The 60948-nt window shown below is 44.9% G+C and overlaps 1 protein-coding gene across 1 annotated transcript; it reads right to left on the bottom strand.

Moving 5' to 3' along the window:
* Positions 1-9790: 9790 nt before the first annotated feature.
* On the bottom strand, positions 9791-37536 carry LOC138247201 (complement C1s subcomponent-like). The gene is made up of 8 exons (XM_069201944.1): positions 37327-37536; positions 23769-23943; positions 20985-21113; positions 17342-17460; positions 16882-16957; positions 15112-15249; positions 13527-13601; positions 9791-12389 (listed from the first exon to the last, which is right to left on the bottom strand). The coding sequence occupies exons 1-8, from the start codon at positions 37426-37428 to the stop codon at positions 11614-11616; spliced, it is 1590 nt and encodes a 529-aa protein (XP_069058045.1). The 5' UTR covers positions 37429-37536; the 3' UTR covers positions 9791-11613.
* Positions 37537-60948: the final 23412 nt, after the last annotated feature.

The following is a 60948-nucleotide window of genomic DNA, read 5'->3' as shown; positions in this document are numbered from 1 at the left end:
CCCCCTCCAACTTCCTCCACCCAGACCCAAACCCCTGTACCTCAGCCTATCCCAAGCACACTCTCAGACCAGCATGCACACACCTCAACACATAAGGGAAGCTCTGGCAAACATAAGCACCACACATCCCACAGGCACTCACACATGCATCATACCCGTGCACACATACCAACATCCACTGCCTCCACTGTGTCCTCCTCCACATCTCCCTCCTCCCTCCCTGTCTTGTCTCCACTCACACCTGCATACACTACATCTTCAGCCACTACGTCCATCACCAGCACACCCATCACCACACACCGCTCACGTGCACTCACCACCCCCACTCCCATTCACTCATCCCCTGTGTCCTCTCCCAGTGTGTCTGTGAGCCCACCTCCCTAGGTACACAAACGCAGTCAAACACCCACCCAACAGCCATCCACCTCACGACAGCCTCCAGCCCATGCACCTTCACCCAAAGTCAGCAAACGTACACCTCCTACAACCACTACCTCTTCCTCCACTCCCACACCCACTCCATCTACCCGTCTCAGTGTGTCCAATAAACTTTTCCTGTCCAACCTTGACCGCTTCCCCTCCCCTCCCCCACCCCTTCAGTCCCCTAGGGACCACCTTTCCAGGTCCCAACCCAGCACCTCAGCCACCACATCAGCGGGAACAGTGGTGCCAGCAATAACCGGCTTCTGGAGTGCGCCAAGCAGCAGGGCAGCCAGTGTGCCAAGGAGCCAGACCACGGACAGTCCCCCACCTCAGAAGCATAAGAAGTTGGCCACTGCCCGGAGCGAGAAGGGCAAAACACCCAGGAGTACAGATGGGAGTGGGAAGACAGCTGCGCCACCATCCAAGGTGGGGAAGGGGCACAGAAAGAAAGGCAAGTCGCAGCAAACCTGCACGGCGGACAAGACCGCCACCAGCACCGCTGGCAAGGACACTACCGCCACCAGCAGGATGAAGCACTCTGGGCACAAAGCCCCCTCCAGAACCAGTGGAGTATCACATCCACTCCCTCAGTCCTTGGCAGGATGAAGCACTCTGGGCACAAAGCCCCCTCCAGAACCAGTGGAGAAAGGCATCCACTACCTCAGTCCTTGGCAGGATGAAGCACTCTGGGCACAAAGCCCCCTCCAGAACCAGTGGAGTATCACATCCACTACCTCAGTCCTTGGCAGGATGAAGCACTCTGGGCACAAAGCCCTCTCCAGAACCACTGGAGACTGTTATCCACTTGAGAGACTGTGGCTTTGCACTCCCCAGGATAAAGCAGTGGGCAACCCACCCACTGAAAAGACTTGAGAGACTGTGGCTTTGCACTCCCCAGGATAGAGCAGTGGGCAAACCACACACTGAAAAGACTTGAGAGACTGTGGCTTTGCACTCCCCAGGATAAAGCAGTGGGCAACCCACCCACTTGAGAGACTTGAGAGACTGTGGCCCAAGGACACATCAATGGGCATGGAGGCCCCTTGTGGATCTGGCGTTGTGCACTCATCCGGCTGAGGTGCCCCCCCTTTCCTTCCCCTTGAGGTGCCTGTTGTATTTCTATCTGAAGCCCCAGCAGTGTTCTCTCCGTTTTGATCGGGTATTTTGTGTGGGCCTCGCCCATGCCTTTTGGGCCCAGTGGTCCACGGACTATGTATGTGCAGTACATGGACTTGAAATCTTGGTGTATATATTTGTAAATATTGTATATATATCTTTGAGTACTGGATTTGAATTGATTACAATCGTTACAATCATTTCCTTTTGTCTTTGCATTCTTCTGGGGGGCTGAGGGGTGTAACTTTAATGTATCTATATGTATTTGTGTGTATGTTGTTGTGGGTGAGGGTGGGGGTGGGGGTGGGGGTGTTGCGCGTTGCATGTGTGTGTCACTCTCTTTTCCCTCCTCCCTCCCCTGTGTCATAGGTGCAGTACTCACCGTGGTCTTCGCCGCCGGCGTTTGTGCTCCTGGTAGAGGAGCAGGAAGACAAAGGCAGGTAGTATATGGAGTTCGGGCTCCATGGCGTCTTTGTTCCTCGTGGGGTGTGTAAAGGTGAGCGTTTTCCCTTCCAAGTCCTGTTCCGCCATGTTTTTGTTCGCGGTGAATCCGCCCCGGAAAAGGTGGCGGATTGGCCTGTTGTAATACTGTGGGCGGTACATTGTCTTCCCCCGGGCTGTTGGCGGTTACCGCTGCAGTGTTTGTTTGCACCGCCGTGGCGATCAGAGTGTTAAAGTGGCTGTGTATGTTGGTGGTTTCCGCCATGGTTGTGATTCCATTTTGTTTACCACCGGCCTGTTGGCGGCTTTACTGCCGCTTTAACACCGACCGCCATGGTTGTAATGAGGGCCTAAGTGTATTTATCTGATTGTTCCTAGTTTTGTTGTTATTTTCCTTCATGTAAAAAATCATAAACACTTATGAATACTTATTTGCTTTTTGTCTTGCAGTCATTGTTTTGTAGTCAAATGCCAGTTTTCTTCTTTTCAGTTACATATTTCAATGAGTCTCCTCTAGGGCCAGATGTATCAAAGGGTTTTATCCATTCTGTGTCTATGGGACAATGCGTTGGTACATATGGCCCTTAGTTCCTTAAATGTATTCACCTTCCTCAGTGTATTTCGAGTAAACACACTCTTCGGCAAGAGGCTTCACATAATGTGTACGTGAAGGAACGTATAACTAAAAACAGAATGTAGCCTAGTGCACATTGAATATTGCACTCACCCACATGGGACACCCCTAGTGTTACAATTTAATTTATCAGCTACATACAATTGGGGGAAGATCATTTGAAAGAATAACAATTTCAAAATTCTTGGACTATATAGGTAATGTCAATGTAAGTAGATGTGGAGTTCAAAATTGTAAATCTATACCAAAATATAGTTACATTGACAATGTAGTGTCAGTCGATAGATACTCTGAATACCAAGTTTTTGGAAGTCACCACATAGACTCAATAATATGGTAGCATTACCTTAAGTGCTGGTCGTTTTTTCAAAGGTTCATCAAGACTTGAATGTTCCATCGCTGGACCTTTTCAGGAAGGATGAAACCATTTTCCTATCTGCCCCTAATGGGATATCTAAATTCACCCCTCCTGATCACATCCTATTTGTTAGCCTGTCAATGGACATCTTATCCTACAGCATTCACTGGTCGTCACACTGCGGGATAAAAGAGGGTTTGAAGTCCTCTGAGAGTCGAAGGCTTTGCATAGAGCAATTTATCTTTCGCTGGCTGCAAGTTTCCAAGTTTGAAATTTTAAAGTATAAGAAAAGTCAAGCAGTGGCAACTTATAAGTGATTCTAGATTCTTAAAGCATAATGATTTAGTACCTCTCAGTAGTGTTTTGAGGAAACATTTAATGCAGTGCGTAGGCACCAGCTACTAAGCATCAAACACTTCAGTCCAAAAACATGTGTAAGCACTCCAACAAACCATCATCCATAATAGTCCTTCCTCTCTATCTGGCTTCCCATTGCATTGTGGAGCTTGTAGTTGTGTATTCCATGCTTTGGGCCTGATTATGAGTTTGGGGGGCTGACTGTAGCAGAGCTGGAGGTCTCCTTCCCCCTGGCTCTAATACAATGTCTCCACTGCGCTGACCGGTGGAAGCCTCTGTATTAGGAGGTTTCTGCCGGTCAGCCCAGTGGAAATAGTGGCGGCATTGGCCTCGGCTCCTTGGGGAGCCAAGATCAATGCCATTGCACAGAGGGTGCCCCCAGCACCCTCAAAGTGTGCACTGTTCACATTCCGAGTGTGCTGGGTGGGGAGGGGGGGCACTGCACTGTCCAGGACATGGTCATAGACACTGCGGGCCCACCTGTGGCCCCCAGCACTGCCTTTCCACCAGCCTTTTCATGGCAGGGTCACAGCCATGAAAAGGATGGCTGAAATTGATTTCATGATCAGCACAGCAGTGCTGAACTCAGCACTGCCATTGCTGACCACGACTTCGACCGCCACCAACCTGTCAGGATCCATGATCCTGGTGGTGGTGGCAGTCCGACCCCCAGGGTTGTAATTTGGCAGTCAGACTGCCAGGAGTGAAGCTGTCCGACCTCCACTGTTTGTTTAGCGGTCACAAGGCTACCAGTCTTGTAATTAGGCCCTTTGTCTTTTGCATCCCAATCACGTTTTTCAAAAACACCCTTTCTTATGCGGTAACCATGTCTTCAAATTTTCCTCTCCACGTTCTAATTTTCTGTTTGGAGCTCATCAGAGCAGTGAAGCTGTGCTAATTTGTGAGCAGTTAAATAGTGCATTATTAAATAAATGAAATACATGTTCACATATAGAAAATGTGTAGAAGACACAATGTGATCATCATCACCATTTAAGTTTGTAAAACACTTCAGAGCCACATTGGCGATCCAGGCGCATGACAGCTGCAGAAGCTGACGGTGGACGGACAGGACTAGGACACATAGATTTGTAAATGTGAGCAAGTTCCCTCTCTGCTGGAAAGGGAGCTGTAAGGAACTTGACGAGGCATAGCCTGAGCCTCCAAACCGTGTACTATGTTGTGTTTTCCCACCACACTTCAATTAGTTGTATTCTTCCAGATCAGGATTTCTAGGCGTTGGATTATGATTCTTCAATCTCTGACTTATGTAAGTGGACAGTAGCTAATTAGAACTCTGTGTATGATGGTGGGAGTTTTACTGCAACCATGATGACCTCCAGGGTTTTTAGGTCTGGATTTTGAGAGCACAACTGGCAAGTAGATCTATTGCTGACATCATACATAGAGTCTACTTTGGGTCTGCTCCGTTCAACCATTGGCTTTCCCTGACAAGCTTCTCTCAGCCATTGGCCGTAGACTTTGTCTATTACTTTTTGACTCAGCCAAGGCTAGTGTTCAACTCTCACCTTATGGTAATGGCAACGTGGGTATATCCTTCCACCTCCTCTTGAGTGTTTGCAATAAACTAAACGAAGCACTGCTTTATAGCTATAGCCCTCTCTGTCCACTGTTTCAGACTCCCTGGGCCAGATGCACAAAGCCATTTTGCATTTCTTAACAGTTCGAATTGCTATTTTGGGCCTTTAAGAAATGCAAAATGGGCTTTTCAGATGAACAAGGCCTTTTAGGGAATCGCAAATTGCGATTTCTACCCACTAGAAATGACAATTTGCGATCCTCTGAATAGGAAATCGTAAACCTATTTGCGATTCCTATTCAGATGTACAAAGCATTCCCCAAATGCAAAGTAGGCATTTAGGAAATGCAATTACCATCAATTTCAAGTTGATGGTAACCATATGCAATTTTTAAAAAGCACCGTAAAATACTTTTTTTAAAGTGCATTAGAGTACACATATGCCCTCTGGCTTTTGCCCATAGCCATCCTTAGTTTTGCATTTCCCAGATAGAAATTGCCTATAGGAAATTGTTATTTGGGAAATGCAAAACCATCCCATTGTCTCAAATGGGATTTCTTAATTGTGATTTCCTAATAGCCATTCCTACTTTGTAGGAATGGCTATTAGGAAATCGGTATCTTGGTAAATAGTATTTTGCATTTCCTAAATAGCGATTTCTATGACGTCACTATTTAGGAAATGCGAAATTGCATCTACTTACATCAGGCCCCATGTCAAGTATCCTGCTCTCACATGCTAATGCTGCATGCATGAGCACATAATACCCAGACCTGTTGTTTTTGGTAGAGATTGTTACTTTGGCTCATATGTAAACAAGGGGATTGCTTAAAACCACCATTGCTTTGTATCAGGTCTTCATTTTAGTCAACAAGCTATATTACTGATCAAAATGCTTGATCGCTTAGAAAAATGTAAACCCAAAGCAGTTTAATTTGCTCTGTAAGGTGAAGGCTGCCCCTGTTGTCTCAGGGAGGTGAATTAGTTGTCCTCAATTATTGACCTTCCTCTGATATTATGTCCATTTCTGGCCTGACTTCTTCATGCACTATCCCACTCTTGTGATCCATCCGTAGTCCCACATGCACCAAAGATGGTCGTGCACAAGGTATTTTGGTTCAATATCCCTTAAATGTCCCCCTTTCTGGACAACTGACCTTGATAACTCAAGGCTCAGGTGGGGGTGAGTTTACCTGTGGACTAGGCAGGGATAGCTCAGCTGGAAGACAAATCAGCATCATCATGTTACTGCACTGAGAAGAAACTGGAAGTGGTCAGCACTGGGTAGTAATAAGCTGGGGAGGGTGTTATGGCTGATGAGGAGACGGGTTAGGAATATAGGGCACATCCCAGAAACAAACAATCCATATTCACCAACACAAAAAGGGGTCTGCAGTGTGCAGCATAGGCCAAGAACATCCTGTGTAAAGGGTGATGTTTGGTGTGGGACAGATGGCGGCAGGCGGGGCGATGGGAGCACAGAAGTAATATAGCTTGCAAGAGCTGACATATGATGCTTCTACAACAATACCAAAACAAAGGGAGCAGCAATCAACAGGCGGGAAAGGAAACAGAAAACCTTTTTCAAAATATGTTTATTAAGTTTCGTACATGGATAAACCACAAAACAAACTCCTACCAATTGTATGAGGCATGTATTTGATCATACATTAAAAAATAACCAGTCCCCCCTTATTAGTCCCAGGCTGTACCACATCCCTTGATGGCAAAATTCATAGTGGTTTCCCAGTGTCCTTTCATCTCCTTTGGAACCACCCGCACTGCTTTGCCTTGCTACCTTCAACCTCTCGGGTACCCTCATCATGTCACATCTCTTGTTGCCATCCACAGGCCCCAATTCACATGGACAGCACCTTGCTTGATATACTAAGCTGGCTGCCCCCCCCCCATACACCAGTCCAAACCTTTTCCCAAGGACCCCTCCGCCCGCCATTTATTCAGATCTCTCTTCACCACCATCAGGACCACATTAAAAAAGAGAAAGGCGTAGTGATCAGGGATTGTTTCCCCAATATTCCTAGGGAGATCAGTTGTGGAGTGGCATCACTCTAAAGTCTAACACCTCCAATAGCTTGCCACCTATCCTCTCCCAATATCCTAATGGTGTGACTCAAGAAATCCATCATCCAACAGCCCCGGGGACAGCAGTCATCAGCAATGCTCCCCTTCTGAACAACTGGGCCATGTGCGGTACACCCAGTGAAAATGTTTTAGTTCATTCAACCGAAAACCATCCCTGATCACTACCTCGACCAGGTATCGACACGATACCCCCCAATCATCGTCTTCAAGTTGAAACAGATGATTATGGGGTAAATAAGGTCGTTTGAAGTCTGCAGATGGGATAAAGAAGGCAAGTGTGGCAGAGTAGCTTCAAGTGCTCTAGCACATGGTAGTGGGTCCTACTCAAAGCAGGAGATGCAGAGTAGCCTTGAGGTTGCCAGGAAGTGCAACGGTTTCCGCTCTGCAAAGTTTCCTTGAACTAAGTGACATGAGAGGTCTCTCCTAAAGGTCTTTGAATGACATGAAGGTTCGGTCTCTGATGTGAATTGTCTGTCACTGATTTATCCAGAGTAGAGTGAGGATTGACTTTGATTTCTTTCTTCTTGGAGAGGGGGTTAGTACCTAATGTTTCCTGAAAATTCTCCTCCAACACTGCACCTTTTGAGGCCATGGGTTAAACAGTGATGTCCTTCAGATGCATTAAAGGCGTCGGCCCTAGGGCAGATGGGCGCGAGTAAAGGATTTTCAGCCGCAGAGGAACCTGAGGTGCCACGGTCAGATGCAAAGTGGTTTAGGATCAGGACAGAGGGATAAGCCCACATTTGGTGGCTTTCCCGTTACCACCCGACTTTAAATGCCAACTTAGCTCTAATTTGTCTGTGGTGTGCTAGATGTCGCTATCTGATTTCTCCTTCTTAGTAGGTGAGTTGAGCTTTTTGTAACCTAATCTCTTCAGCCCCAGGAACGAGGCAGAAGCAGAATTTAGTCATTTAGAAAATGTGTATTTATTCACATTGGATTACAGGGATTCAGGACTTCATGTCGAGCTCAGAATGTCTTCTCAACTCTGCATTACCTCTGGATAACTGAGAGCCCTGAAACCTCTGATTACAGAAATTACACTCTGGATTTCCATTTCATAGACCTTTAGTTATACATTTTCAAAAAATATTAAGCATCAAAACTAATGGTTAAATTGTAATACATCTCTTTAATCACACAGCAGTTCTCTTTTAATTTTGTAATAGTAGAAACACATATAGGCCCTCATTCTGACCCTGGCGGTCTTTGACCGCCAGGGCGGAGGACCGCGGGAGCACCGCCGACAGGCCGGCGGTGCTCCAATGGGGATTCCGACCGCGGCGGTAAAGCCGCGGTCGGACCGGCACCACTGGCGGGCTCCCGCCAGTGTACCGCCGCCCCATTGAATCCTCCACGGCGGCGCAGCTTGCTGCACCGCCGCGGGGATTCCGACCCCCCCTACCGCCATCCAGATCCCGGCGGTCCGACCGCTGGGATCCAGATGGCGGTAGGGGGGGTCGCGGGGCCCCTGGGGGCCCCTGCAGTGCCCATGCCACTGGCATGGGCATTGCAGGGGCCCCCGTAAGAGGGCCCCTACATGTATTTCACTGTCTGCTGCGCAGACAGTGAAATACGCGACGGGTGCAACTGCACCCGTCGCACAGCTTCCACTCCGCCGGCTCGATTCCGAGCCGGCTTCATCGTGGAAGCCTCTTTCCCGCTGGGCTGGCGGGCAGTCTGAAGGCGACCGCCCGCCAGCCCAGCGGGAAAGTCAGAATTACCGCCGCGGTCTTTCGACCGCGGAACGGTAATCTGACGGCGGGACTTTGGCGGGCGGCCTCCGCCGCCCGCCAAGGTCAGAATGAGGGCCATAATGTCTAAAATGTTCTCTTATTTGTATTTGTTTAAATTCTCAAAATATGAATTAGTACTAAGGGGTTACAGAAAGCGCTGCACTCAATTGGGAAACTGAATTTGCCCCAGTCTTGCAGAATCCCCACATTCCAATAAATTGTGAAAACCACCCCAGTGCTTCACTTTACACAACTTACACAGCCTGGACCAATGTGAAGCTGTAGGTGATCACAATCTGTGCCTGCTGATAATTCCAGTGTAAATGTAATTCAAATTTAAATTCCACAAGCGCACATTTCCCACACCTGCACTCACGCATACACACTTACACGAGTTCATGCACACGTGTGTGTGCACACACACAAAAAGACAAACCCCTGGAGGAACAGGAGTAATAGGACATGACACTACAGGCTAGATTTAGAAAGACTGTGCACTGTGGGCCAGATGTAGGTAAGTAAAATTTTGCGACTTGCAATTTGCGAGTCTGACCGGCTCGCAAATTGCAACTCGCAAAATCTTATGCAGAAAGGTGTCTCAGACACCTTCTGCGACTCGCTATGGGGTTGCAAAGACCCACCTCATGAATATTAATGAGGTGGGTCACAGTTTGCGACCCCATAGCGAGTCCATGCATTCACAGGGATGGTGGCCTGCTGGAGACAGCAGCCCTCCATGTCTGTGACTGCTTTTTTAATAAAGCAGTTTTTTTTTTTTTGCAGCCCGTTTTCCTTAAAGGAAAACGAGCTGCAAAAAGAAAAACTTCCGAAACCATTTGGTTTCGTTTTTTTCAGAGCAGGCAGTGGTCCAGAGGACCACTGCCTGCTCTGAATAAACATTTTTTTCGGCATTCACAAAGGGGAATGGGTCACATGGGGACCCCTTCCCTTTTGCGAATGAGTTACCACCCACTTCAAGTGGGTGGTAACTGCGAGTTGGTTTGCGACCGCATTCGCAGTCACAAAGCAACTCAGCATGGCGATGCGGTCGCAAATAGGAAGGGAACCCTTCCTATTTGCGAGTCGCATCCTCAAATTGCAAGTCGGTACCGATTCGCAATTTGAGTTTGTGCATCGCGATCGGCCTTTTGCATGCAGCAAACTGCGTTTTTTGCAGTTTCTGGCATGCAAAAGGCTTCCTACATCTGGCCCTGTGTTTGCGTCCCAAAAGTAACACAGACTAGCTCAAAATGTTTTTTTGTTATTTTCTTTCCAGCACTGGAAAGTTGTCTAAAAGTAATGCAAAGCAGCGGAGAGTGTTGCTTTGTTTTACATAGCGTCAATGGGGCGTTACATGGGTGGTACATGGGCATTCCCATGCAACCATCCGTGCTTTTTGACGGAAATACTATCTACCAAAAGTTAGAGACAGGTTTTGCATCAAATATTGGCAGTAAAAGTGCAAATGTTTTAATTTCTCCTTTCCTTTCCCGCTTTGCATATGTGCTGCACTGTACAGTGCACATACAAATTAAGAAAAGTTTTGAAAGTTGTGCAGCCATAGTATTTTGTACTGGAAGGCTACCCTGTCAGTACAAAACCTATGCTGGACTCATGCATACACCCCTACACTGTGGCACAAAGGTGTGTGTGTGGCGCTCAGCAGCAGATTTCTGCACCGCTGCTAGGGAGGGAAAGTACAGAGCCATATCTCTATAGTATGGCACGCTCTTGCTCTCCTTCTCATGCAACGCAGCATGGCATGTTTGACCGCTGCGCTGCGCTGCGTTGTGTCAGTATTTATTAAATCTGACAGTACGTCTCACTTATTTAAGTGCACACCAACGGAGATCAAAACTCTCTGCAATCTCCCTAGATTTCAGCTGCACTTTACAAAGGCGCCAAAATAATGTGACCCACAGCAGGAACACACATACTGTACAGCCCAGAGTCCTTTGTCCCAGTGTCACAGAACACACAACCTCAGAGTCTCTGGAACACTGACACAGACACACACGCTGCACATAAACATCTCCCAGGGTCCTATGAGTAGGTGGAATTGAACACACACCCTGGGGTCCTTTGGAACACTGCCACAGACATGCACACACAGACACTCCAATATCTCATGGTCCCATGAGGAAGTGTCACTGAGCCCACAACCAGGGGTCCTTTGAGGCACAGACACACATGTACATACAGACACACATACACAGAGCTTGTGGGTCTTTGATTCCGTGTCACTGAACTTACAGTCTGGGGTCCTCTGATACACTGCCAGAGTCACACTGCCACAGGCCCCCACACACAGATCCCATGGTTTTATAAGCAAAGTGCCACCGAATACAGCCCAGGGTGCTCCTTAACACTGACACAGCTGCACACATGCTGCACACATGCTGCACACACACACACATACAAATAGATATACACTCACACACACAGCTTTCTGTCTTCTGTTTCATTGTCACTGAATTCTTTTTCAGAGGTGGAAAGTAATTTCTCTCTGTGAAATCATGTTCTTGGTTTCTCTATAGGGATGAGAGATTTGTGGGTGGCCATTTCTCTGAGGGAGCTCAGAGGTCTGCTGCAGGTTATCTCCAGGAGAAGAAAGAATGTTCTCCAATTTCTCAGTAGAGGCACGGATGCTAGATTTGTTTTGCACTGGAGGTGAGAGGTATCTTTCTCTTTTCTCAGCTGTGCAAGAGAGTATGTCTGATTTCGATGCAGTAGATAAAAAGTCTCATCGTGACTCTGACCTGTCTCCTATAATATCTTCATGGTGGTGAAATGTAGTGGTGTGTGTGTGTGTGTGCGTGTGTGTGTTTTGTGCCTTCAGCCTCTTCAAAATTTGCTTCTTTTATCTTAATGCAGAGGTGCTCCCTCACTAGGCAGAGAGGACACTCAGGCCTTCATCATAGTCTCCTTTATCCACTGGAGGTAGTTGCCCACTTTGGTATAGAGGGCAAAGCTACCACAGGTCCGGGGACCCCAGGACACAATGCCCCCTGCATAGTAGCGGGAGTTGTCATCTGGGTGGTTAAAAACAAATGCTCCCCCACTGTCCCCACTGCAGCTGTCTATATTTTTCAGTTTGTCCCCTGCACAGACCATATTGTTGGTAAACATGTCTTCAGGGTATTTTGTACCTCTCTTCCTTTCCAAGTCTTTGCATTTCTGCATCTCCACCACTGGGATGGGGGCCTTCATTAGATCATCTGAGGCGTAGTTGGTCTCTGTCTTCCCCCACCCAGATATGTACCCAAGTTTGTTCTCCTGAAGTGCGTAGCTTGTGCCAGAGCCAGGAAGGCAAATGGGGGAGATAAACTGGTTCATTGTGACCTTGTTGTTGAGTCTTATCAAAGCAATGTCGTTGTTGAAGTCTGTACGTGGTTGATGGGCATCCTTCTTTTTCAAGTCTGGGTGAATGAAGATCTCTTTGCTAGTCAGCTGAATGGCAAATTGCATCTCCTCCAGGTTGGTTACATTTATTACCATATTGATGCTTTCTTGATCCTCTACCACATGTGCAGCCGTCAGCACCCACTGATCTGAGATCAGGGCTCCTCCACCCCTTGGCTGGGGAAAGAAGACCTGCCAAGGGAAGTTACCTGGTTGGGCTTTGCTTCCTCTGAACACACGTCCTTCTTCTCCAATAGGGTTACTAGGGAACCCGCACACTGGGGCAAGAGAAGAAGGAGGTCAATTTTTAAAGCCCATTCAAAGGTGGCAGAGCATTTATATCTCTCTGGCTGATTTGGAAAGGCCTAACAATATGAAAGCTTGGAATCAACCAGTTTCATTTAACGCTGTAAACCATTGATACATCAGGGTACAAATAACAATTTGTAAGAAATGCCTACAACATGCCCCTTCCAAATTGCAATTCGTATTTCAGTTCCAACCCCATCTACTGATTAGGAAAGCTCTCTCAGATTCAATGAATTTGTGTAGAAGTGGTTCTTAGATCTGACCCTTAGCACCTACTCTCTACCTTCTTCCCATTGACAGCCCTCCCTTCACTGTATCTCCAGGGTCGGACTGGGAAAGCAAATAGTGCCAGGCCAAAATAAAATGTACCCCCATAAATTAATTAGATAGCTAAAAAAGTGGCCCATGTTTGTAATTTGGAACAGTTTTGAACTGGTAAAGACATGATGTACAAGTGTTTTTCAAGGTATAGAAGGCTGCATGTTTGTGTTACTATCAGGACAATCCACTATAAAACAGCCCAGCAGACCATAGAACAGGCCCACAAACAGCCAAAAAAACATCCCACACATTGACCTTTCAGGCCAGCCCATTGGGCACTGCCTCTTTGCCTTATAGGCCTTATAGGCCAGTACGACCCTGCGTATCCCTTTACTTCATCTGCACCCCATTGGCATTAATAGTAGAAAAACACCACCCAATAATATTCAAAGAATATTGCTACATATAATATTCCCTCATACAATCTCTGCACCATTATCTTAACCCTGTGCAACTGTCACTGCTGTCCTATGTCCTTCTGCACCTACTATATTCCCACCTTACTTTTGATTATATTTCCATACTTAGGTCATTAGCTTCTTTCCTCCCTTTTAAGGCTACCTACCATTGTGACTTCCTTCCTCCCTTCAACTGCGCGTCTTTCCTAACTCTGTGCATTTATCTCTGCCTTCATATGTTCTGCATCAAAACTGCCAATACTGCTTTAATACTACACCACCACACCGCTCTCCCTCCAGACTTCCTTCTCTACTGCCAACCATCTCTCATTACATGCAAGACTCATCCAAGGCAGCACCACCTTCCACAACCATTTCCTGTGTTACCTGCAGTGCACTCTGGCATCTTATGTTGGCGATCTTTTGACTTCCAGAGTCCTTCTGAAGAACAGTAGTACACACCTAGGAAAACAAACACCTGTGCTTATACAAAAATGAAGAAGTTAACCCTACCCCCAGCATGACAGATCCAATGTGACCCTACAACCATCCTTCGTCAGCTGGCACTTGCATGAAGTGGAATATTGCATCTGGAACTACCCTTCTGCTCTTAAATGTGAATTAGGGCCTCATTTAGAGTATGACGGACCGGATATTCTGTCACAAACATGGTGGATTTCCCGTCCACTATATTACAAGTGCATCAATTTATAGACTGTGGAACTTGTAATGCAGCCAATGGGATATTTACATGAGGTCCTTACGCTTTTCATAGTCCTAACAACCTTTTCAAATTAGTTAATTAATAGATATAGAAAAATAGATATGAATATTTGTAAAGTTCCATTTTATGAAAGAAACATGATCGCCTCATGGAGTGGTCCCTCACATAATCCCCCCATAGGGTGTGTGCCTGACATGAGGTCTTGCCCCACTTTACTACCATTCTATTGTGCTGGGAGTGCAGATTACAGAATGGTGTATATATTATGCTTTAAATCCTTAAGCCTGCATAATAAAGATCAAATGTAAGAGGTATTTATTCTTTCCATGAGAAAATGACATTTCTTTCCATGTAACAGATTTTGAGACTTGCTTATTACTAAACATTCAAAGTGAATGCCAAAACCAAATTATAGTCCTTTTCTTCTGTGTCCCCGTAGCAGTGATATATCATACTGGAAAACAGAACGCTTTGTTTCCCTCAAAAAATGTTTACATTATGTGTGAGAAAAGGGAGTCTGCGAAGGCTAGGCCAGAAGGAAGCCTTGCCATTGTTGTGTTATGAATTCATTATGTTCTTAGGCCTACTGATGCGCAAATTGGCATATTTTGCAGCTGGAGTGCGTTGTGAGGTGACGCACTCCAGCTGCACACTAAAGATAGTGTACTACGGAGAAAGGCCATGGGCAGCCTCCTGGGACATTATGCCTATTGATCTAGGCAGAGAGAACATATGGTTAGATGGGAAATTGGCTCGTCTGGTGCAGGCAATACCCACATCCCAAACTTTCACGTGTTAAAGAGTTGATTCTCAGGTGAGCGGACACATGGGCAAAGGCAGACGACCTCCACACTGTACTTGATGACCTCTAAACCTACCTAAGTGTGTACTACACCAGTAAAGCTTGACCTGAGAGCACTACCCATGGACCTGCAGATGAACAGGTCAGTGTGGCATAAAAAGAGTACAACCCTATTGTCATACTATGTGGTTGGCCACTGGTCCCGCTACAGGTTTAAGGAATGTTGTTTAAATCATTTGAGGCTGTTACCCATCCCGCCTTCTCACTAACTCCACCAGTCTCTACAAAGGAATATGGTCCCCACCTATTCATGACCACACAGACAATTTACTAGGAATTAGAACATGTTTCTTGCAGAACACAGCAGGCTATATTGGATCCTGTGTGATATGCATATCCTGCCACCAAGACCCATGGAGCCCCTTATCTGTGCCTAGACTGCTCACCGTCTCCTGGAGGGTTCAGCTCATAGTAGATAGACGTGCAGTTGATCTGAATGGTTGCTCCATAAGTAGTCAAACTGCCATCCGATAAATATGTGATTTGACCTTTATCGATTTCATCTGGAGAGCCACACTCCATCACTGAAGAGGAAATTAAAAAGGTAATAGGTTTTCTGCTTAAGTGCAACACCCGTCTCTTCCTTACCAACTCTCTTAAAAGTTCTTCTCTCCCATTTTCCATTATGTAAGACAACGTTTGACATCATTTTTCCATGTCATGAAATTCTACGACGAATTCTACAATTCAAATGTCACTCATCTGGGAAAAGTGCAGTGTATTCATTTTCATTTGAAATCTCCAACAAACGTAGTTACAGACAAAGGGCCTGATTACGACCTTGGCGGATGGGATACTCCAACACAAAAGTGACTGATATCCCATCTGTTGTTTTACAAGTTCCATTATATCCTATGGAACTTGTAAAGCAGTGGGAGGGATATCCATCACGTTTGTGACGGAGTATCCCATCTGCCAAGGTCGTAATCAGGGCCTAAGATTCTATTTAAAACAATTTGTTAAAAGTGCAAACCTTTTTTAAAATTTAAAGTTATTCTTTTTAATAAAACAACTGCACTTGTTTTAACACTCGTATACAAATGATATCACAATTTCAACTTCTTCAACAGTTGTTAATGTGTTTGAAAATATGTTAATTAACAACCTCATCTGCTTTCAAAACTCAGAAAGATTTGTTATCTTTAATTTTGTCAGGTCTATTTCTTTAACTCTTTTAAAAAACTGCTTTAACTTTTTAATTACCAACTGCAACATTTTTTAAGTTTCTAAATTTGTTTTTTAACAATGTAAATGAATACTTCAGACTTCTTCATTGCTTCTGAATATATTTTGGAATTTACTTTTTCATATTTCATAAAACAAATAATTATCAACTTCAAACAAACATGTTGAAATCATGTGAATACGTTTTCAATTTTCTATTTAACAAGTCTATCTCAAAAACAATCTTTATCATATGCACTTTTTCAAAACTGTTAATATAAGGGATACTTTGCAGACCCCAGCAACCGTTTGAACCTTTCAATTAAGAATTGCAAAATATTTAAACTTCTTGTTGACTTTTAAGTAACATTCCCAATATTGCTTAAGAGTCATAAATAGTATTTTGTATAATCTTCATAAACCACACAAATTAACATGAAACTACTTGATTCACAGTTTACTTTTGTGAAGAGCTTTACAATTTCTCTATTGGGACACAAACAAGTTTAATTTGAAAACAATTTCCTTAGACGGCATCAATTACCTTAGTGCCAGAGGGCTTGGGTTTTGTCTTGGTATACTGGCATGCTGTTTATGAAAGCCATACCTTCCCAGACAATTCGGTGGTCACTTTGTGGGCTCTTTAACTCCATTTTCCTCAAAGGGCCTGGTCCAGCTATCCAGAAACTATTGTGCTCTAGATAATGACTGTGAAACTCGTGTGCCTATAAACCAATAGTACGCCTTCTCTCCTACGTGCACCCACCAAAATTAGGGGACCAAAGGGAGTAACCCTTGCTTTGCTGACCTGGCCTGGAATAGTATCCCACATGTTATAGTTTAGATATAGAAATTCCTCTGCAAGAGCTTCCAATCTGAGGTTTCTCACACACCCTTTTACTACCCCTACCACATGAGTCAACATTACCACTTTACCCAGGCTCTCCACTGACATGCTGGCAGAAGGCCTGAGAGGGTGGGTCAATACTCACACTGGCAGTGGTGGTACTGGCTCCACTCCCCATCCGGTTGGCACATGGCCTGGTAGGAGATCTTGCTGCTCTTGTCCTAAATGGGACAAGGTGAGAGACAGTCAGTGTTTGGTCCTGAGCAAGACTACGCGCACCTAGAAAAGAGCAACAACGATGAAGGACATGGAAAATTAAAGAAAGGGTGGTTCCAGAGGTCTTCCTCTATTGAGCATGCAAGGTCCTCCTGCAGCTGTAAAGCCATCGTATCTGAATTTTATCTTTTATAGCTGCATTTATTAATAGTCTTAACATCCCCTAATATTCCTAATTATGGTTTTGAAGACTGCATCTTTCAAAATAATCTTCCTCCTTAAGCCTTTTAATCACAGACTGAATAAAGAGTGGGCATTGACAGCCAAGCACATTTCTTAGTAAAGGAAGCAACAGAAGGGAGGGTGACCCATGTTTGTGTCTTACTCACCGTCATCACAGCTTCATACCCTTCAAGACATGTCACTGTCACAACCTGGCCGGCTGTATACTTGGTAAGTGTGGGTTCTTGCATTGCGTGCAATGGCACTTCTGGTGTGCAGAGTAAACCTAAAGGTTTTAGAATCAGAATGATAATAAATAAGTCATTGATCCACCTATAGTTTCCATGAGGTCTGCTATTGTCTGTCTCTGGAATTGATCTGCAGTGGAAGCAGTTGTCCATGTGCATCTACTGACTAGCAGCTCAACAGCATGGGGCCATTGAGACAAGAAGGAGATGGCACAGGCCTGTGGGAAAATGCAAAGCCAGGAAAGCAGGGAGATTCAGCAGGGGGCATGCCAAGCATGGTGGGAACTAGCCTCACACAACAAGTAAAGATAAAACATGGGACATGATGGGGGGAGAAGATTGGACACACAAGCAAAGGATGGAGACATGATCTCAAAGGGGAGGTGGTGGGGAGATTGCTGTGCAGGATAGAAAGAAATTAATAGAGGGGTAGGAAAACTGGACCGGAGAAGATGATTAGAGGGAATGGACATGCCAGCAGAGGGTGGAGATAAAAAGAGACCTGGAAATGGAAGAACAACAGCCGAGTACTTTCCTGACCAAGTATGGCAAGCACATATGACTTTCCTCCAAGAATTCTAGCTCTGTATAGAGGAGCATTACATGTCTAAACAACACAGATGTATGTGCCCATACAACCATGGCATGCCAATTCCCTGGGACTACTTTCGGTCCTGGATGTGTTGAGGCCTGTCCATTCCTCAAGCCAATTACTTGTACACAGCCTAACGTGTGTACCCAGTGCCGATCCTGCCTTGAGGGAATGTGACAGGTTGGACACGCTTAGAACCAAATTGTAGTCAAGAAAGGGGCAGGAATTGTTGGAAACTGGGCATGGGTCAAACTGCAGAAGAGGTGGGGGAATAGCTGGCGTGAAATACCTGTAGCGACAAGAGGGCCGTGGATTAGAAAAGAAAAGATGGCATATGGTAGACAGTGAAAATGAATCATGTCACAGTGCCTCAGTCTAATACATCAAATATTGAGAGACTACCCAAGTCTAAAAGCACACATCAAAATGTAATCCAATCACCTGTGGATCAGTGAGGAGTAACAATATGAAAAGTGTGTGATTAACAATGATTTTGAACATGTAACTTTATATTAAGTACACTAAAAGCTGAATTTCTGCCCAGAAATCCAGAATTTCAATTGACAAAATCATAATTGATGGCTATTTCAATTCAAATATTCATCAATTTACAAAACCTGCAAGGGTGCACGAGGGGTGCGAAATGGATATTTGCCAAGGATCTCTTGCGATAGCAGGCAGGGTATTTGTGGTGAACATCCACGAAGTTGTAAGTCTGTGGGCATTCACAAACACTTGCCACAATATTCTCAGACTTACCTATATACTAACAGCTGAAAAAGTAAAGATAAGAGATGTAGAAAGTGTGGGAAAGTGTCCCTAACACTCCCATTTTCAGGGGTGTGTATGGGAAAAGATTGCTCCATGTGGAAATGTTTGTCAAGTGCAGGAAAAAGGCAAATAAAACAGTCATGAAAATCCACTTTTTCCCTAAACCTCCTCCTGAGGATTCTCTAGTGTATGGTTATGAGCATCAGAAGTATGCATGGAAATTATATTAAAATGGCACAGTTACCATGCATCCTCCTGAAACCTTTGTGGACTGTGATAGGTTGCAAATATTCATATTATATGAATTTACAACTTATTTGTGAACTCTGCATGTCATGGTTTGCCTATGTCTTTGGAGAAGATAAAATAATCTCCCCTTCTTCAATCATTATCGATTTAAGCAAGGTTTCCATCCTGAAATTTATAAACTATCCAACAAAGGCCACAGTCAGGAGCTCATCCAGTGGCATTCACCCTCTCAGTGACATGCAAAGGTCAAGAGGTCACAGTATTCTTTAGGATGGGAAGGTAAGTGGGACTCTGACGAAATAAAATAGGGCTCAGTAATGAAGATTAGCTATTGTGATCAGACTGCCACCATTACGATTATATGCCTCTAGTGTTTTCTGAGGTGCCTCACTCCACCGGTAGCTGGTTTCCATTGCCAGTCAGTTCACATGCAGGTCTCGAACCAACCAGCACAGTGAAGAACTCCTCCCTGTTTGCAGTCCGGTAACCACGCGCTGCACTTGCCCAAACTGTAACTGTCATCAGTTGCAGCAGAGGTGCAAACTGCTTGGCTTAGAGCCACTATAAAATGTCAACACCTGCACAATGCCCTGGTAGAATTCTGAATGTGAAAGACACTTCTCACAAGCAATGGCTGTAGTGGGCTGACCCAAAGTAGCCAATGGTAGAAGGGGGCTGAACCAAAGGGCTTCTGTATGAATTTAGGCCCTGGGATCAGGCAAACAGCTAGAGCTGTGATTAGTTAGAGCTAAACTCAGAGTAGCAGACAAGAGATTTGGGAGGAAATCAAGGGGAAAAAGATGGCAGCTACAGACTGCAACTGGAAAAGAGAAGTCAGGAGTGGCATCGCAGGAGTAATGCCAACAGCAGTGGGAAGCAAGGGCACCGGGGTTAGCAGATGGTCACTGGGGCTAGCATCACTTGTGCTTTGCAAGTAAAGCTGCTCTGGGCTTCTAGGCTTAGTAATTTTGCAGCACTGCAGTCAATCTTATTGTTTTATTTAATATTGCTGTTTTTACAAATACAATTGTTTTATCACTATATAATTACTATATAATTATTATATAACTATATTATCATTGCATTTATGATTACTTTACCATTATCTATACTAAAATGCCATGATTGTTATTTTTATTTATGTTATCATTTGTGTAATTATTCTAATTTTGGTTTCTAAAATTAGAGATAAAGTAACAAGGAGCTCTATTACTATATAGTGGAACAAGGTCAAAGGCTGAGTTCCTCTATAAGGTTATGGAACTCCGAGGTGACTTGCAATAACCTTATCACATACAACAGGGGGCACTTTATCCCTTATATCATGATGACATCATCACCATTCTCACAAACCATTTTAAATCTTGGTGTGTAGCTCTTTCATGTGAAAGAGAGAGCATGTTTGCAAACATGAAAAATAAAAACAAGAGTTTTAGTACAAAAATAAACACATCAAAATCCTGTTAAATATATGTTGCAAACAAATATTTGAAACAGTTCAATACAAGTCATCTTTAAAAAAATATATATAAATCTGCAGTAGCTCGGCATGTGTAGAAAGATGCAGAGGCATTCTAGCTTTTCTCTATCCAAAGAGAGGGAAAAAACATAATCTCTCTGCTTGTCATTGTAAGCTCTTAAAATAGAGCATTATGGTCCATTTTCTTTGCTTTACCTGCTACTGCATGACCTGACCTGACATTCACTTTGGCTGCTGGCTCCAGCAGCAGGCATTGTGATGTAAGCAATTGACTGTAATAACTTATTATAGTTGAGTTAGGAAGTCTTTTCCTTATAGTCAGTGACATAATGTGCCACAAGTCACCAATTATACAGAAATTAGAGACTGCCCCTAATACAGGGGTCACAGAATCCCATGTATTAAAATATTATTTCTAGTTTTATTTTTGCTTATGGTCATTACTATTAACATTACAGTACAACACTCACCTGTCTCTTCGCAGGATGCCTTGTCCTTGCCTAAGGTGTACCCGTGGGCACAGGAGCAGAAATAGCCCTCGGGGTGGCTGTGGCAGTAGTGTGCGCAGGGCATTTTGCTGTTGACACATTCATCGAAGCCTGATCAGTGAAAGAAAGAATGAAAGAACATGTTTTAGGAAAGGTTACAACACAAACAACTATGTTTCATGCATATTTGGATTTTGGATCCTATAAACAACTACATTAATATGTAACATAATGACCAGACGTTCCTAATATCACAATTAAAACACACAAAAACACGTGCATGTTATAAAAATAATGACAATGTAATTTAAGCCCTACTCTTTTATAATTGACACAAACTTCCTGGTAGGCACCTGAAGACTAGGAGACAGCCTTATTTAGCCTCCATCTTTGTTGCTACACACGGCCTATGTACTTCGTAACAGAATCAACCATGGCCATGTAACTAGTGTCTAATGTAAGAGTCATAGGCTCCCTCAATGTCTTCTTTCCATTGTTATTGAGAAATGGTCCAAGCCAAACCATCCTCATTAGCTATTTAGAGGGCAGAAGGGAAGGCAATGTGTTGGAGATTCTTGGAATGTGCTGCCTCACAAAGAAGTGTTCTATTCCCTTGGGCCGCAGGACCACCTGCGTATTACTGTGGTGAGTGGAAGCTAATCCACCATGTACTTCAGTGCCCCTGTCATATATCTGCTTGGCCAATATTGACTAGATAAAGTGCTTAAGTTGTAAAAGGATACAGAGTCTAAAGTTGTGTTAAAGTTGAAACCTCTGCGTCCTGTGCTATCGCACATTAAGGTACTGAATATCAAAGTTGTGTACTCTTGATTCCACTTCATGCCTCTTTCATCCACCGCCAAACCCTGCTCACCTATTTACATCACTCTTGCAGCTTCTTTTTTTATTCATACTTTCGCCCTACCATCTTTCTGTTCCACCTCCTTGCGCAATTTTGTGTTTTTCTCTTTCTTGCTCCAAATCAAGGTTTCTTGAGAGCAAATAAGTACCAGTCCCAGTCCCCAAAAAGGAGCGACAGTGGACCCGACCGTAAACCATCAGCTCAAATTAAGAACTAGATAGATAGTCTCCAAATCCTACAGTCGATTTGTCATCCAAGTAGACCACCTGGCTTGGTCCTGCTTTTCTGATATCGCATTGCAGAAAGGTGGTCCAAGGTCATCTCCTTCAATATGATAAAGGCCTTTTTGCCAAGCTCTGTAAGGCTGGCTTTGACTTGCCCCTCCCAACAGCATTTACGCCTACACATCCAACTTCTTCCTTTCTCAAGTTATTACATGCCCATCTGTAGAGTTTCTCCAGGGGTTTGCCAAGAGCCTCAACCAAAAATCTAGCTGCTCGAATTTTGTCAGATCCTCAACTCCCCAACCAAGGCAATAACAGGAGCCACTCTGCCCAAGAGGCTTCTTAGGAAGACATTTTCTTTTCCTGCAAGAACTTTTTGGCCCAAGGTCACCCCCATAGTTGAGCACCATATAGCACACTGAGAAACACCCAGTTGCTTTTTGTTTACTTCCTGGAAACCCCATGTAGCTGTCAAGTTTTCTGATGTGTGACATTTCTGTGACTGCTGTGTGCCTATGTGTGAAACTGCATGCCTCACAGGCGAAATTATGAGTGATGCTATCAACGAGAAGTTGAAAATAAATCTGGTGCAATGCAGAAATTTCCAGTCTAATTTAATTCTTTAAAGTGGTGTACCAAAGATGATCTGTATATAATGTGAATAGCAAAATTAACTGTACCAGAACTCACAGGGAAAACAGGTTATCTACTGTCAGCCACATCAGTGGCACCACACAGTAAAACACATTGATGGCCCCAGATAGTAATGAGACTCCATGGCCCTCGACTGTAAAAATCATCTATGACCACACACTGGGTCAAGATCAGTGACCTCAAAGAGTACGGATCATCAGTGTCCACAGGTTGTAAAGAGCATCAGTGACACCAGACAGAAAGGAGGATCCATAAGCATGTGCATTAATCTGGAGTAATGCATACAAGCTAACACTTGCAAGTAAGGTGCCGGATTAAACAAAATAACATTTTAGGGTTGCATTCCCCCAACCAAAATTTAGATCAATGCAAGTAAATGGGGGAAGTTAAATTCTATAGATGTTTTTCTTTGAATCACCGTCTTAGGAGATTCTAAATGTGGGGTAACAAAAAGCATAGCCAACAACACCGCAAACCTTTTGCCCAAGTCTTGCTCCAAAACTGTATACAACTATGTGCTTGACTGTAGCAAAATTCTCCAAAGGTTCACAGTCCAGACAAGTTTACAGCTTTCCTCTCTTCCATACACAGAGATGTTTCAGCCAATCACAGTGTGTCACCTTTATCTCTTTCCCACTGACTTTCCAGACTTTGCAAAAGGTTTCTGCTGCTCTCTTGCTACAAATCAGCACTCTACTGCACCCAACACCCAAACGATGTGACTTGGGGGTTCTGCAACCTTCTGCTCTCATTCACAATACTGAGTGGCAATTCTGACAGATATCATACGCAAGTTGCTAAAAAGTGTGTGCCATGTTGTGGTGCTGTACAACATTGGAAGTTCCAAGAGATTTTCCACAGTCATCATTTCATTCTGTGGAGTGTAGTCATCAGCCTTCCCTGCAAAGGCCCCCTTCCTCAGAGTAACCATTAATAGAAGTATTGGGCATGCCCCCTAGATCAACCAATTTCAGACTTTTGCAGGCCGCCATCTTAATTGAGGATCCACCATTTCCTTAATCCTACCTAGCGCTGTATAGATGGCTAGAAAGCCCCGGAAATGCCTGCTCTGTAGCCTTCTTGAGACAAATGTCACTGTCAAAGTGTTGGAGAGAGAAATTAATTCGAGAGGTTCTGGGATCTCCCCAGGGTCAGAGTAGAGCTTCCCGCAGGCTACAATGAGTTGGCCGCCGTCAGTCACCTGTGGAAAACGAGATGAGAGGAGAAGAAAGTTAATCGCAGTCCCCTGCAGGTGGCAAGGAAATCTAGAAGGGAAATCGGAATATTTTCAAGGGAGAGGGTAATCTCAACAAATATAAAAAATACAGCTTCTTTCATGTTACTCTTTGCTGAACAAACTTTGAGCACTTCTTGCTCCTAAAGCAAGATAAATTACCTTTTAAATACATTTATTACATTTTAAGTACAACAATAAAGCTGTCCCTCTTAATTTAAACCTCATTTCTCTGGACAATGCTTTATATCATAAATGCCCAAGTCCCTCTTTCTAGAATCTTTAGAACCAATTACAGATATTTTTATGAAATATTTGAGTTTTATGGTGTGTATATATTTAAGTACAACTCATGACCATCTTAAACTCTCGAATATTTCCACACATATGGCTAAATTTTGATAAAAAACTTATCAGTAGAAGTGTGCCTTGTACACATTTATTCGTAAATTATTGGCATTGTATGGTAGGTTTCTCACCCCACAGCATATTAGGTACCAGAGCCTGCTTGAAAGTGGATGCTATTTTACCCACTAGAAGCTGAATGGGGCCGAACTGAAGGTGAACAAGCATTGACAAAGCCGATAGTTCTGGAGTTGGCTGACAGCCTTTTCTCTTTGTCATGATTATTAGTCATGTTTTTTGCAAATCTTTATGTTCGGGGAGTGTGAGAAAGGCATCCTTTTAGCCCTGTTCACCCCCATTTCTTTTACTGATACAGGTGGTAACTGACTCTGACTGTGCCCTGGGCTCTGCTAACCAGACCCAGGGCCAGTGCTAAGATTAAAAAGGCGTATGGTAATTAGGCACAACTACAATTGCTAATGATAGACCCCTGTAAGTCTGTAGTATATAATAAGACAAGGGTGATTCAAACTACCTATAAGTCCCTAGTGTATAATAGGGCAGGGAGGTTTAGAGGCCCAGTGGATTTCCTGCACTGAAATGTGTCCCACTGTGTTGCCTGCTGTCATTTTTAATGGCAGCCCTGCTTTGCATAATGTCTTTGAAAGTAAAATACATGAGCATTCGACTTTGGAATTAAAGGTACTTCCAAAGTGGCAATCTACCTTATCTTTATATATAAGTCACCTCTAAGATCTCCCTTAGGTGCCCCAAGGGTAGGATGCCATGTAAATATAAGAAGGGACATTATACAAGATGTGTTACATTCCCTGGTAAGGGAAAGGCTACCCCTTTTGTTTTTCCCCATTGTAAATATTTAGCTCCACAGGCTAACATTAAAATCTTTTATTGGAGAGTAAATATTGCTAGGGAGGAGCTACAAATGTCATACACGGACTTAAAAGATTGGTAATGATAAATTCAAAAACTTGCCAATGTTGGATTTATCATAACTAATACAGAAGATAAGTTATAGGACTTTCTTTTCCGTGAGCCACTAGCCTGCCTTCTATCAGCCTCTCCCGATTGGTCAGGCATACCCCTTCTTCCTGTACCCGCCAGTCAGGTGGCAGGCCCAGGAATGGGATTTGCAGAAGGTCTGGAGGGGGAGTGTTAATAGAAATGAGCCACACCAGTAGATTGGATTAGCCAGGTATCACTCTCACGAAGAGCAGGCCTTCATCTTGAATTTTAAAGTGCAGTGCTTTGTGGGACAAGAATGTGCCACACTTTGGAGGAAGCTGTCATGCGTTTGGGTGGCACCCTGTACCTCACAGGACAGAGGTACCCCCTGCTTGTCACCCCAGATCATTGAATAAATATGTGAGAGCTGCAAAGCAACTCAGATCTGCTGTATTAAACTACAAGCAGAAGAAGACCCTTTTGGAACTCCAGTCTGCACCCCAAAGGATTGATCTCTTTAGGACTCCTCCTGGTGCACACTGGAAACTACATCCCTGAGGACTTTGCATTGCTTCCAAAAGGATTAAGGAGTGGACTTCCTGAAAGCAACAGGTTAACAGAGCTTCGCTGCACCATCTCTCTCAAGAAGTCCCCAGCCTGAAGTGTGTTCAGTGGACTTTTAAGGATTTGGCCAGGTGCATTGTGGGTATTGTAGTTCCAAACTTCCAAAGACCATCTCAGTGATTCTAGACCTTTGGATGTGTGATTTGGACCCTTTGAACCCTCAAAGGGACTTCAGGAAGAAGTTCCAGAAGTTTGGAGCGACTTTTGGAAAAAGCTCAATAAGTGGACTGACCAACGTGAAGAGTCAAGCCTACTACCTTCAACCACAACCCCGTCTGGATTTCACGTTTGTCCAGCTGAAAGCTCCGGAGCTCTAGACTCCCAGGATTTGACCGGGGCCTCACAGGGAAGGAATCCAATGATGTTGCTTCGAAATCGGCCTACTGGAGGAGACCGCACGACGTCAAGAGAAAATCCTCCAGCAAAGTTTCTAAATCACAAGGTAAAATTTTGACAGGGCCTCACGCTTAGTGTACCTGACCAGGACTCCATCACGGTCGGCTTTGTCCTGGTCAGCACGACCAAATGTCCCAAGTTGGCGCTATTGATTTTTAAACAATAGAAAGTGTTTAATCTGTAAAAATTCATATCTCCGGTTCCCTATATTGGATTTTTGTCATTTAGGTGTCATTTTAAAGGTACAAATATTTCCTACATTTATGAATTGGTGTCGAATTGTTATTGTGTTTGTGTCTTGCTTATTTAATGTATTGGTGTTTTTAAATGCTTTTCATACCTGTCTCCTGAGTTTCGCCTGCCTGCTCACAGCCAGCTACCAAGGGTTGAGTCTGAGGCTAATGTATCGAGACCATGACTAGACCTTATATTGCATTGATGGCCTTATTGGTAGTGGTAGATGCAAACATACCCCTACTAATAATCCACCTTCCAACAGAGGGATTGCGGGGGGCCTCATCTATTGAAAAATTGCTAAAATCAGCAATATGTTTTAGTCATAAAAACACATCTAGCCAAAGTAGGTCTTTGCACTGAAGGGAACCTTTTGACTGTGCTCGTTATGAAAGGGCAAAATACATCTCACAGGGAGGCTAGACAAAGGATGGCGTGAGTGGCCCATTGCTTCCATTCAGTTGTTTGTCAATGCGCTTTTAATAAAACATTTTCTTTATCTAAATTCTCTGAAGGTCATTTAGAGCTTGCAGGAGAGAGGGCGCATTTCCAGAAATAGGCGGTACACCCACCCTGCCAAACTCATGGTTAACAGCTCTATTTAGAGTTGGGGAAGTCCGAACTTGGAACCAAGATCAACCCTGGCAAAAATGTTCACACCAGCCCTTCTCCCTTCCTCCTCACTCTCTCATCTCTGTGGTCTCTCTCTTTCCTCTCTGTTTCTCGTGAGCCCCCACCCCCCACCTGCTGTTGTTACCTGGGAATGCTGGGGGAAGTAACAGAGGCGCCAGAAGTGGCCCCTGCCCTTAAATCTGTCCCCAAAGGCTCCAGCCCACCGGGGCAGTGCCTAGTGAGAAACAAATGGCTAGTCCAGCATGGGGTATTGCTGGGTTTGCATATACAGCAGTGAAAGTATCCGCAGTAATTCATGCACAGCATGAGGGGGAGCTGTGCAAAATCCCTTGCTCAAAACAGGAAAACCATGGGCAACAGCTGAACCAGCCTCCCTCACAAAAGAGACCGAGGTGGATGGCCAGCAGGCATGTAAGACTACATCATAGAGCAGTACATGGTGGGCAGCAGTGAAAGGGATAGGTGTGCACAGCAGCCAAGCAGCACAATGTCAAGGGTGACACACTTTCACCACTCACATTTTGTTGCATCTAAAATATTTCAGCAAACTTCAATCTGGCAAAACTACAAGTCCCAAAATGCAATCAACAACAACAATAAGCTTTATTCGGTCAATTGACCATCAAAGCAGCACAGTACAATAAATAATCTCATTTAAGTACAATCATCAATAATATGATATAAAACATTAGTACGTATAGATAAAATCAAATTGCACATAAAAGTCTCATCCGGATCAACTTTGTGGGTCCTTATTTTTTAAAAGACAGCGACGTATGTGCCACGCTGCCACTAAAAACTTGCTAACTGCAAGAATGAGGTTGTTTGAGCTGTGACTTTTTAGGATCCTTATTGCAGAAGTACAATTATTTAGTCCATGTCTCTGCAAATTGTACGGATCCATTTTGACCGTGGGGTAAAATAAGCAGGGCAGAAGTGCAATCATTTTAAACTAAAACAGCGAGCACAGTTGTTCTTTATGGAGTCTGGTGCAGCTGGATTACATTTTTATTTTAAAAACATGTTCAGCGCACTTCGAAATACAGGTTTATTTACAGTCTGCGGAATTGTAGACATGCCTTTTAAACATCAGTGGGTGGTAATGTATTTGTGTATGCAATGCCCATCAAAGGCAAGGTGGAACTTGCTGGAGTAAAGTGGTTTTAGTGCCTCTTGGCCGGCCATGACACTTAAGAGACAAGAAACATTGGGGCAGATTTGTAATTATTTCAAGCAGCATAACAAGCCACCTGTGCGCGTAAGTGAAAGAGCAGGAATGTGCCATGTTTAACATGATGCTGGGGCACAATGTGCTGCCTTGCTCTAATGCAGACCCCATGGCACTTTGTTGCACGGGTGGCTGCATTGCAGGAAGGATTGTTTTTTTGTTCGGGAAGGGCCAGTATTGGTAAATCTGGTAATGTGCCAAAACCTATGGGTGGATGTGTGGGAAAATCCACGCTCCACCCATGGAATGCCTCCATTGGACACAATAATAGAAGGCAGCGATTTGCGGTGCCTTGGGTTACTCCAGATTTATCAAGCCACTCAGGGCTGTGCGACGTGGCCTTGCGTGGCTTGATAAAACTGCCTTTCTTGTTGCATCACCCTTTTGCCCCCTCACGATGCAATGCAATGATAAATATGCCCCTTAGAATCTGCTGGAATCATTTTTATAGCAGCAAAGGAGCATGGTGAAAGGCCTCAGGTCCCTGGCAATGGCACTCTTTCTTGATCAGGCCATGCTGCATGCAGAACTCATCTGCTGGCACCAATGTGGTGTAACAAAGGCCCCTGCAGCCACCTCTGTGTGGGGTTCCCGAGGTACAGGGGGCCCTCAGCACACTGCACTGTGCAAGGACCTCAGGCCTCTGACTGAGTCCAGGGGGGAGGAGGCCACCCAAGGTACCTTGAAGGGGGGCCCACACAAGTTTTGTTATACCACTGGGAACCATAGTATGTGGGATCATAGTAGCAATATCAGAAAGTAGAAGTCATTCTCTCCATGCCGGTGGGTATTGAGTACAACACCCATATTGGAGGACCCTCCCACCTTCCCATGAAAGCAAACTTTTAAAAGTATGGGGTCCCACCATTAGCTGAAGGGGTCTCCTCTCACCTTTCTTCAAGAACTCTTCATTAAGCTTTCAAGCGTTCATGCATTGAGAAGTTCTGCAAGTCTGCACTCTGCACACTGGACATCAGATTGTTAAAGGGACAGTATCAGTTTGTCTCACTGCTTTCAGCAAACACAAGTTGGGGCTGAGGAGGCTTCCTCTGGAATAGGAAGCCTGGGGCCCTCTCGCACCACGGGGGCTGTGAGGTGTCCATAATGCCCATCCTGATGCACTAAAACTGGCCTACCTCAATGTCTGGTTGGTTGTGTTTTGTCATTAAAATATATTTCGTATCTGAGATGCTTATTTGGCTTTTTGTTGCCACCTCAATTCAGAGAAGTTCTCAAAATGTGGTTCAGCTGATGCCTTCTGCATCATTCAGAATATCTAAAAGGACTTTGTTTAATACTTTTGTGGTAAAGTGAACCCATGGCTCTGTGCCAGTAGAGTTGCAGGTTTCTGCAGCTGGCATGCATTGAAGAACTTATTGTTCAAGCCTTTAGGAACCGCTTGCTGTTCAGGGTAAAATAAATATGTATTTGTATTTGTGATTCTTTTATATATCCCCGTCCCCCAGGATACTCAGGACCTCCGTAGCCTCTAAGAGCATATCCACCTACTAGAGGGGATTGAGGTCAGTTTGGGTGAGTAAGACTGAGGCACCGGCCCCTCTTGACATTTTGTGATCTTTGTGGTTTGCATCCTTGCTCTTTTTCGTTTGGCATTTTCTGGACATTCCTGTCAACATTCTGGCTCTCAATTTTGACAACAACTGACCCTTTCTTGGTACCCTCTTAACAATCTGTGGGTGATCTTGCAATAATTGCAGTTACCATTACATAATCGGGGCCAGATACTATGGTTGTTAGCAATTGTGCCCTTTCTGCAAGGTCAACCCAATTTTGTTTGCCTTTTTGTTGAACTCTATTTTTGATGGTTCTAGACCTCTCTGCACTTTACTCTTAATAACCAGTAGGAAAGTGCATGTGCTTACCCCTTCAACATGATGATATTGGGATATACCTAACAAGCATATTTAACTTGCCTCTAAGTCCCTAGTATATTATGCCCAAAGCATACCCAGAGTCTGTTAGTAAAAGGCCACCAGTGTGCTTAAACTTGACAGCAAGCTTCCCACCAGTAGACTGGCTGTGAAGGTTTGGACTGCAAATTGGACCTGTCAAAGTAACTTAGCTTGACAGGCGTAAAACCCTCCTTTTCAATATTTATAAGTACACTCTAAGTAAACCTCACTGAGCATTAGGGCAGGGTGCATAGTATTTAAAAGAATGACATGTAAAGGTAAATGTAACACATGCCCCTACAGTGACTAGCACTCATAGTTATTTTAACTCTAGCTGAATTAGCTGTTCCTTAGAAAAGCATTGGGATACAATATTAAGTTTAATATATTTTATCTCTGCCTAGGAAACAGCTACAATGTACCTTTTCGGACTTTTTAATAGATTTAGTGCAAGCCCAATTCCCGGTGAAGTCGGATTACAGGTCCTGTTCTACTGCAACCATTAATTATCATTGGCAATCTGTGCTAATTGATGCAATTTCAACTTAAAACTTGAAAACATCAAATCTCTGATTCCCTCTAGTGGATTTTTCTCAGTTTGGGTTAATTTTGTTGTTAGACCAGACAGCCTTAGGATGGTCACCCCTAACTTTTTGCCTGCCTCCCTCTACTTTTTGACACTGTTTTTGCTGGTTTTAGGACTCTGCGCACTTTACCACTGCTAACTTGTGCTAAAGTGCATATGCTCTCTCCCTTAAAACATAGTGACATTGGCTCATACCCAATTGGCTTATTTAATCTACTTGTAAGTCCCCAGTAAAGTGCAATACATGTGCCCAAGGCCTGTAGATTAAATGCTACTAGTGGGCCTGCAGCACTGATTGTGCCACCCACATAAGTAGCCCCTTAACCATGCCTTAGGCCTGCCACCGCAAGTCCTGTGTGTGCACTTTCACTGCCACTTCGACTTGGCATTTAAAAGTACTTGCCAAGCATTAAACTCCCCTTTTTCTACATATAAGTCACCCCTGTGGTCGGCCCTAGGTAACCCATAATGCAGAGTGCTATGTAGATAAAAGACAGGACATATACCTATGTAGTTTATATACCCTGGTAGAGTAAAACTCCTAAATTCGTTTTACACTGCTGTGAGGCCTGCTCCTTTCATAGGCTAACATTAGGGCTACCCTCATATACTGTTTGAGTGGTAGATTCTGATCTGAAAGGAGTAACAGGGTCATGTTTAGTATGGCCAGAATGGTAATACAAAACCCAGCTGACTGGTGAAGTTGGATTTAATATTACTATTTGAGAAATGCCACTTTTAGAAAGTGAGCATTTTGCTGCACTTAAATCCTTCTGTGCCTTACAATCCACGTCTCGCTGGGTTAGTTGACAGCTCCCTTGTGCATTTCCCTCAGACATCCCCAAACACAGGATGCTCAGTCACACCTGCACACATCTGCATACTGAATGGGTCTTCCTGGGCTGGAAGGGTGGAGGGCCTGACACGCACATGTCAAAGGACAGTGGCCTGCCCTCACACAATAAACTGCCAAACCCCCATACTGGGACCCTGGCAGACAGGATGGAACTGAAACGGGACCTTGGCACTTCTAAGCCACTCTTTGAAATCTCCCCCACTTCAAAGGCACATTTTGGTATTTAAACGGGTCTCTGACCCTACCATCTCAGACACTTCTTGAAAGATACCTACTGGGAAAGGAACTCTGAACCAGAACCTGCAACTGCTAAGAGAAGCTGCCTGGCTGCCCAAAGGACTCACTTGACAGCTTTGCTGTAAAGGACTGCTGCATGGCTGTTGCCCTGCTGCCTTGCTGCTCTCTGCTGAGAAGTGCTCTCCAAGGGCTTGGATTGAGCTTGTCTCCTGTTTCCTGAAGTCTCAGGGCCAAAAAAGGCTTCATCTCTGCGAAGAACTCCTTGTGCTGCAAAAACCGACGCACAGCCTACCTGAATCGACGCACAGCCTACCCTGTGGTGATAAAATCACCACAACACCAAACCGGAACGACGCAGACTGGCTTCCTGAGTGGAGATCAACGCATCGGCCCACTGGATTGGCGCATAGCCGAGCCAGAACGACGCAGCCCGACTTCCTACGAGAGGAATCGACGCAGCGCCTGCCATGCAACAGAAATTTCCCCGCATCGCCCATCGGATCGACGCAGCTCCTGTGACTTCGTCCTGCATGCCCAGGATTTATCTGCATCGTCCCCGGGGCATCCAAATACCTCGCAACCTGAAGAAGATCCAAGTCTGCATGCTGAAAATTGCTGCAAAGCCCTTGTTGCATGGAAAAGCACTGACACGTCATTTGTGTGAAGGAACCGACACACACCTCCCCGTTTTCTATGCATCTCCTCCTCTGCAGTCCTGTGCGGATAATTTAGACGCAAACCAGATACTTTGTGCTTGCAAGAGACACTTATTGCTTTTTAAGAACTAAAGACTTTATTTATCATTACAAAAGTGATATTTCCACTTGTAGTTATCAAATCTTGATTGTTTTGACTTATTCTACTCAGATAAATATTCTATAATTTTCTAAACCTGTGTGGTGTGTTTTTGTGGTGTTTATACTGTGTTATTGCATGATTTATTGCACAAATACTTTTCACATTGTCTTCTAAGTTAAGCCTGTCTGCTTAGTGCCAAGCTACCAAAGGGTGGGCACAGGATAATTTGGATTGTGTGTGAGTTACCTCGACTAGAGAAAGGGTCCTTACTTGGACAGGGGGTAGCCTGACTTCCAACCAAAGACCTCATTTCTAACATTTGTTTATTAAATTACACTCTATTTTTTCAAATTCATTTTGGGTTTTTTATTTTTTTGCATTTTGACTTTGTTACTGTTTTAGTCCTGCATAAATACTTAACATATTGCCTCTAAGTTAAGAATGTCTGATCTGTGCCATAGCTACCATGGGGTTGACTGCAAGTAGAATTAGAGACTTTAGTGGTTTAGCCTGACAAGGCCTGGAATTATTACTTTAGGAGGGAACTTATCAACTCCATTAATAACTCAAATTCCTTCGATGTACTAATAACCCCATTTCTTAAAATATACATCACTGACTTATTGTCACCCTAGTTGACGTTATGTTGGCTACCCCCAGCATTAAGTATTTCAAAATGCATGCCATCTGAGGATAACCCTAGTATTTGATAATCATTACAAAGGGTGGAAAAAGGTAGACAGACGACCATAGGAGAATCTATTGAAAATGAAAAGCTACTGCAAATTGGCTTTCCAGGACCAAAATGAAAGTTATTTTTCATGAAAGCAGCAATCATCTTTTCAGCGGACATGAGCTTTACCATACCAAAAATTAATGTTTCCTGTTTCCTTCTGAAATGCTTGTATTTTCAAAATAAGTAATCTGAAGTTTTGGGCAAAATTATTGAATTGAGGTAAAATTCATGCTGGGTGTGGGAGACTTACTGTTGATTTTAATTTCTTGTAAAAGAGTGAGGAAACTCCGTTTTGGCTGTTATTTCAAGACTTTTGTGGAGGCACTTCCCATCATATTATTATGTGTTTCTATTCATAAAGCTTTTATGATATCATTACATCATTACTGCTGTCTGAGACCTGAGGATACAAGAGTTATGTGACATGTCTGATCGTGTAAGCTCTATCTATAGAAGCAGTAGTCTAAATGTATGAGGTGATAGGATTTATCCCTGCTGTGATTGTGAAATGTATACTACATTTGATCTTCCACCCTTCACCTTCAAAGTAGATTCACAGCCATACCATATGGTTGGGAATCTACCTAGAGGATATATAATGGAACATTTGGAAGAACTACACCACGTGCATATTTAACATTTTGTGCCATGTGTCAATGCAAGCTCAGAATGTTTTTAACTGTCTGTTACACATATTGCTTTTTAGCTAACATTTGGAGATACTGGAGAAAGGCATTCAATATTTTGTCCCAGTATTCTTGTACACAGTGAGCTTCAACACCCCTGAGCAGGGTTAGACTTACCTGATACACAACTAAAGTACAACAATATTTCATTGGTACCCCTTTTAAACATCTAGACTTTTATCCAGTATACATGGAATAGACTGTGTGGCCCTCCTTTTTCAGAGAGTGTATCTTTTTTGTTTTTCACTGTAAAATCCCAAAAGGGGAGTTTGTTTGTGAAAAGCAAATCAGAACAATGGCTCTGGCGTGACCTGGTAGCCATGTGGTGGATGGGCCACCAGGACCGGGGTTTTCAGTGGGGGAGCAGCTATGGATCCATCGTCAGAAACCTAGCAGCTTCTGTTCCTCTTTCTGAGATGGGGGATCCAGGAGTTTGTTGGGGTGGTAGCACCACCAGTTTATGATAGTGCTCCTGCTGTACCAAACTCTAAATCATGCCCTAAGTAATACGCTGATACTCTTCACAGCCTGTGACGGCTCCTGCACAGGTCATCATAGGCCAACAGGGGGTTTGTCACCGATATGAGAATTAGGCCTACAGCCTGCCTGTGCTTCATGAAAATGTGTGATAATGTCCTACCAAAATACCTTTATTCCCACACCTCAAAATGCAAGCAAAGCGGCAGAGCATCAAGTAGAACTGGGAAGATAAGAGAGGCTGGAAAGCATCTTTTTCTTAGGAATAAATGAGCCTCTCCTCTTTCCTTATATTTACTCTAGTAAAACTGCTTTTTCTTCTTAGTCTTCCTCATTTTTCACATTTTGCTGAACCCTATTCTATTTCTGCCTTTCAAACTCTGCACAGTGGGGCACTGATGTCCAGTGTCCAGTGTTTGAGCCCTTACCCCTAAGAAATCGATAAATTGGCTAATCCCTGATTGGTGTATTTACCTTCTATAAGGCCATAGTATATGGTGAGGCAACACACCCATGGCATCGAAAGTTACCTGCATGCAGCACTTACTATGCCATCCACTAGTGTGACAAAAGAAAACAAGGCTTGAAGCTTACCATTGCAGCCTGTCTGTGGCATTGTAAAACCTGCAGTGCAACTTGTTAAAATAACCCTTTTTGACAGGTAAAAACCTCCCTTCTAAATATTAGTTAGTCATCTCTATGTAGACTGTGTAAAGCTCAAATAAGGACCATTGTATTTACAAGTGGAACATTTTGAAAATTAATATTACCACGTCAATACAGTGACAAGACACAAAAAGCTATTTTCAATGTGACTTAGCTACCCTATGTAGAAAACCAGAGTATAGAATAAAATATTTGTACTGTATCTCAGGAATAGGGCAAGCCTGATCTAGAAAAATAATTCAAATGCTATTATTTATATTTAGCAAAGTCCAATTTATAGGTGTACTCCGTTTTTTTATAAATATTAAGGACAACAAGTAACTTTTAGAAAGTTTCCCTTTACCACCCTGAAATGGCAGAAAGCTTTTACTACAAGCCTCTAACAGCTCTCAGCCTGTGTTCAGCCTGAAAAAGGTTTGAATGAGATGTGAATTGCCTCCGAGAAGCAAACAATTGGCTGACATGAATGGGTAGACATGATTCCTTTGTACTCCATAGAATATTCAGTGTGGAGGCTATGGACATCCTATGATGCCACACTGTCAAGTCCTGCTTGATAGGTCTGTTGAGCCACATAAAACAACTTGGACACACTTGTAAGGGAGAGGATAGGATTCCAAGACAGTTCTTGTAAATCCTCTGTGTGGTTACTTAAGCACACTCCTTTTTCTTTTACCATACTTCTGTCTGGGTTTGTTGCAAATACATTACCTGCTTCAAACTGGATTTTAGTGTTAGATTTGGGAGGAAACTAGGATTAACATAATACACTCCCCCCACCCCACACAAACATACACACAGCCCTCAGAGTCCATGTTTAGAGTGAACAAAGACTTTTGTCTTTTTGACAGTGTCATGACATGTGGCATTTAGGGTCTTTTTGAAGTAAGGGAAACAGGACCCGAGGCAAAAGTGGATAGGTTACGCTTGAGAGCTCTTACCCCATTGACTAGGATGCACCCTACTAACTAACTCGTGTCAGGCATGAATGTGGCACCCCCAGGTACCCACTTCAGAATGTTTTCTAGGCCTGTGGAAGATCAGAAGAGGAGTGGACCTACTGCCTTCAAACTGAGAGGAGCCTGAAGGACTGGGTCCGATCACTCTTGTACCTAGGAAAATTACATAGACTATATGGGTCAGTTGGCTAGCTTCCTGTGTGGCTACAAGGAGACAACAAGGTGGAAGGGGCCTCTTTAGTACTCATCTGACCATTGGCAACTGGACCTGGACTGACCATGCTATTGGCCTTTGCCTGACACCCAGTGAGTCCCTATATGCCTTCCCAGAGATGCTGGGGGAATTCAAAAGTGTACTCCTGAGACTGATTGGGACTTAAAAGATTAAGTCAGAAGGTCAAATCTTTGACCGGATGATCCTGGTCAGTGTGTCCAACCTGCACTCCATCATGGCCATCCTGTAACTGCACCCAGGTCCTGGTCTAGCGCGACCATAGGCCATCATTGGTGCCTAGTGCTTTTTAGAACGATTCCTACTTAAAACGTCAACTCTGGTTCTCCTTATTGAATTTTTTCATGTTGGCATACTTTTGTTCATAAAATTTTACTCAATTTTTCTAATTCAGCTTTGGATTTTTATTGTTTGATGTTCTGACTTTATTACTATTTTGGTACGGAATAAATACTTTACATATTGACCTAAGTTAAGCCTGTTTGCTCTGTTCTATAGTTATCCATTGTTTGAGGTTGAGCGCAGGATAATTTAGTGATTTTGAGGCTCCACCCTGACAAGAGCTGTGATTATTCCTTGAGGTGAACAGTCAGCGACCCCAAATATTAATCCAAGTTCTTACAGTTACACATAGATATTCTGCCTTGCACAAAAAGGAGCAATAATCCCATTGTTTACTGTGAGGCAAGCACCCTCACTTATTCACGAGATATTATTAATGGACAGATAATAAGATAATAGTCTGTCAAGAAGCATAGGAACATGTGTAAGGCCCACTCACCTTCACATAGTCTTGACAATATTCTTCATCTTCCCCGACATCAAAGTGGGTAAATTGGAGTCTCAGTCTGTAGCCTTGAGGCACAGATGCTGCCCATGTCATGGACTGGTTTGACGGGTAGGGCGCCGGATATCCAGGGGATGTAATTGTCCCAAACAGTTCTGCGTCAGATCCTTGAAATGCAACACAGAGCACTGAAAGTAGCCAGATGTAGGCCCTGTAATAGAAAGGCACAGGATGATATATTGTTTAGCTTTTGGTTAGGGCTTAAAACATGGAATGTGACATTTGTATATGCCTTTTATTACATGCAGGACTCTCCAAAAAGTAATATATGAGGCATATGTGTTAATTTGAAAACTGATCCATTCATTTATGTGTAAGCAAATAGAAGTTACACTGTCTGATGGGGATATAAATAATATGAATATATATTTAAAGTTGATATTTGTGTGACAGTGCTGCAGTATGTGCCTGTAAAATATATCACTTTTCTATCAATGACCTGGGATCATGAGATTTTTGTACACAAGTATTTTTCATCCTGGCCCTTCTTGGGAATCATAGCATGTGTCTGAGCATCTATTTTAGAGAGAAAGGGTGGAAAAATAATAGACCATGTGAAATAACAATTTTCGAACTGCCTATTTCACCAATATCTTTTTAGGATTTTTAGCAATCCGTGCTAAAAATTGCAAAATGTTGCCACCATTTTCTCAAAACATTCTTACAATGGGTGAACCCCCATGAACTGGGTGAAGGAGCGCGGACTTGACACACAGTGAAAGTCTTGGAATATGTAATCAGTGATCCTTCAGAACCTCCGTTTTTTTTTAGGCAATTTAGATGAATATGTGCTCTAAAATGTAAATTTGTGTCTTTTTTTCCCCTACTCGCACAACCCGGAAGAAGGTGGGCTCTCTTGTTTCAATCTGCCTTCTGTGTTTTTGACATACCACTTTCAAACATCAGCATCTTCCACTGAGTCAGACTATGTATAAAAAACAAAATACAAGGTAGAGATTCAAATACATAGACCGCAAGAAGCTAAAATACTATAAAGGGAAGCAGTGGCAGGACAGGGTCAAAGAGGGATAAACTTGCATCACTGGGGTAGATTCCGGACCTAATTTGCGTACGAAAATTTACATTTTTGTGTAAGTTTACAATTTTTTGGTATTTTCAAACTACAAGTTTAATTTTACTAATATTAATTTTGGAACTGTGGAAACTGCACACTTGTGGCCGGGACTCCAAACATATAAAGATTTTCCCATCCTATGTTTTAATGTGCAGTTCTCTGTCCTGACTGCAGAGTCTCTGCGGTCGTAAAATTACTATTAGTAAAATTAAACTCGTAGTTTGTACATACCAAAAGAAAGGTAAACTTACAGAAAGGTGTAAGTTTACCTTTGTGAATCAGGCCCACAGTGTTTTGCAAACGGGCTATCAATCCAATCAGGTGGCAGGTGAAAAAAAAACACATTTTGGGTCCCATGATCTTCTGGCATGGCTCCTTCAACTGAGATAAATTTCTGAAGTAGCATTCTCATTCCTGGAGGTCATAATGGAATTTCCATTTCAGATGATGGTACTGGAAGTCCACTTTATGAGGTAGGTTGCAGTTCCAGTGTCCATGTCACAAATGTCCTAGAAACCAGGCATGGAATTGTTTTTCCAAGTATGGATAGAGGACCTTCCATTTTTTCTCAATGTGTAGGGCTTGTGAGTCATGGTAACTCATGTTTTCAAACTTGGGAATAGGAAGTGAGGACTTGAGAATTACATGTGACCTTTATTTATAACTCCTGGGTGGCAGGTATGGGCCTGTGACTCAGGGATCCTTTTGTTTTATTTCTGACTTGTGTGTGCGACATGTTGACTTGCAACTTATAAACCACTTATGTTCATTAAGTATATAAAAATCAAATAAAAAAAAATTAAGTTAGAACACTCACTTTCTTCTAGTCAATATTTAGTCCAATAAGTATTATTCGTGTACAGCAGAAAAAGTCTCTAGGAAATTGATTGACTAAAGTGGAAATTTCTTTCTTCAGGACTAATCTTCATTCTAGCATTGTTTTGGAAAAGAAAATTGAATTTTTTTCACGATTAGGCAACGTTATTAGCAATCAAGAAAGGGTTCTGAAGAATAGGAAAAGAGGTCCTATGAATGACAGAATTGCCTGTTTGTTTATATGTAGTGGTGTGTGCTTAGTGATGTCATTAGTGATGTAGGGGAGATGTTACCAGCAGTGTCACGTGTGAGTTCAGGAGAGTGCAAGGTGAAGACATGAGTACAGTTTGTGCAGCTTACAAGTAACTGGGCATTTCCGTCGTGTTTAGTTTGCATTTCAAGCATCGCAAGACTTGCAGCCTGATCTCTAGTCCGGCAGACTGGTTACTCCATCATAATGTGACAAATATCCCGACAGCCTCTTTATGGGTGTCACAGGATATCATGCATTTGTAATAAGGCAGACAGGAAATCACTCACATTTGTGGTGGATTAACCCAACTGTCAAACTTTAAATCAGGCCCTTAGTTTTTAAGTGAATTTCCGAGGCTCCGTAAACATTCACCTGTTATATGATCAAATGTGACCTGTACCTTACTTCAGTATTTTTTCTTAATTAGGTATTCTGTACTTGCTCTGGCCCACCTATGAATCGAGGGCCTGGTTGCCACTCCCTCTCACCTCATCCATGCAAAATAGAGTCCTATCAAATTAAAACAATGTGACCGTTGAGGAGAGGACTAGGCATTAGAGGGGACAGGGTTTAAATGTGACAACTGCCAGAGGGGTACTGCTGACCTCCCCCATAAGCCCTCCCCTCCTAATGTAAAAAAAAAACTTACTAAGGTGGTGTCAATTTCCTGGTGGGTTTTCACACCCCTTAATGGACTTTGGCTACTTAGGCCTACCAAAAATGAGTAGGAAATGTTGGGATTTCGAGCTCACCTCCCCTGCCACTGTATGATATTAGCTCCTCACCATGTGACTGTGTGAAGGGAAGGAGACACAGTGGCACCAAGTGGACTAGGTGGTAAAAAATCAGCCGCGTGTTGCTTTTGGCTGTGCGCAGCAGGGTGTGGACAGAGTTTTTGGCCTGCGAACTGACCCTGTTCCCAGCCCCGTCACAACCAAATCTGCACATGTCTTTAGGCTGCGCATAGTGGGCCACGTGCACAGGGTCTGGTCTTTGGCCGGGTCCTGATGCCATCCCTATGCCCTGCACTGACCACTGTTGAAAAAACAACTTGGATGGTAGTTGTTAGAAATGGGGTCTCTGTTGGCAGTCAGTTTGCACTCTGCCCAAGCAGGGACCCTCACTCTAGTCAGGGTAAAGGAGAATCACACTCAGTTAACCCCTGCTCACCCCTTTGGTAGCTTGGCACGAGCAGGAAGGCTTAGCTTCAGAAGCAATGTGTAAAGTATTTGTACCATTACACACAGTAATACAGTAAAAACACTACAAAATGGACACCACACCAGTTTAGAAAAATAGATAATATTTATCTAAGTCAAACAAGACCAAAATGACAAAGATCCAACACACACAAGTCAAGATATGAATGTTCAAAAGAATAAGAGTCTTAATCCTTAGAAAACAGTGAGGATGCTATTGTTACACAAAGTACCTGGTTAGCGTCAATAATAAAGCCGCACGGCAAGCGTGCATCAGAAAAGGGAAGTGATGCATCGATTCCTTACTCACAAGTGAGGCTGTGCGTCGTTTCCTTCTCTGGTCGGGTCGGCAATGCATCATTTTTCTCAGTCGCAGGAAAGCAATGTATCAATTTCCAGAAGGGTTAACTTTGACACCCAGGGACGAGGCATGGTAAATCCGGTCGCACTGTAGCTGCGTGTGGTTTGTGTCATTATCAGCCTTCGTAAGCAATGTTGCGCGTCTTTTCTCCAACTGTGATGCGTCGATAACCCAGCCGCGATGCAGGTGGAGCGTCGATTTCAGCCACGAAGCCGGCGGCACGTTGTTTATCAGCCGCGTTGCGGAAGGTGTGTCGTAAATTTCCCCGCACAGCGTTCTGTGCATGGATTTTCAGTTCTTGTCTGCCAGCTTCACCTTTCAAGGGCCCAGGGACTCAATAGGGCACCACCTGGCAGGGCAGGAGTCTCAGCAGAGAGTCCAGGTGCTGGCAGGGGAAGTATTTGATGGCCGTGAGTCTTCAACAACAGGAGACAAGGTCAGTTCAAGCCCGTGGAGATATTTCTCAAGCACGAATGCACAACAAAGTCCAGTCTTTGTCCCTTCTCACAGGCAGAAGCAGACACTGCAGGCTAGCCCAACACAGCACAGTCACTGGCAGGCTCAGAACTTCTCCTCAGCTCTTAAGCGCTTCTCCTTGGCAGAGGTTCCTCTTGATTCCAGAAGTGATCTCATTTTCAGGGGTTTTGAGTCTACTACTTATACCCCTTTCAGCCTTTGAAGTAGGCAGACTTCAAAGCAAAGTCTCTCTTGTTTGTAAGATATTGCCCAGGCCCCAGACACACACCAGGGGGTTGGAGACTGCATTGTGTGAGGACACACAGCCCTTCCAGGCGTGAGGGACCACTCTTCCCCTCTCTCCCAGCACAGATAGCTCAGAGGATATGCAGGCTACACCCCATCTCCTTTTGTGTCACTGTCTAGAGGAGAGGTGCAAACAGCCCAACTGTCAAACTGACCCAGACAGGGAATCCACAAACAGGCAGAGTCACAGAATGGTTTAAGCAAGAAAATGCCTACTTTCTAAAAGTGTCATTTTAAAACACACAATCTAAAAACAAACTTTACTAAAAGATGTATTTTAAAATTGTGAGTTCAGAGACCCTAAACTCCAATTTCTATCTGCTCCAAAGAGGATCTGCACTTGCATAATATTTAAAGGCAGTCCCCATGTTAACCTATGAGAGAGATAGGCCATGCACAGTGAAAACCGAATTTGGCAGTATTTCACTGTCAGGACATATAAAACACATTAGTATATGTCCTACCTTAAACATACATTGCACCCTGCCCATGGGGCTACCCAGGGCCTACCTTAGGGGTGCCTTACATTTAAGAAAAGGGAAGGTTTAGGCCTGGCAAGTGGGTACCCTTGCCAAGTCGAACTGGCAGTTTAAAACTGCATACAAAGACACTGCAGTGACAGGTCTGAGCCATGCTTCCAGGGCTACTAATGTGGGTGGCACAACCAGTGCTGCAGGCCCACTAGTAGCATTTCATTTACAGGCCCTGGGCACCTCTTATGCACCGTACTAGGGATTTACTAGCAAATCAAATATGCCAATCATGGAAAGCCAATTACACATAGATTTAACATAAGAGCATTTGCACTTTAGCACTGGATAGCCCAGAGTATCAAAAACAGCACACATCAACAACCTGGGAAACAAGGCAAAAAGTTAGAGGAGACCACGCCAAGGATGCCAAGTCTAACAGTAGTATATTTACTTCTAATGTTTTGTGAAGATTTGTCAAATGGTGTCAACAAAGCAAAGGAGCACTGAAGAAAAATACTTTTGCTATGAAGTAACGGACACAGCTATAACAATCTTATAATTGTATATTAATAGTCAATATTGTGGACTTCTAATACGCAGAACCGATACAGCCTCCGACCACCCTGTTACACAATTGGTGAGCATTGTGTAGATTCTAGAACCTCAGGCTGTACCACTCATAGAGAAAGAAACTATACGGCCTCGCACTATATCACTGTCCATTTAACTCCTCAGAGTGGTTAATTCTGGTGAACTTCATTGGCGTGCAAGTTATACTATTTTCCCGTGAAAACATGGCTTTGTCAGCAAGCTTAATATGACCATCGATGATTTGTAGGCAGCCTTTAAATTGGCGCCAGGAATTTTCTATGAAGTATCTCTGCGCGTCTTCATATATAACCATTGCGGGAGGGGGTTGGGGTCATCAGCACAGCACCCTGGCCTGAAAGCTCCTGGCCTACGAGAGGTGGACTTCAGAGGTGGGGTGCTCCATGTTCTTTGCAGGAGGGGCTCAAGTTTTTTTACGCAACTGTTCGGCCCCTTCTCTGTTATCAAGCAAATGGATATACGTTTACACTTCAAATCTGATAGGAGTAGTGACTGCTTGCTCCACAGACGGCTAGACTTCAGTCGTCTCCCTGCGTTCCCTAAGATTGCCACAGTTTTTCCTGCATAACTTTTTCCAGTGTCAAAAAACGTTCTGCTCATGTCTGGTCTCAAGTAGTACAGTAAATTACCGCTTGGTGGCGCTACTTGGTTGATTTATTTCCATTCCTCCCGCGACTCTAGCCAAGACATCTTGAAACATTACCAGCGTTGTGGGAGGATAGGAATGGAGACTGAAATTTGTATTTGTTGCCCAGAGAATAGCCAAATCAATGAATCAAGATTCTGTACACTTCTTTCATTGTAAACAAATGTACTGCCGGGGCAGCATTCTCCTCAAATCACCAACCGGGGCCAGCTGTTAAACGTAACTTCTCAGTTTAAATATGTTATGCATTTTCCGTCCTTTAATTACCCTCATTCCATATAAAGTCTATAATAAATAGATGTGGGCGAGCAACTGAAAACTCTAGCAAGGCTCGAGCTTAAAGCCTGACTCTGGTTCAGCTCGAAGACCTGTTGGAACCTCGAGCCCATAAAGAGCCTAACTTGAATCTGGCTTCTGCCTGCCGGGCCCTTCCTCCACACAAGATGTGGCATTACTGCCAGAGCTACCGACCGTAGAGCCACTGGAACCAGGCTCGGCTCGTATCCTGTGTTTCTGGGCACATAGCTTAATCACCTCGTGCCTATAAACAATGCAATGACCCAGTGTTTAATTTGTAAACAAAAACGTGCCGGTGCCCAAAGCTCTTCTCTGAAAAGCGAGGCTGCTGCAATTAAATGTGCGAGCACAGAATACTGAGGTAGCGTAATCCTGAAGCCATCTCGGCCCGCTTACAGCCACTCCCTGCCCCTTCAGCTCACACTTGCAGCTTTCTGCCTTCTCTCTTTGTGACGATTTTCCTCTTTTCTCTTGCTCTGTCTTTCCCATGTGTCTTTTGCTCTCAGGAAATGCTTGAGGCAGAAGAATAAGTTCCGGCCTTCAAAAATAAGTGCCGGTGTTCCCAAGGGAAACCACGGGCTCAAATTAAGCACTGATATGACCTTGTGTAACTTAAATGCTGCTCATATAAAGCGCTCAGCCTTAGGGCCGAGTTCACATTGTACTTAAAAACTGCAGAAAATGAACTAAAGAGGAGAAAACAAAGACTTAATATGAGGATAGACAACTGGACACCCATTTCCTGTATGATTTGTGAAGTGAAACCAAAACTCATGGCTAAACAAATACTCTGTTTCACCAAAACTCTTTGTTCTTTATTCTGAAGTATTAAAGTACTTTCATATGAGTGCAGACTTCCAGCTGTACTAAACGATTGATACACTTTTAATTTACTTCTCAGTGCACTGATATAAAGTGCTTTATTAATCTTAGAGCTTCCATGTTTTAAAGAAATACACTTTTTGAATTTTGACGAGACTTTATTATATTTTACTTAGTTTGTTGCATGACTTACATTGCAAATATTTTCAGTGCTCGGCTCGTGCACCGGCTCGAAGATCCGAGCCAGACCCTTGGCTCGGCTGTGGCTCGGCTCTCCAGTCCCCCTGTTAATTCGTTGGCTCGCCCACCTCCAACAATAATTCAATTTTTAAATCGTGTTGTAAATATTATTGGTGTGTGTAAACTCGGTCTTGAGCACAAAAGGACAGGGAGCGGTAGAAGGGGCACTCACCTCATTCTTAGGAGTGACACAGGAGGCAGAGGTGAGGAGGGAGGCCAGTGTCAGGGCCCACAACACGTGCGCGCGTGGGGGTGGGCGGGGGTGTGCAGGAGGAGACCTGTTCTGTGTCAGGACGCGAGGAAATGCAGTCAGGCCGCCGAGAGTTGCCCTGCGCTACTTCAGGCCTCCAAGAAATGCCGAGTCAGATCGCCAAAAGATGTCCTGTGCTACGTCAGCCCTCCAAGAAATGCCGAGTCAGGCCGCGAGGAAATGCAGATTCAGGCCGCCAAGAAATGCCCTGTGCTACTTCAGTCCTCCAAGAATTGCAGAGATGGGCTGTCAGGTCGGAGATGCCCTGCGCTACTTCAGGCCTTCAAGAAATGCCGAGTCAGATCGCCAAAAGATGCCCTGTGCTACATCAGGCCTCCAAGAAATGCAGAGTCAGGCCGCGAGGAAATGCAGAATCAGGCCGCCAAGAGATGCCCTGTGCTACTTCAGGCCTTCAAGAAGTGCAGAGATGGGATTGTCAGGTCGGAGATGCCCTGCGCTACATCAGGCCTCCAAGAAATGCAGAGTCAGGCCGCGAGGAAATGCAGAATCAGGCCGCCAAGAGATGCCCTGTGCTACTTCAGGCCTCCAAGAAGTGCAGAGATGGGCTGTCAGGTCGGGGATGCCCTGTGCTGAGTCAGTACGGCGGCAGATACAGAGTAAGGCCTTCATGAGACAGATGCCCTCGGTGAGTCAGACCGGCAGGAGATTTACGGTCCGTACTGAGTTAGGGCCACCAGATGCGCCGCGCAGAGTCAGGTCTCCGGGAGATCCTTATTTCCGAGTCACGCATGTAGGGGGTGCTGTCTCAGGCCTCAAGTAGACCCCTGGCTCAGCATCAGGGACAGCCCAGGCTGTGCTGGAGTGAAAGCTTCAGAAGCCGTCCCTGGGCGGAGTGAGGTGGCCACCCCTGACTTGAGCACCTGCAGGCGTCTGGCCGTGGCCTATGAACAGAACACTAGGGTTGTTTGGATTGGTGGATCTGAGAGTCGCTGCCCGCTGGGGTGATGACCCCTCTTGGTCACAGAGTTGAAGTCTAAAGTATCTGTCCACTGTGTGTGTGTGTGCCCGGGAGGAGGGCTTTGCGCTTAGAGTTTGCTGTTAGAGGTAGGGCGGCCAGATAAATAGGGGGACCCCCCCTATAATAATGAGGAGCGGCCATTGACCGAAATGAAGTGTGTATTTACTTTTCTAACTCCATGCACGCTTTGATAGTAGGAAAGGTATTAAGCAGACTGAGGCAAATATAACTGCACTTTTAGTTTTTTGATGCACTCGGACGAACCTGTCCTCACAGCGCCACCCACCCACACACATACTCATGATTAAATGACATGAGCTATGGCAGGACCTGAGCCCCCTTCGCACCTATGTCCCCATATTTTAAAAGCCAAAACCGGGACATTTTGCAAGAATAGAAGGACTTGATTCAATGTGATCTCTGGGGCCTAGGGTGACAGCGCTCATCAATATAAAAATACAGACGAGGCTCTAAGGAAATAAATAAAAAGTCAGTTTTTTAAACCCAGTATTAAACGTTATTTAAACAGCTTGCTAATAAACACTTCTGACTAGTTACAGCTTTGAAACACATTAAAGTGTGCCTCCACTGTTTTTAGTAATCTCTTACTGACAAAAGGTACCTGCCCCAAAATTGCCTAACCCTGTAAGGACAACTGATGGTGAAAAATTGGGAATGACCTGTCAAATCCGGGATGTCTAATCACCCTACTTAGAGTTCATCGGCCAGGTCGTTGGCTTTGGGTGTTTACATTGCTCACAAAAATAAGTGATGCGGCCAGACCCCAAGAGAGCCCCTAAACTGTTCACCTAGGAATTAGTTGGGAGTCTAGTAACTACAGCCCAGGGTAACACCTCCCCCCAGCTCATTACTGATACTGTTTCCATCCTGAACTTTTGTGTTTGCCTAATGCATTATGGGTGTTGTGGTCTTGTTTTGATTTCACTGAAATAATTAGACTAACTCATTTGAGATCAATGTTCTTTAGGTGGAAACTTCAGGACTGGAGACAGTGTGTGTAATGACCTGAAGTGAGGTGGTCACTGCAGTCCCTATCCTCATGTATCTAAAGCAGGGTGTCCAAACAAGGGTCTCCATGATAGGATATTCAGGATGTTCCTATCAGTAGTTCTGTTTTCCAGTGGGGTAGGCTTGCTGTTGGCAACATTAACAAAAATGATTAAGGCGCCTAGATTTAGGCAAAGGACATAGCTTACTCAAGGACATTCAGAGGGTGTAAGTCTGAGATTTCCCAACAGATAAAGCAGTGACCCTGCTAAAAAAGAAGCAACAACAGAACAATATTGTTATGTGTATTTGTATAGCGCAGAACTCACCTGGGAGAGTGTCCTGGCAATGAAGCAGGAGCAATATTGGCCGAGCCAGGGATAACTGAGGACCCAGGTCTTTGGTTTCTTGCAGAATTCAAGAACGTAGGAGGCAGCTCTGATGTGCAGGGGCAGGTCGTTCCAAGCTTTAGGAGTGAGGCAGGGGAAGGCGCGCAGCGTACCTGGTTCTGCATGTCCAGGGGATGTGTGCGGGTAGGAGTCTGGCTGAGAGGAGGTGTCTGAAAGGTTTGTGGAAGTTTATGCAGTTGTGGTATGTGGCCTCAATGTTGTGTGAGGTTTTGTATGTGCGCGTGAGGAGTTTGAAGGGTACCCGCTTGTGGTTTGGGTGCCAGTGGAGCTAGTTGAGGAGCAGGTTGATGTGAATGCGGGATGGGAGGTTAAGGGTGAAATTGGCCACAGAGTTTTGTATGGTTTGGAGTCTTCTGGTCAGTTGAGTGTTGATTCCTGCACAGAGTGCATTGCTGTAGTTTAGCTTCCTGGTTATGAGGGTTTGGGTGATGGTTCTGCAAGTGTTGGTGAGTTGCCATTTGAAGATTTTGTTTAGCATCTTGGGTGTGTTGCAGTAGGAGACACTGGCTGTATTAATTTGTCTGGTCATGGTGAGTTGGTTGTCAATTACTATTCCAGGGTTCTTTCCGTGAGTTGCTGGGAGTGATGTGGGTCTCAATCTGGCAGGCCACAGGTGGAGTCCCAGAGCGAGGTGTCTTTGCCGAAGATACTACTTCTGTCTTGTCTGTGCCGAGTTTGAGGAAGTTGGTTTTCATTTATATGGCAACTTCGATCAAGCATGCAGAGAAATTGGCCTGGGTGTTTAGTGTCTTTTCAGAGAGGGAGAGTATGAGCTGGGTGTCTTTAGCATATGATATGATGCTGAATCTATGGGTGTGGAAGATATTGGCAAGTGGGGTCGTGTAGACAATGAATTGTGTGGATCTGAGTGAGGTTCCTTGGGAACTCCCCAGAAGAGGTTGACAGCATCAGAGGAGAAGGGAGCCAGACTGACCGACTGGGTGCGGTCTTTTACTAAGAAGTAACTCAAGCGAAGTGCAGAACAGTATACCTGCCTTGTGGATTTGGGGATAAGGATGGGGTGGGATTCAGTTTTGAAGGCTTTGGAAAGATCCAGTAGGATGAGGGTCCTGGTGTCACTTCTGTCCATTATTATCCAGATGTCTGTGGCAGGGATGAGGGCAGTTTCTATACTATGGTTGGACTTGAATTCAGATTGAGTGGTGTTGAGATGGTAGTTAGTGAGATGATTTATCATCTTTTCCATTACTTTTGCTTGGCGGGGTAGCAGGGATGTAGTCTGGTAGCTGCCTAACATCTTTGGTTCTGGCGAGGGGCTTCTTGGGGAGCCGGAGTACTGTGGGGTGTTTCTTGGCATTCAGGTAGGTGTCTATGATGATTGATTAGTTCAGGATAAGGGTGAGGGCGACCCTGATGGGGTCCACACATTTGATGGACACGTGGTCAGGGCAGAGATTCAAGGGTGCTCGGGAGTGTATGGACTGCATGGTTATTGCAGTTTCTTGAGTGGCAATGTTGGGCCAGGTAGTCTGGGTAGTCCTCTAGGTGTCGTCAGAGGTGGGTAGGAGGGCTGAGAGGGTGGAAGTGTCTGGTGGGGTTGAAGTTTTCATAGATGTTGGTGATCTTGCTGCTGAAGATAGGGACAGCTTGGAGCAGAGACCCCGAAAGTGAGCTTCACTGGTAGAGGTTGCTACCAAAGAAGGGAAATTTTCGATTATGGCAAATATTTTCTTGGATATTTTGGTGCTGCTTTCGATGGGGTTGGGGAGTGCGTACCATTTGGTGACTTTAATTTGCCGATAGTGTCGCCTGACAACAGATTTGTAGGTGCTCTTGTCGGATTCCTTCTGACTTTGTCTCTATCTGCATTCAATTTTTTTGCAGTGAAGTTTGCGCTTCCTGAGCTCTTCTCTGTATCTCTGTACCAGCTTGCTGCTGTATGGATCTCCTGGCTTTGTTGGTTTTTAGAGGAGCCAGGCTATATGCGGAGGTGGGGATCCAGGTGTTGAAGTTGGAGGTGGATTCGGAGGAGGTTGTTGTGTCGCAGTCAGTGGTGAAGTAGTTCAGAAGACAAAAGATACTTTTGTGATCTTGTTCCAATCCTGCAGGAAGATTTGGTGATGATGTTTCTGCAGTGGTGTGGGAGGAGTTTACTGATGTTGATGAGCATGTGGTCAGACAAGGTGGTCAGTGTGAGCTTGTCCTCTATGATGCTGCTGAAGCTGGTGAGGTTGGGTTCCAATAGGTGTCCTGCGCCGTGTGTGGGGCCTTGCATTCGGTGAGCCCGAGCTTGGACAGGTCCTCACATCATGTTGGGATTGGAGAGGTCCTCAACGGGGTAATTGATGTTGCTGGGAAGATAAAGGCCCTGGAGTCGAAGATCAGGGTGGCAACGAAGTCTGCAAGGGTGCTGGTGAAATTGGTGAATAGTCAGGGAGGACAGTAGACGTGGGTTACCGCTCAGGCTGTAGTTAGCGCTGATAAGGAGGTTGAAAGACAAGTGTTCCTTGTTGCTAGTGGGAAACTAGTGATGTCACTTCCTATGAAGATGGATGATGGGAAATCCGGTCATTTCACTTTTTGTTTAGATGGATGATGGGAAATTAGTTTCTTTGCTTGGCTTCTACTTTTAAAGAGAGTTTTGGTGGTAAGCCAGTGATGTCACTTTCTGTGCAGATGGATTCTGGGAAATCCCGTGATGTTTATTCCTGTACAAATGGAAGATGGGAAAGGCAGAAGATTGAGAAAATATTTTTTCAAGGGGGAGGCCGGAGAGATGCCACTGGGAGAATGGTCATCACTCTGAAAGGCAAACAACACTTGTAATACACTTCAGGCCCATGCAAGCATTAAGGTTTCCGTGTCAAGCATGGGAAAAGATGGCAATAGATACATCTATTTGTTGAGTACATGCCGTAGAAGCTGAGTTACTTGCAAGTTAATTACAGGCATAAATCTCAGTGAGGTAGCTCAGGAAGTTGAGTGCCTATGGAGGTGGGCTTTCTCTAATTTGCAAAACACAGATTCCATATCCCACTCTTGGTTTGTATCTCAGCCAGTCAGCATCCCCCTTCCGTCCATAAATCTCCAACATACTCCTCCAACCTCATCACCCTCTGCCGCTCTCCTGCCTCATGTGTGCCCCCTCCCTGCACTGCAGTCATTGAAGTCAAAGTATAAACTCTCGAAACAGATGAGAAGTCAAGAGACAACTCATCTCTTTATATTGCATTAAATAGTCCTTAAAGTTTGGGAAATTATTGCATTAAATAGTCCTTAAAGTTTGGGAAATTATAGGTCAATGGATGGACAGTACTTTACAGCAAAGTCTTCGCTCCTGCTGATAAAGCTATGATGACTATGACGACTATCAGAGACACTAAATAACAGTGTGTTCAAAAGTAAATGAATTACCAGGTAGATTATTTCACTTCTCCCTACTCAGCACTAAACAATGCAAACTTATGTTTGTCACATTGCATTTCATAAATGTAACTATACCTGTAAAGTTTGACCTTTTTATAATAGTTACAAAGCACACGTTATTCATAATCATAATAGTTCATGCTTTTCTAACAAGACTTCACAGTATCTTCAGCAGGTCCCCCAGCATCCACCACCACCCATGTTCAACACCGATAAAGAAAAACATAAAGGTCACATTCTTACTGTTTGCAGAGTTTTCAGTTACATCTGCAGTCAGTTCATAGAGCCCATAATGCATTTGTTTAAATTGTTTACCCTTTATTTCACCAAATAGCAATCTCAGATCAAGCTGTGTTGGACCTGGCTTTTTGACAGGGTCATCCCCAAACTTTTTGCCTTCCTCCTTCTCTTTTTCTGACCTCATTTTTGCTGGTTTTTAGACTCTGCGCACTTTACCACTGCTAACCAGTGCTAAAGTGCATATGCTCTCTCTCTGTAAACATGGTAACTTTGGATCATACCTGATTGAACTATTTAATCTATTTATAAGTCCCCAGTCATGTGCACTCCAGGTGCCGAGGGCATATAGATTAAATGCTACTAGTGGACCTGCAGCACGGATTGTGCCACCCACTTAAGTAGCCCCTTTTCCTTGTCTCAGGCCTACCATTGCTAGGCCTGTGTGTGCAGTTTCACTGCCACCTCGACTTGGCATTTAAAAGTACTTGCCAAGCCTAGAACCCCCTTTTTCCGCATATAAGTCACCCTTAATGTGTGCCCTGGGTATCCCCTAGAGCAGGGTGCTGTGTAGGTAAAAGACAGGACATGTACCTGTGTAGTTATATGTCCTGGTAGTGTAAAACTCCTAAATTCGTTTTTGCACTACTGGGAGACCTGCTCCCTTCATAGGCTAACATTGGGGCTGCCCTCATACACTGTTGAAGTGGCAGCTGCTGATCTGAAAGGAGCAGGGAGGTCATATTTAGTATGGCCAGAATGGTAATACAAAATCCTACTGACTGGTGAAGTCGGATTTAATATTACTATTCTAGAAATGCCACTTTTAGAAAGTGAGCATTTCTTTGCACTTAAATCCTTCTGTGCCTTACAATCCACGTCTGGCTAGGTTTAGTTGACAGCTCCTTGTGCATTCACTCAGACACACCCCAAACACAGGGTACTCAGCCTCACTTGCATACATCTGCATTTTGAATGGGTCTTCCTGGGCTGGGAGGGTGGAGGGCCTGCCCTCACACAAAGGACTGCCACACCCCCTACTGGGACCCTGGCAGACGGGATTGAACTGAAAGGGGACCTGGTGCACTTCTTAGCCACTCTTTGAAGTCTCCCCCACTTCAAAGGCACATTTGGGTATAAAACAGGGCCTCTGCCCTACCTCATCAGACACTTGCTGGAGAAGAAACCTGAACCAGAAACTACATCCTGCCAAGAAGAACTGCCTGGCTGCTCAAAGGACTCACCTGTCTGCTTTCTCCAAAGGACTGCTGTCTTGCTGTTGCCCTGCTGCCTTGCTGAACTCTTGTCTGGCTGTGAAAGTGCTCTCCAAGGGCTTGGATAGAGCTTGCCTCCTGTTCCTTGAAGTCTCAGGACCAAAAAGACTTCTTCCTTTCACGTGGACGCTCCGTGCGCCGAAAATTTCGACGCACAGCTTGTTTCGCGGCGAGAAAAACGCCGCACACCGACGCTGATCAACGCGACACCCTCGGGACGATCGAGACTTCGACGCACAACCTCGCAAGGACAAAGCCGCCCGACTTCCAAGGAGAAATCGACGCGACGCCTACCGTGAGTGCGAAACTTTGACGCACGGCCTCGCAAGGACAACGCCGCCCGACTTCCAAGGAGAAATCGACGCGACGCCTGCCGTGAGACCAAAATTTCGACGCACGGCCTCGCAAGGAAAACGACGCCCGACTTCCAAGGAGAAATCGACGCGACGCCTACCGTGAGATCGAAACTTCGACGCGCAGCCCCGCAGAACGACGCGCAGCCGGAAAATAAGCAGGAGAATCCACGCACAGACCCGGGACATCTGGTAATCCCCGCGATCCACAAAAAGAGACTGTCTGCGCGCCGGAAAACGACGCCCGACTTCCCCGCGTGGAAAAGACCGACGCAAGTCTGTGTGTGCTGAGGAGAAATCGACGCACACACCCCTTTTTCCACGCATCTCTTCTCCTGTGGCCCTCTGAGGAGATTTTCCACCAGAAACCAGGTACTTTGTGCTTGAAAGACACTGTATTGCATTCTAAAGACTTAAGACACTCTATATCACTTCCCTGTGATATTTCTACAATTTTTCATTGCAACTTTATTCTTTTTGACCTACAATTATCCTGATAAATATTATATATTTTTCTAAACACTGTGTGGTGTATTTTTGTGGTGCTATATGGTGGTATTGTATGATTTATTGCACAAATACTTTACACATTGCCTTCTAAGTTAAGCCTGACTGCTCGTGCCAAGCTACCAGAGGGTGGGCACAGGATAATCTTGGATAGTGTGTGACTTACCCTGACTAGAGTGAGGGCTTTTGCTTGGACAGGAAGTAACCTGACTGCCAACCAAAAACCCCATTTCTAACATTGGTGATCAGCGGTGAGGATAGGACTTGTATTTGTGCAGTGACATACAGTAGCTAAGTATTTCACTACATACCCACAGTTGAAGGTCAACTTGGTTTTTATCTCTTTTTGAAAATCCGTTTTTTTCCTGACAATTTTCAAAAACTAAATCCTCACTCAACATGTCTCTGACTGGGTCTCAGACAGGGGACTTTGACCTAGTCCAGTTGGATACATACACGGTCAAACAACTAAGAGGATTCTGCAGGGCATTAAGGGTACCCACCCAAGGGGCCTCCAGAAAGGAGGACTTTCAAGTGGCGCTGAGGGCCTGGGCAGAAGCCCATTTAGAGGATGATGAGGAAGAGGAGCCAGAAAATGGCCCCTCAGAAGGATTTTCACTATCTATGGATGGTGTTACCACTGCAATTGTGCCCCCTTCCAGACCAGGGAGCAGTGTCTCCATGCAAAGCCTGACCGCAGAGGAAAGGAGAGAGGAAAGGGAGTTCCAATTGCAAATGGCAAAACTGAAAATTGAGGCACAACAGGAGGAGAGGAGGGCAGAAAGAGAAGCCAAACAAGCTGAGGCTGAAAGAGCAGCCAAACAGATTGAAGCTGAAAGAACAGCCAAACAAGCAGAAGCTGAAAGAGCGTTGGCTGAAAAGAAACTATTGTTGGCTCATGAACTGAGTCTCAAGGAGCTGGAGATCAAGGCAAGACAGTCTGAATCCAGCAAAAATGGTGGCAGCATACAGACAGGACCTGCTGGAGAAAAGAAGGTTCGTATACCCAAAAATGTGGTGCCCAGTTTTGTGGTGGGAGATGACATAGATAAATGGTTAGCTGCTTATGAAGTTGCACTAAGGGCTCATGAGGTTCCTGAAGGGCAATGGGGGGTAGCTATGTGGGGTTATGTGCCGCCATTGGGGAGGGACACACTTCTCACATTGGATCCACCGGATCAAAACACATACCCACTCCAGAAAGCCACTTTACTTGCCAAGTTTGGGCTGACCCCTGAGGGATACCGTCAGAGGTTCAGGGACAGCACCAAACAAACCACACAAACATGGGTAGATTTCTTTGATTTCTCTAGTAAGGCACTGAATGGATGGGTGCGGGGCAACAAAGTAACTGATTATAAAGGTTTATATGACTTGATTCTGAGAGAGCATATGCTTAATACTACTTTTACAGAGTTGCGCCAGCACTTAGTGGATAGTAAGCTGACTGATCCCAGGAAGCTTGCTGAGGAGGCGGACCTCTGGGCAAGCACCAGAGTGTCCAAAAAGGTATCTGGGAGTGACCCCGAGAAGGGTAGTTCCGGTTCCCCCCAACAAAGTGAGGGGGAGGTTAGAGATGACCCAGACGAGTTCCAGAGTAAGGGGGGAAGAAAGGGTTCCCATACCCCCTCTGAGAAACAGGGTGGGGGTTCTGGTGGGCAGTGGCCCAAAGCATCCCATTCCCAACCCCGCTGCTTTGAGTGTTCCCAGATAGGACACAGGAAGGGGGACTCTGTCTGTCCAAAGAACTCACCCACTATTGGGACCTCTAAAGGGGTGGCCAATGTGGCCTTAGGGGAATGTCATCCCCAGGGGCAGGTCGTAGATCATGCCTCCATCTCCTTCAGTTGGGAGGTGGACTCAGAGGGTAAACTGGTGATCCCTGAGGGTGGGAGTCGTCACTTCCACCAGGTGGGAGTGAATGGGATCCCAGTCACCGCTCTGAGAGACACGGGGGCTAGTCTTACCATGATTGTGGAGAGACTAGTGTCACCAGAGCAGTACACCGGACAGGTGTGTAGAGTGACTCCAGCCATTGGGGAAGATTTCTTCCGCCCCCTGGCCCGGGTGTCCCTAGAATGGGGTGGGGAGGTGACCCAGAGGCGGGTCATAGTTAGTCCCCAGCTGCCCATTGACTGCATTCTGGGGAATGAGTTTCCCTTAGTGTCAGGAGAGCTGAGAGGGCCGACCCCCAAGGGTGCCCTAACAGTTCAGATATCTGGCGGTACCACTCCCCAGAGGAGGGTATGGAAGCCCAGATGGGGAGGCACGGGGAAAAAGGACTCACCCCTGTCCTCTGTTCAGCCTCAGAGTACAGACCCTGGGCTGAGGGACCAGTATCAGGGACCCACCCCTGACCTGGTGAGAGTGGAGAAGGGGTGCCAGACCCCTGGGGTTACTACCCCCCATTCTGGGATGCTACAGGAATCCCTTGGGAGCTCCCTACCAGCCACCCAGCTGGAGGAGAAGCTCAGCCAACGGCCTCCCTCCGGGTCTCCACCTAGCAGTGGATGGTCAGGGGCCTGGCTCATGACACTGACAGCTGTCAGTGGCATCTATTGGTTTCTGTCCTTGTGGGCAGAGTTTTCCCTGGGTTGGGGACAGAAGTCAGACCCAAGGAATGGAATGGGCCACATCACGTTGTTGGCCATGGTGATACTGTCTGCATACTGGGATACATCTGTAAGCAAATTAAAGTTAGGAGCTGTACAGATGGGGTCCTCAGGTGATGAGAAGGGTTCCCCATGGGCCAGATCAGTGGCCCCAGAGAGTATAGACAAAGAAGCCTCACTGAGTTCGGAAAGGCGTAGAACTGGCGAGTACCCCTGCAGTAGTGGGCCATTGTCCATGTTCTATCGCCTTAAGCAGGGAAGTCCATCAGAGTGTTGATTAGTCTACCCTGGCTTTAGGCTGGGAGGGGGTCATGTTGGACCTGGCTTTTTGACAGGGTCATCCCCAAACTTTTTGCCTTCCTCCTTCTCTTTTTCTGACCTCATTTTTGCTGGTTTTTAGACTCTGCGCACTTTACCACTGCTAACCAGTGCTAAAGTGCATATGCTCTCTCTCTGTAAACATGGTAACTTTGGATCATACCTGATTGAACTATTTAATCTATTTATAAGTCCCCAGTCATGTGCACTCCAGGTGCCGAGGGCATATAGATTAAATGCTACTAGTGGACCTGCAGCACGGATTGTGCCACCCACTTAAGTAGCCCCTTTTCCTTGTCTCAGGCCTACCATTGCTAGGCCTGTGTGTGCAGTTTCACTGCCACCTCGACTTGGCATTTAAAAGTACTTGCCAAGCCTAGAACCCCCTTTTTCCGCATATAAGTCACCCTTAATGTGTGCCCTGGGTATCCCCTAGAGCAGGGTGCTGTGTAGGTAAAAGACAGGACATGTACCTGTGTAGTTATATGTCCTGGTAGTGTAAAACTCCTAAATTCGTTTTTGCACTACTGGGAGACCTGCTCCCTTCATAGGCTAACATTGGGGCTGCCCTCATACACTGTTGAAGTGGCAGCTGCTGATCTGAAAGGAGCAGGGAGGTCATATTTAGTATGGCCAGAATGGTAATACAAAATCCTACTGACTGGTGAAGTCGGATTTAATATTACTATTCTAGAAATGCCACTTTTAGAAAGTGAGCATTTCTTTGCACTTAAATCCTTCTGTGCCTTACAATCCACGTCTGGCTAGGTTTAGTTGACAGCTCCTTGTGCATTCACTCAGACACACCCCAAACACAGGGTACTCAGCCTCACTTGCATACATCTGCATTTTGAATGGGTCTTCCTGGGCTGGGAGGGTGGAGGGCCTGCCCTCACACAAAGGACTGCCACACCCCCTACTGGGACCCTGGCAGACGGGATTGAACTGAAAGGGGACCTGGTGCACTTCTTAGCCACTCTTTGAAGTCTCCCCCACTTCAAAGGCACATTTGGGTATAAAACAGGGCCTCTGCCCTACCTCATCAGACACTTGCTGGAGAAGAAACCTGAACCAGAAACTACATCCTGCCAAGAAGAACTGCCTGGCTGCTCAAAGGACTCACCTGTCTGCTTTCTCCAAAGGACTGCTGTCTTGCTGTTGCCCTGCTGCCTTGCTGAACTCTTGTCTGGCTGTGAAAGTGCTCTCCAAGGGCTTGGATAGAGCTTGCCTCCTGTTCCTTGAAGTCTCAGGACCAAAAAGACTTCTTCCTTTCACGTGGACGCTCCGTGCGCCGAAAATTTCGACGCACAGCTTGTTTCGCGGCGAGAAAAACGCCGCACACCGACGCTGATCAACGCGACACCCTCGGGACGATCGAGACTTCGACGCACAACCTCGCAAGGACAAAGCCGCCCGACTTCCAAGGAGAAATCGACGCGACGCCTACCGTGAGTGCGAAACTTTGACGCACGGCCTCGCAAGGACAACGCCGCCCGACTTCCAAGGAGAAATCGACGCGACGCCTGCCGTGAGACCAAAATTTCGACGCACGGCCTCGCAAGGAAAACGACGCCCGACTTCCAAGGAGAAATCGACGCGACGCCTACCGTGAGATCGAAACTTCGACGCGCAGCCCCGCAGAACGACGCGCAGCCGGAAAATAAGCAGGAGAATCCACGCACAGACCCGGGACATCTGGTAATCCCCGCGATCCACAAAAAGAGACTGTCTGCGCGCCGGAAAACGACGCCCGACTTCCCCGCGTGGAAAAGACCGACGCAAGTCTGTGTGTGCTGAGGAGAAATCGACGCACACACCCCTTTTTCCACGCATCTCTTCTCCTGTGGCCCTCTGAGGAGATTTTCCACCAGAAACCAGGTACTTTGTGCTTGAAAGACACTGTATTGCATTCTAAAGACTTAAGACACTCTATATCACTTCCCTGTGATATTTCTACAATTTTTCATTGCAACTTTATTCTTTTTGACCTACAATTATCCTGATAAATATTATATATTTTTCTAAACACTGTGTGGTGTATTTTTGTGGTGCTATATGGTGGTATTGTATGATTTATTGCACAAATACTTTACACATTGCCTTCTAAGTTAAGCCTGACTGCTCGTGCCAAGCTACCAGAGGGTGGGCACAGGATAATCTTGGATAGTGTGTGACTTACCCTGACTAGAGTGAGGGCTTTTGCTTGGACAGGAAGTAACCTGACTGCCAACCAAAAACCCCATTTCTAACAAGCTGCATCTCACAAACCTTTCTTAGTGCAACTGGCTTGCTTTTATAGCAAATGGAAACACCCTCATTGGGTCAAGCGCGGAAGCCCTTTGGACCTGTTGTCATCGATTCTGTGGGCGTTAACTACGCCCATTTAACGCCTATTACTTTGACTCATTTGTGGGCTTGCCTTTAAAAATTCCCTTGATTTCATTTGTCAAAGGCATGCATACGTCATGCATTTTCCAGGGTTTAGCCCTTCTCGAGAGCACCGGCCAATGACTGTTAATATACACAGCGTCCATGTTTTACACATGGTTTCTGGACTACTTTTTAAAAGTTGTCTGCTCTCCTCTTAAAGGCAGGTTGTTTGCTTTTCGGAGATTCTCTGTCTCTTGCCTGGGATCGTTCTCCGATGAGTGCACACAGCAACTCAATATAGCTGCTATGGGATGTCCTGTCCCTGCAGAGCCTGAGCGGAAAAGCAGAAGGCTCTCGGTGGCTGCTTTGCAGCAGACTCTCGAGCACAATGCGGGAAGTGTGCGGCTAACGAAATATGCCGGGCTGCAGTGGTGCACAATGGCACCTTTTTAGGGTCAAGCCTGCAAAGCATGTGCTAGCGCATGCATATCGATTGTGAGATGCTGTAGTAGTTAGAAAAGGGCTCGGAGCCCCGCCCATGTCACGTCAATGTCTTTCATTGGTTCGTGGGCTTGCCTATTAAAATCTGCTTGCTTTCATTAGTGGAAGACATGCAAACGTCATGCCTTTTCCGGTGGTTAACCCTCCTCGAGTGCAGCGACCAAGTACTGAAAACATACGCGCTCGCTGTTTTCCGGCCGGTTTTGTGGACTACTTTTTCTCTTTTTTCGCAGCGCGATCTCGCTTGGCAGAAGTCGAGCGCTTTGCATGACATCAACCCTGAGACCGTTTCTATTTCCATTTCCATTTTTAGCAGCACGATTGCGCTCGTTTGTTTCCCATTTAATGAGGCATGAAAAGTCCGGTTGGGAGTTTACAACTGCTAATAGCTCTAACTAGGAGAAATGCAAGACCCGTTGCATTGCAAATGCTTGTTCCTTTTGTCTCTGCCCTTCGCGCTCATGCTCATGGCGGCCATAGTGTGAAATACAACACTCCCACCTTTTTTATTTCAATCGCTCTTTTAGTGCATGCTTTTATGCAGCCCACGGAGGCTTCAGAATGAAACCAAAGTGTAATAAAATGTCTGTGTTCTGCAGTGAAGAACAGTTAAGTGTAGATTTAGATAAATATGTCCACGCTAAGGTGTGATTTCTCTGCTCTTGTTTTATTAGTTCCCTGGGGACAGGAGTTCGGCAGGGCGTGGCAGTATTGAGATCCTGCTATGTCAGGGAGACACTGAGCTGCAGTATCAGGGTTCCTGAATCTTTTGCTATATTTTGGATTTGTTTTCGTTTAAAAATTCCTTTAGCCACTAGACCTCGCCGTGCATAGGGCCCATCCTCATTCTGAAATGGCAGAAGTGGCCACAGGGTTGTGAGGGAAACTTTTCTCTCAAAAACGCCGCAGCGATTGCCATCAACATTAATTTCCAAAATTTAGTAACCCGGCATCGAGAGATGGTGCCAAGAATGCATGGATGGGCTTTTTTCCCTTTTGCATTAATTTCCATTGCCTTTTTTATTGGCATTGAGACTTTTAATATTTTGTCAGTTCACCTTTATTTAAGAGGAGCCAGGCATTAGATATTCTATCACTTTTAGTAGCCCTGGAACTGTTTTCAAACTGTGGTGCTGATATCATAGCTTAAAGCGTAAACAATTTTAAAAATTCTTCAAGATCTGCGTGCTGGAAGTTCCACCTCTAGTGGTCAATTCAACATTTTTTACTACTGCTGTATGGCTCTTCCCATCACTGCATAATCATGCATATAAAATATATTTCCGGGTAATAAGGTATTCGAAGGTACAGAAGCCAGTGTATTTTGAATTGTGCTGTTGTCCTGTCCCAGAGCCAACGTGCACATCAGTCCACAAGGGGTTCTTGCTGGTTTCCCTCATCTGTGAGGCCTCCTGGCTGGCGGCCATTTTATAATATTGCACTCTTCACGGAGGCGAAGGGGAGTGCCAGATAGATTCGGGTCGCCAGGAAGGCAATATATCAATAGCCATTAGTTTATGTGGCACTTGGTTTTTATTAGGTGATCTGTTTTAGTTTTAGGCCCTAGAAATCCCAGGCACAGCAGAAACCTGCAAGAGCTCATTGCTCTGCTCTCCGCCAGCCATATAAAAAAAAAAATGTAATCGCAGCTTAAAATGTGTTTCTCCCCTGCTTGGAGTGAATACTTAGAAATGAAAGATTACCTGTGCCATGGGTGGCGTTTGTTCCTTTAGCTTCTGATGACGCAGAAAAAGAGGGTCCAACATATATTCATATATCATGTAACCAAAATCGTAT

Source organism: Pleurodeles waltl, chromosome 7 (assembly GCF_031143425.1).
Source record: "Pleurodeles waltl isolate 20211129_DDA chromosome 7, aPleWal1.hap1.20221129, whole genome shotgun sequence".
In the NCBI taxonomy this organism is placed as follows: Eukaryota; Metazoa; Chordata; class Amphibia; order Caudata; family Salamandridae; genus Pleurodeles; species Pleurodeles waltl.
The sequence above is the reverse complement of the archived record's forward strand: the minus strand, read 5'-3'. Positions and strand labels throughout refer to the sequence as shown.

Excerpts from the sequence above, each read along its gene's own strand:
- LOC138247201 (XM_069201944.1), bottom strand. The coding sequence starts at position 37,428 with ATGACATGGGCAGCATCTGTGCCTCAAGGCTACAGACTGAGACTCCAA. Across the intron at positions 23,944-37,326 it reads ATTGTCAAGACTATGTGAAG|GTGACTGACGGCGGCCAACT; the intron begins GTGAGTGGGCCT and ends CGTTTTCCACAG. Across the intron at positions 13,602-15,111 it reads GCTGAACCCTCCAGGAGACG|GTGTGTACTACTGTTCTTCA; the intron begins GTGAGCAGTCTA and ends TTGTTTTCCTAG.